Source organism: Lissotriton helveticus, chromosome 7, assembly GCF_964261635.1.
Source record: "Lissotriton helveticus chromosome 7, aLisHel1.1, whole genome shotgun sequence".
Taxonomy (NCBI): domain Eukaryota; kingdom Metazoa; phylum Chordata; class Amphibia; order Caudata; family Salamandridae; genus Lissotriton; species Lissotriton helveticus.
The window spans coordinates 301,323,270-301,395,358 of NC_136068.1; positions in this window are offsets into that span (position 1 = coordinate 301,323,270).

The following is a 72,089-nucleotide window of genomic DNA, read 5'->3' on the forward strand; positions in this document are numbered from 1 at the left end:
GGGCAGAGGAGGGGTCAGAGAGAGTGAGCTGTTGCTGCAGGGAGATACTGAAGGACTGAATTCCAACTGCTGACTGGATGACAGCATAAAATAGGGAAACTCTTCATGGATTGGCATCATAAAGCTTGGTGTAGTTTTATAGCCACTTAGGTTTGATGACAGAAACCATTGTAGGAACATTGGCAAGGTAGTAGGCTAATAATTTAGCAATGTGAGCTGAAATACAACTGGGGCTTTCTTAACATTTTTCTTAATTTACATATTATTTGCTGAATTGTTTAAAATATTCACAATCATAGGATTACACTAATTATGTAGAAAAATACTGCACAATAAATAACCATATAGTTGTGGCATACCAATGATTGTGTGTTTGTATTGATTCAGGGTACTAGGGCATCATCCCCTGCAGACTGGAGATTCTCTGACAGATTTTTCTGACTACTAACACTCCTTATCTAGCAGACCTTAATTCACTAGAGGAGAGTGTGACACACCTGCCAGGTCTCCTTTTCTTGGAGAGGGGTACATTTTCATTTTGGTGTCAAGGGGATGTACTGGGTCTGGCCCATCAATATTGGGGTCTACATGACAAAATATCTGAAACACGCTCAAGGTACACTTTTATTAGGTGTGGGAGGTAATCTCTGCTCCGTGCATGGAGTTTGCAGAGTTTTCCACACTAAGCGGTCCATGGGGCACGCGGAGTTCCACAAAACTCTGCTCCGCTGAGCAGAGTTTTTTCCTCGCTCGTGCTCACCAAAGTTAGGTTGACTAGCACAAGTGAGGAAAGTCCAATATTAGACCACCTCCCAGTGAGGTTTCTTAACACGAGCGGTTGCGGATGGTCGCGACCACTCACGTTGAAAAGCCATCTGTTCACGCTAAGGAAACTGTCGTTCGAGTAGAAAATCTACTTGAGCGGCAGAAAGAAGCAGCGCCCTGATTTTTCAGTGCAGGACAAACACCAAGAGCTAAAAATCAATGCCATCAGCGCTACCTAATGCACTCTGCCGCTTGCAAAACTCTGCGTAGCGGGACACAGTTATTGGGCACTTTGCAGAGTTCCGCATAAAATTCACCAAGTCAACCCAGGCATCACCTTTATACTCTCCTGCACCGTGCAGCAATACCCCAGCCCTGAACCAATCAAAGGATCACTGACCACAGGACCACTGGTGCTCTATACTGCCATCCATCATGCATTGATATCCCAGTACAGACAGCAAAATATAAGATGCAGTAGACCCCCAGCCAACTTGCATCTTGGAAGTAAAATCTCATGTCAGAGTTTGAAAAGCCAGTAGGACAGCCTGGAAAGTTAATGCATCTGCTGCAGATATTGTGCATGTGTCTGTGTAGAAGCATATATGTTTCATGCAGATTACAGGTTCCAATTCTGGTAAAACAGCATGTAAAGTTAATGTCACTGGATGCAACCTGCATGTTGCATTTTCCAGCAGTGTTCATGTAGGTAGGGAGTGAGGTGACCTCTAGAAAGATATGTCTAGAACAGGTAAGTGGTGGGTTGCAGTGCTCGTATGGTAGCTCAGAATGGTTAGCCTTCTCAGTGTAGAGATGTTGTGTAACCAGCAGTACACATGTTCTCATCAGAGGGATATACCTCTGATTGTTAACGTGTCTGCTACAAGGTCTGCTTACCCCAAAAGTTGCATTTTCCATTCCCTGGAAAAGCTGAGGGGTGGCTGCTGCTTTAATGTACCTGCAATCTGCAGGTCACGAGTTCCAGTCCCAGTAATATATGTCTGTGGTTCATCCTTCTGCGATCTTTATGTTCATTGCAATTCATAGGTCTGAATCAGATCAGCACACCCTCAGACTTTGATCCCTTAGTGAGTGAAATATAAGTATATTTGGATATGTTAATTGTAATAACTCTGGTGGTGATTACGATGGCAGAGGGTCCGCCACCGCCAGCCGTGCAGTGACAGACCCTCCGCCATCGGACAGCAATTTTCCCCTGCCAAATTACGACGGCGGGGGAATCATCCTACTTCCATGGCAGTCGCAAAGGCTGCCCGCGACGGTTCTGCCACAGGCAATCAAACTGATTGCCTGGCGGAGTAGTCAGCATGAGTAGAATGGTGGTGGTGCCTAGCAGGTACACTCCGCCAAATTACAATGCTGGCTGCGGCCAGCCTTTGGAAAGGCTGGTGGGGATTGGATTCGGTGTCCCATTGCGTGCCCCCCTTGTGTTGGGGGGTGGTAGTGCACTGGAGGGTACCCGTGGTACCCCCCGGACATTTCCCTGCACTAAGTGGCAGGCACTACGCGGTGCCTGCCACGTAGAGCAGGGAAATGCACTACATGGCTTTTTAGCATTGCGGCCGGTGCAGCAGCCAGCAGCACCCGCCACAATGTTAAATGGCCTGGATGCAACCGCCACCATGGTGGGGTACAAATGATACCCCCTACATTTCCCTGCACTAAGCTGCAGGCACTGCGTGGTGATGGCCATGTAGTGCAGGGAAATGCACGCCATGGCTTTTTAGCATTGCGGCCAGTGCTGCAGCCAGCAGCACCTGCTGCAATGTTAAATGGCCTGGATGCGACCACCATAGTGGCGATTGCATCGTACTTCTACATGTGGGACTTCTGCCTTACAGGCGGGCTTTCCCTGTCACCGCAACGATGGCGTAGACTCGAAATGACCCCCTCTGTCCTGAACTATAAAGTAGGGATTAGGATTAGGGATCCTTAGGTATTTACACAGCACCAAAGTATACAGGAAGTTTTGTTTTTCTCTCCGTTTTTAGCCAAAAAGACAGAAAAGCTATAGAATTTCGTGGGACAAATTTCAACTCTAGCCACCTCATCTCTCTCACAGGGTATTCAGACAAAATATCAAATAAGAATATCGACTGACACAATTATCGATGTGGAAATATCGTGATGCAAAAATATCACAAGCAAGAATGTCAATTTTATGCAAAGCAATATCATTTGCAAATATATAGTTGTTTAAAATGTCATGTTTTAATTAGCGTTATGTAATTTAGTATATATTTTAAATGTATGAAATGAATTTTTTTATATAAGTATTGTTATGTTTTTAATGTATGTGTTACATTTGTAGTAGTTATTACATTTAATATATTTACATTTTGTAATTTTTTGTTCCGTTGTGGGTTGTGGGTTTATAGGGGAATAGGGTCAAAGTAATTTCATTATTATAAATTAAAGATTATTTTTTATTTAATAATTAATATTTTATTGATATTAAGTAGTGTTAATTGTGCTTTTAATTTTTGGGAGTACATTTTATGTGTGGGTTGTGGGATTTATAGGGATACACGTTGGGAAGTAATTTATTTCTAATTAATTAATAATTCCTTGTTAAATACTATTATTTATTTGTAAATTAATTATTTTAACGGTGTTATTAATTTGTTTTTAGTTTAATTTTAGGTGGGGGTCGTGGGGTTTATAGGGGTAAAGGGTGGGAAGTTAATCAATTGTAATTAATTTCTATTTAGTTTTTATTAAATAATATTTCTTTAATTGATAAATATTATTTGTGCAATTATAGTTTTTTATTTGAGATGTGGGTTGTAGGTTATGTAGGGGTATGAGGTGGGAAGTAAATTAATGTTTAGTAAATAATATTTTTTAAGTAATATTAATTATTCATTTGATAATACGCGCAATGTAAAGTCATTGCGATGCAATGCCCGCGTGGTAATGGATGTTTCCCATAGAAAGAGGGAAAAACGAGGCAAAATAAAAGTATGGAGAGGCGTAGGATTGTGACTTATTCCCATCTTTACAAAACTTCGTAAATCTGGAAATGTGTTAGGTTCCATGGATGTTGTGTGGGAACACCCACAGCAACACCCATGAAACGCCCCTTTAAAGAACAGTAATGCGTAAAAAAAGGTCCATGTTTACAAGGCCATGAAAAGTCATGGAGGGGGACTTTACATGGCCTTGTAAATATCGAAGGCACACTGCGCTTCAAAAAAGGTGACATACTGGTGGCAGGGTGTCCTTGTGGTTGAGGCCCTGAGCGTATAGGAATAGGGACTAGAAAAACAAACTGTTTGAATACTAAAGCTAAGAAATGTGCTCAGCCACCATGCTATCAGTTTTGAAAATCCTCATTTTTCATCACCATTCAAAACAAGACACAAAAGGAAACCATTGCACTTCTCTGGTCCACACTGCAGGAGAAGATTGCCTTGCCGACATCCATCTTGGAAGGTAGAAGGAAACAGCATTCATTTCCATTCCTTCCATGTGCTCTGCAAAATGACATTGCTTGCACATTATTGTAGCAAAGCAGGAGCTCCTTATTCCATAATATACCATTAGTAATAAAAGTATAGAATGTACCAGGGCAGAGGAGGGGTCAGAGAGAGTGAGCTGTTGCTGCAGGGAGATACTGAAGGACTGAATTCCAACTGCTGACTGGATGACAGCATAAAATAGGGAAACTCTTCATGGATTGGCATCATAAAGCTTGGTGTAGTTTTATAGCCACTTAGGTTTGATGACAGAAACCATTGTAGGAACATTGGCAAGGTAGTAGGCTAATAATTTAGCAATGTGAGCTGAAATACAACTGGGGCTTTCTTAACATTTTTCTTAATTTACATATTATTTGCTGAATTGTTTAAAATATTCACAATCATAGGATTACACTAATTATGTAGAAAAATACTGCACAATAAATAACCATATAGTTGTGGCATACCAATGATTGTGTGTTTGTATTGATTCAGGGTACTAGGGCATCATCCCCTGCAGACTGGAGATTCTCTGACAGATTTTTCTGACTACTAACACTCCTTATCTAGCAGACCTTAACTCACTAGAGGAGAGTGTGACACACCTGCCAGGTCTCCTTTTCTTGGAGAGGGGTACATTTTCATTTTGGTGTCAAGGGGATGTACTGGGTCTGGCCCATCAATATTGGGGTCTACATGACAAAATATCTGAAACACGCTCAAGGTACACTTTTATTAGGTGTGGGAGGTAATCTCTGCTCCGTGCATGGAGTTTGCAGAGTTTTCCACACTAAGCGGTCCATGGGGCACGCAGAGTTCCACAAAACTCTGCTCCGCTGAGCAGAGTTTTTTCCTCGCTCGTGCTCACCAAAGTTAGGTTGACTAGCACAAGTGAGGAAAGTCCAATATTAGACCACCTCCCAGTGAGGTTTCTTAACACGAGCGGTTGCGGATGGTCGCGACCACTCACGTTGAAAAGCCATCTGTTCACGCTAAGGAAACTGTCGTTCGAGTAGAAAATCTACTTGAGCGGCAGAAAGAAGCAGCGCCCTGATTTTTCAGTGCAGGACAAACACCAAGAGCTAAAAATCAATGCCATCAGCGCTACCTAATGCACTCTGCCGCTTGCAAAACTCTGCGTAGCGGGACACAGTTATTGGGCACTTTGCAGAGTTCCGCATAAAATTCACCAAGTCAACCCAGGCATCACCTTTATACTCTCCTGCACCGTGCAGCAATACCCCAGCCCTGAACCAATCAAAGGATCACTGACCACAGGACCACTGGTGCTCTATACTGCCATCCATCATGCATTGATATCCCAGTACAGACAGCAAAATATAAGATGCAGTAGACCCCCAGCCAACTTGCATCTTGGAAGTAAAATCTCATGTCAGAGTTTGAAAAGCCAGTAGGACAGCCTGGAAAGTTAATGCATCTGCTGCAGATATTGTGCATGTGTCTGTGTAGAAGCATATATGTTTCATGCAGATTACAGGTTCCAATTCTGGTAAAACAGCATGTAAAGTTAATGTCACTGGATGCAACCTGCATGTTGCATTTTCCAGCAGTGTTCATGTAGGTAGGGAGTGAGGTGACCTCTAGAAAGATATGTCTAGAACAGGTAAGTGGTGGGTTGCAGTGCTCGTATGGTAGCTCAGAATGGTTAGCCTTCTCAGTGTAGAGATGTTGTGTAACCAGCAGTACACATGTTCTCATCAGAGGGATATACCTCTGATTGTTAACGTGTCTGCTACAAGGTCTGCTTACCCCAAAAGTTGCATTTTCCATTCCCTGGAAAAGCTGAGGGGTGGCTGCTGCTTTAATGTACCTGCAATCTGCAGGTCACGAGTTCCAGTCCCAGTAATATATGTCTGTGGTTCATCCTTCTGCGATCTTTATGTTCATTGCAATTCATAGGTCTGAATCAGATCAGCACACCCTCAGACTTTGATCCCTTAGTGAGTGAAATATAAGTATATTTGGATATGTTAATTGTAATAACTCTGGTGGTGATTACGATGGCAGAGGGTCCGCCACCGCCAGCCGTGCAGTGACAGACCCTCCGCCATCGGACAGCAATTTTCCCCTGCCAAATTACGACGGCGGGGGAATCATCCTACTTCCATGGCAGTCGCAAAGGCTGCCCGCGACGGTTCTGCCACAGGCAATCAAACTGATTGCCTGGCGGAGTAGTCAGCATGAGTAGAATGGTGGTGGTGCCTAGCAGGCACAATCCGCCAAATTACAATGCTGGCTGCGGCCAGCCTTTGGAAAGGCTGGTGGGGATTGGATTCGGTGTCCCATTGCGTGCCCCCCTTGTGTTGGGGGGTGGTAGTGCACTGGAGGGTACCCGTGGTACCCCCCGGACATTTCCCTGCACTAAGTGGCAGGCACTACGCGGTGCCTGCCACGTAGAGCAGGGAAATGCACTACATGGCTTTTTAGCATTGCGGCCGGTGCAGCAGCCAGCAGCACCCGCCACAATGTTAAATGGCCTGGATGCAACCGCCACCATGGTGGGGTACAAATGATACCCCCTACATTTCCCTGCACTAAGCTGCAGGCACTGCGTGGTGATGGCCATGTAGTGCAGGGAAATGCACGCCATGGCTTTTTAGCATTGCGGCCAGTGCTGCAGCCAGCAGCACCTGCTGCAATGTTAAATGGCCTGGATGCGACCACCATAGTGGCGATTGCATCGTACTTCTACATGTGGGACTTCTGCCTTACAGGCGGGCTTTCCCTGTCACCGCAACGATGGCGTAGACTCGAAATGACCCCCTCTGTCCTGAACTATAAAGTAGGGATTAGGATTAGGGATCCTTAGGTATTTACACAGCACCAAAGTATACAGGAAGTTTTGTTTTTCTCTCCGTTTTTAGCCAAAAAGACAGAAAAGCTATAGAATTTCGTGGGACAAATTTCAACTCTAGCCACCTCATCTCTCTCACAGGGTATTCAGACAAAATATCAAATAAGAATATCGACTGACACAATTATCGATGTGGAAATATCGTGATGCAAAAATATCACAAGCAAGAATGTCAATTTTATGCAAAGCAATATCATTTGCAAATATATAGTTGTTTAAAATGTCATGTTTTAATTAGCGTTATGTAATTTAGTATATATTTTAAATGTATGAAATGAATTTTTTTATATAAGTATTGTTATGTTTTTAATGTATGTGTTACATTTGTAGTAGTTATTACATTTAATATATTTACATTTTGTAATTTTTTGTTCCGTTGTGGGTTGTGGGTTTATAGGGGAATAGGGTCAAAGTAATTTCATTATTATAAATTAAAGATTATTTTTTATTTAATAATTAATATTTTATTGATATTAAGTAGTGTTAATTGTGCTTTTAATTTTTGGGAGTACATTTTATGTGTGGGTTGTGGGATTTATAGGGATACACGTTGGGAAGTAATTTATTTCTAATTAATTAATAATTCCTTGTTAAATACTATTATTTATTTGTAAATTAATTATTTTAACGGTGTTATTAATTTGTTTTTAGTTTAATTTTAGGTGGGGGTCGTGGGGTTTATAGGGGTAAAGGGTGGGAAGTTAATCAATTGTAATTAATTTCTATTTAGTTTTTATTAAATAATATTTCTTTAATTGATAAATATTATTTGTGCAATTATAGTTTTTTATTTGAGATGTGGGTTGTAGGTTATGTAGGGGTATGAGGTGGGAAGTAAATTAATGTTTAGTAAATAATATTTTTTAAGTAATATTAATTATTCATTTGATAATACGCGCAATGTAAAGTCATTGCGATGCAATGCCCGCGTGGTAATGGATGTTTCCCATAGAAAGAGGGAAAAACGAGGCAAAATAAAAGTATGGAGAGGCGTAGGATTGTGACTTATTCCCATCTTTACAAAACTTCGTAAATCTGGAAATGTGTTAGGTTCCATGGATGTTGTGTGGGAACACCCACAGCAACACCCATGAAACGCCCCTTTAAAGAACAGTAATGCGTAAAAAAAGGTCCATGTTTACAAGGCCATGAAAAGTCATGGAGGGGGACTTTACATGGCCTTGTAAATATCGAAGGCACACTGCGCTTCAAAAAAGGTGACATACTGGTAGCACGGTGTCCTTGTGGTTGAGGCCCTGAGCGTATAGGAATAGGGACTAGAAAAACAAACTGTTTGAATACTAAAGCTAAGAAATGTGCTCAGCCACCATGCTATCAGTTTTGAAAATCCTCATTTTTCATCACCATTCAAAACAAGACACAAAAGGAAACCATTGCACTTCTCTGGTCCACACTGCAGGAGAAGATTGCCTTGCCGACATCCATCTTGGAAGGTAGAAGGAAACAGCATTCATTTCCATTCCTTCCATGTGCTCTGCAAAATGACATTGCTTGCACATTATTGTAGCAAAGCAGGAGCTCCTTATTCCATAATATACCATTAGTAATAAAAGTATAGAATGTACCAGGGCAGAGGAGGGGTCAGAGAGAGTGAGCTGTTGCTGCAGGGAGATACTGAAGGACTGAATTCCAACTGCTGACTGGATGACAGCATAAAATAGGGAAACTCTTCATGGATTGGCATCATAAAGCTTGGTGTAGTTTTATAGCCACTTAGGTTTGATGACAGAAACCATTGTAGGAACATTGGCAAGGTAGTAGGCTAATAATTTAGCAATGTGAGCTGAAATACAACTGGGGCTTTCTTAACATTTTTCTTAATTTACATATTATTTGCTGAATTGTTTAAAATATTCACAATCATAGGATTACACTAATTATGTAGAAAAATACTGCACAATAAATAACCATATAGTTGTGGCATACCAATGATTGTGTGTTTGTATTGATTCAGGGTACTAGGGCATCATCCCCTGCAGACTGGAGATTCTCTGACAGATTTTTCTGACTACTAACACTCCTTATCTAGCAGACCTTAACTCACTAGAGGAGAGTGTGACACACCTGCCAGGTCTCCTTTTCTTGGAGAGGGGTACATTTTCATTTTGGTGTCAAGGGGATGTACTGGGTCTGGCCCATCAATATTGGGGTCTACATGACAAAATATCTGAAACACGCTCAAGGTACACTTTTATTAGGTGTGGGAGGTAATCTCTGCTCCGTGCATGGAGTTTGCAGAGTTTTCCACACTAAGCGGTCCATGGGGCACACGGAGTTCCACAAAACTCTGCTCCGCTGAGCAGAGTTTTTTCCTCGCTCGTGCTCACCAAAGTTAGGTTGACTAGCACAAGTGAGGAAAGTCCAATATTAGACCACCTCCCAGTGAGGTTTCTTAACACGAGCGGTTGCGGATGGTCGCGACCACTCACGTTGAAAAGCCATCTGTTCACGCTAAGGAAACTGTTGTTCGAGTAGAAAATCTACTTGAGCGGCAGAAAGAAGCAGCGCCCTGATTTTTCAGTGCAGGACAAACACCAAGAGCTAAAAATCAATGCCATCAGCGCTACCTAATGCACTCTGCCGCTTGCAAAACTCTGCGTAGCGGGACACAGTTATTGGGCACTTTGCAGAGTTCCGCATAAAATTCACAAAGTCAACCCAGGCATCACCTTTATACTCTCCTGCACCGTGCAGCAATACCCCAGCCCTGAACCAATCAAAGGATCACTGACCACAGGACCACTGGTGCTCTATACTGCCATCCATCATGCATTGATATCCCAGTACAGACAGCAAAATATAAGATGCAGTAGACCCCCAGCCAACTTGCATCTTGGAAGTAAAATCTCATGTCAGAGTTTGAAAAGCCAGTAGGACAGCCTGGAAAGTTAATGCATCTGCTGCAGATATTGTGCATGTGTCTGTGTAGAAGCATATATGTTTCATGCAGATTACAGGTTCCAATTCTGGTAAAACAGCATGTAAAGTTAATGTCACTGGATGCAACCTGCATGTTGCATTTTCCAGCAGTGTTCATGTAGGTAGGGAGTGAGGTGACCTCTAGAAAGATATGTCTAGAACAGGTAAGTGGTGGGTTGCAGTGCTCGTATGGTAGCTCAGAATGGTTAGCCTTCTCAGTGTAGAGATGTTGTGTAACCAGCAGTACACATGTTCTCATCAGAGGGATATACCTCTGATTGTTAACGTGTCTGCTACAAGGTCTGCTTACCCCAAAAGTTGCATTTTCCATTCCCTGGAAAAGCTGAGGGGTGGCTGCTGCTTTAATGTACCTGCAATCTGCAGGTCACGAGTTCCAGTCCCAGTAATATATGTCTGTGGTTCATCCTTCTGCGATCTTTATGTTCATTGCAATTCATAGGTCTGAATCAGATCAGCACACCCTCAGACTTTGATCCCTTAGTGAGTGAAATATAAGTATATTTGGATATGTTAATTGTAATAACTCTGGTGGTGATTACGATGGCAGAGGGTCCGCCACCGCCAGCCGTGCAGTGACAGACCCTCCGCCATCGGACAGCAATTTTCCCCTGCCAAATTACGACGGCGGGGGAATCATCCTACTTCCATGGCAGTCGCAAAGGCTGCCCGCGACGGTTCTGCCACAGGCAATCAAACTGATTGCCTGGCGGAGTAGTCAGCATGAGTAGAATGGTGGTGGTGCCTAGCAGGCACAATCCACCAAATAACAATGCTGGCTGCGGCCAGCCTTTGGAAAGGCTGGTGGGGATTGGATTCGGTGTCCCATTGCGTGCCCCCCTTGTGTTGGGGGGTGGTAGTGCACTGGGGGGTACCCATGGTACCCCCCCGGACATTTCCCTGCACTAAGTGGCAGGCACTACGCGGTGCCTGCCACGTAGAGCAGGGAAATGCACTACATGGCTTTTTAGCATTGCGGCCGGTGCAGCAGCCAGCAGCACCCGCCACAATGTTAAATGGCCTGGATGCAACCGCCACCATGGTGGGGTACAAATGATACCCCCTACATTTCCCTGCACTAAGCTGCAGGCACTGCGTGGTGATGGCCATGTAGTGCAGGGAAATGCACGCCATGGCTTTTTAGCATTGCGGCCAGTGCTGCAGCCAGCAGCACCTGCTGCAATGTTAAATGGCCTGGATGCGACCACCATAGTGGCGATTGCATCGTACTTCTACATGTGGGACTTCTGCCTTCCAGGCGGGCTTTCCCTGTCACCGCAACGATGGCGTAGACTCGAAATGACCCCCTCTGTCCTGAACTATAAAGTAGGGATTAGGATTAGGGATCCTTAGGTATTTACACAGCACCAAAGTATACAGGAAGTTTTGTTTTTCTCTCCGTTTTTAGCCAAAAAGACAGAAAAGCTATAGAATTTCGTGGGACAAATTTCAACTCTAGCCACCTCATCTCTCTCACAGGGTATTCAGACAAAATATCAAATAAGAATATCGACTGACACAATTATCGATGTGGAAATATCGTGATGCAAAAATATCACAAGCAAGAATGTCAATTTTATGCAAAGCAATATCATTTGCAAATATATAGTTGTTTAAAATGTCATGTTTTAATTAGCGTTATGTAATTTAGTATATATTTTAAATGTATGAAATGAATTTTTTTATATAAGTATTGTTATGTTTTTAATGTATGTGTTACATTTGTAGTAGTTATTACATTTAATATATTTACATTTTGTAATTTTTTGTTCCGTTGTGGGTTGTGGGTTTATAGGGGAATAGGGTCAAAGTAATTTCATTATTATAAATTAAAGATTATTTTTTATTTAATAATTAATATTTTATTGATATTAAGTAGTGTTAATTGTGCTTTTAATTTTTGGGAGTACATTTTATGTGTGGGTTGTGGGATTTATAGGGATACACGTTGGGAAGTAATTTATTTCTAATTAATTAATAATTCCTTGTTAAATACTATTATTTATTTGTAAATTAATTATTTTAACGGTGTTATTAATTTGTTTTTAGTTTAATTTTAGGTGGGGGTCGTGGGGTTTATAGGGGTAAAGGGTGGGAAGTTAATCAATTGTAATTAATTTCCATTTAGTTTTTATTAAATAATATTTCTTTAATTGATAAATATTATTTGTGCAATTATAGTTTTGTATTTGAGATGTGGGTTGTAGGTTATGTAGGGGTATGAGGTGGGAAGTAAATTAATGTTTAGTAAATAATATTTTTTAAGTAATATTAATTATTCATTTGATAATACGCGCAATGTAAAGTCATTGCGATGCAATGCCCGCGTGGTAATGGATGTTTCCCATAGAAAGAGGGAAAAACGAGGCAAAATAAAAGTATGGAGAGGCGTAGGATTGTGACTTATTCCCATCTTTACAAAACTTCGTAAATCTGGAAATGTGTTAGGTTCCATGGATGTTGTGTGGGAACACCCACAGCAACACCCATGAAACGCCCCTTTAAAGAACAGTAATGCGTAAAAAAAGGTCCATGTTTACAAGGCCATGAAAAGTCATGGAGGGGGACTTTACATGGCCTTGTAAATATCGAAGGCACACTGCGCTTCAAAAAAGGTGACATACTGGTGGCACGGTGTCCTTGTGGTTGAGGCCCTGAGCGTATAGGAATAGGGACTAGAAAAACAAACTGTTTGAATACTAAAGCTAAGAAATGTGCTCAGCCACCATGCTATCAGTTTTGAAAATCCTCATTTTTCATCACCATTCAAAACAAGACACAAAAGGAAGCCATTGCACTTCTCTGGTCCACACTGCAGGAGAAGATTGCCTTGCCGACATCCATCTTGGAAGGTAGAAGGAAACAGCATTCATTTCCATTCCTTCCATGTGCTCTGCAAAATGACATTGCTTGCACATTATTGTAGCAAAGCAGGAGCTCCTTATTCCATAATATACCATTAGTAATAAAAGTATAGAATGTACCAGGGCAGAGGAGGGGTCAGAGAGAGTGAGCTGTTGCTGCAGGGAGATACTGAAGGACTGAATTCCAACTGCTGACTGGATGACAGCATACAATAGGGAAACTCTTCATGGATTGGCATCATAAAGCTTGGTGTAGTTTTATAGCCACTTAGGTTTGATGACAGAAACCATTGTAGGAACATTGGCAAGGTAGTAGGCTAATAATTTAGCAATGTGAGCTGAAATACAACTGGGGCTTTCTTAACATTTTTCTTAATTTACATATTATTTGCTGAATTGTTTAAAATATTCACAATCATAGGATTAAACTAATTATGTAGAAAAATACTGCACAATAAATAACCATATAGTTGTGGCATACCAATGATTGTGTGTTTGTATTGATTCAGGGTACTAGGGCATCATCCCCTGCAGACTGGAGATTCTCTGACAGATTTTTCTGACTACTAACACTCCTTATCTAGCAGACCTTAACTCACTAGAGGAGAGTGTGACACACCTGCCAGGTCTCCTTTTCTTGGAGAGGGGTACATTTTCATTTTGGTGTCAAGGGGATGTACTGGGTCTGGCCCATCAATATTGGGGTCTACATGACAAAATATCTGAAACACGCTCAAGGTACACTTTTATTAGGTGTGGGAGGTAATCTCTGCTCCGTGCATGGAGTTTGCAGAGTTTTCCACACTAAGCGGTCCATGGGGCACGCGGAGTTCCACAAAACTCTGCTCCGCTGAGCAGAGTTTTTTCCTCGCTCGTGCTCACCAAAGTTAGGTTGACTAGCACAAGTGAGGAAAGTCCAATATTAGACCACCTCCCAGTGAGGTTTCTTAACACGAGCGGTTGCGGATGGTCGCGACCACTCACGTTGAAAAGCCATCTGTTCACGCTAAGGAAACTGTCGTTCGAGTAGAAAATCTACTTGAGCGGCAGAAAGAAGCAGCGCCCTGATTTTTCAGTGCAGGACAAACACCAAGAGCTAAAAATCAATGCCATCAGCGCTACCTAATGCACTCTGCCGCTTGCAAAACTCTGCGTAGCGGGACACAGTTATTGGGCACTTTGCAGAGTTCCGCATAAAATTCACAAAGTCAACCCAGGCATCACCTTTATACTCTCCTGCACCGTGCAGCAATACCCCAGCCCTGAACCAATCAAAGGATCACTGACCACAGGACCACTGGTGCTCTATACTGCCATCCATCATGCATTGATATCCCAGTACAGACAGCAAAATATAAGATGCAGTAGACCCCCAGCCAACTTGCATCTTGGAAGTAAAATCTCATGTCAGAGTTTGAAAAGCCAGTAGGACAGCCTGGAAAGTTAATGCATCTGCTGCAGATATTGTGCATGTGTCTGTGTAGAAGCATATATGTTTCATGCAGATTACAGGTTCCAATTCTGGTAAAACAGCATGTAAAGTTAATGTCACTGGATGCAACCTGCATGTTGCATTTTCCAGCAGTGTTCATGTAGGTAGGGAGTGAGGTGACCTCTAGAAAGATATGTCTAGAACAGGTAAGTGGTGGGTTGCAGTGCTCGTATGGTAGCTCAGAATGGTTAGCCTTCTCAGTGTAGAGATGTTGTGTAACCAGCAGTACACATGTTCTCATCAGAGGGATATACCTCTGATTGTTAACGTGTCTGCTACAAGGTCTGCTTACCCCAAAAGTTGCATTTTCCATTCCCTGGAAAAGCTGAGGGGTGGCTGCTGCTTTAATGTACCTGCAATCTGCAGGTCACGAGTTCCAGTCCCAGTAATATATGTCTGTGGTTCATCCTTCTGCGATCTTTATGTTCATTGCAATTCATAGGTCTGAATCAGATCAGCACACCCTCAGACTTTGATCCCTTAGTGAGTGAAATATAAGTATATTTGGATATGTTAATTGTAATAACTCTGGTGGTGATTACGATGGCAGAGGGTCCGCCACCGCCAGCCGTGCAGTGACAGACCCTCCGCCATCGGACAGCAATTTTCCCCTGCCAAATTACGACGGCGGGGGAATCATCCTACTTCCATGGCAGTCGCAAAGGCTGCCCGCGACGGTTCTGCCACAGGCAATCAAACTGATTGCCTGGCGGAGTAGTCAGCATGAGTAGAATGGTGGTGGTGCCTAGCAGGCACAATCCGCCAAATTACAATGCTGGCTGCGGCCAGCCTTTGGAAAGGCTGGTGGGGATTGGATTCGGTGTCCCATTGCGTGCCCCCCTTGTGTTGGGGGGTGGTAGTGCACTGGGGGGTACCCATGGTACCCCCCGGACATTTCCCTGCACTAAGTGGCAGGCACTATGCGGTGCCTGCCACGTAGAGCAGGGAAATGCACTACATGGCTTTTTAGCATTGCGGCCGGTGCAGCAGCCAGCAGCACCCGCCACAATGTTAAATGGCCTGGATGCAACCGCCACCATGGTGGGGTACAAATGATACCCCCTACATTTCCCTGCACTAAGCTGCAGGCACTGCGTGGTGATGGCCATGTAGTGCAGGGAAATGCATGCCATGGCTTTTTAGCATTGCGGCCAGTGCTGCAGCCAGCAGCACCTGCTGCAATGTTAAATGGCCTGGATGCGACCACCATAGTGGCGATTGCATCGTACTTCTACATGTGGGACTTCTGCCTTACAGGCGGGCTTTCCCTGTCACCGCAACGATGGCGTAGACTCGAAATGACCCCCTCTGTCCTGAACTATAAAGTAGGGATTAGGATTAGGGATCCTTAGGTATTTACACAGCACCAAAGTATACAGGAAGTTTTGTTTTTCTCTCCGTTTTTAGCCAAAAAGACAGAAAAGCTATAGAATTTCGTGGGACAAATTTCAACTCTAGCCACCTCATCTCTCTCACAGGGTATTCAGACAAAATATCAAATAAGAATATCGACTGACACAATTATCGATGTGGAAATATCGTGATGCAAAAATATCACAAGCAAGAATGTCAATTTTATGCAAAGCAATATCATTTGCAAATATATAGTTGTTTAAAATGTCATGTTTTAATTAGCATTATGTAATTTAGTATATATTTTAAATGTATGAAATGAATTTTTTTATATAAGTATTGTTATGTTTTTAATGTATGTGTTACATTTGTAGTAGTTATTACATTTAATATATTTACATTTTGTAATTTTTTGTTCCGTTGTGGGTTGTGGGTTTATAGGGGAATAGGGTCAAAGTAATTTCATTATTATAAATTAAAGATTATTTTTTATTTAATAATTAATATTTTATTGATATTAAGTAGTGTTAATTGTGCTTTTAATTTTTGGGAGTACATTTTATGTGTGGGTTGTGGGATTTATAGGGATACACGTTGGGAAGTAATTTATTTCTAATTAATTAATAATTCCTTGTTAAATACTATTATTTATTTGTAAATTAATTATTTTAACGGTGTTATTAATTTGTTTTTAGTTTAATTTTAGGTGGGGGTCGTGGGGTTTATAGGGGTAAAGGGTGGGAAGTTAATCAATTGTAATTAATTTCTATTTAGTTTTTATTAAATAATATTTCTTTAATTGATAAATATTATTTTTGCAATTATAGTTTTTTATTTGAGATGTGGGTTGTAGGTTATGTAGGGGTATGAGGTGGGAAGTAAATTAATGTTTAGTAAATAATATTTTTTAAGTAATATTAATTATTCATTTGATAATATATTATGCTAATTGTGTAAATGATTTTCTGGTAACTTTTATGAGTGTGTTTTGTTTTGTAGGCGTATACCTTGGAAAAAAACATTAATTAAAAATAATATTTATTCGTGATAATTGGTTTGTTAATAAATATTTACACTATTAGTGTATATCTTTTTTTGTTTTAGTTACTTTTTAGGTGCAGGTTGTGAGTTTTGTGTGATTATAGGACGGGAAGTAATTCAATTAAATTTATGTAATTAGTATATTTTTGAAAAACAAATACTTTTTACATAAAATTGTTTATATGTATGAAAAGTATTTTTGTATTATATTAATATTAATATTTGTAGGTACTTGCTATATGTATTTAACATTTAATTTTTTTTAATGTTTAATAATATTTATATTTGTATTTTGTATTCAACATATTTGTGTTTTCATTTATTTACATCTTTTTTTTTTTTTTAATTGTTCAAGTTATTTTTTTATTTTTCAATGTTGCACTGATTGGAGTGGGAATAATAAATGTTGCCCTTCCTTAATCCAACACTTTGGAGTTGGAATAGTAAATTTTACTTCTCCGCAATCCAACTCTTTCCCTACTGTTGCATTGACTGGAGTGGGAATAGTACATTTTACCCCTCCGCAATCCAGTGCTTTCCCTGCTGTTGCACTGACTGGAGTGGGAATAGTAAATTTTACCCCTCCGTAATCCAGCGCTTTCCCTAATGTTGCACTGACTGGAGTGGGGATAGTAAATTTCACCCCTCCACAATCCAGCACTTTCCCTACTGTTGCACTGAATGGAGTGGGAATAGTAAATGTTACCCCTCTGCAATCCAAAACTTTCTCTACTGTCGCACTGACTGAAGTGTGATTTTTTTTGCGGTAATTATACATTTTATTGTTGTGTGAAGTGTTGTGGGAGTAGTACATTGTAGTATTTTGTAATGTTATATTTTATGTGGTTTTATATTTATTGTAGTTAGAATAATAAATCCTATTTTGTGTGATGTAAAATATTCTGTTGTGTTAGGTGGGAGTAATTATTTTTATTTTTATTTAGCATAAACATGTTTTCTTTCTAATGTGGTGGCAAATGTACATGTATTCATATTATTTGTAGTAATTTCTCTTATATTGTAATTCATATAATTATGTTTGGTTTATTATAACAATATTATTATTTACAATATTTTGTTTGTAACGTATTTTTTATTAAATTGTAAAATATGTGTCTAGGTATTTATTTTATTTTAAATTAGATTTATTTTCTTTTTTGATATTTCATGATTTGGTACATTTAAAAATTGGTATATATATTTTTGATAATATTGTGCTATTTAAGATTTTATAAATTATATTATTATTTAAAATATTTGCTCATTTATATTTTTATATATATATATATATATAGGTATATATATATCTTTGTATATATGTGTGTTTACATTTTTTAAAGGAAGTTTATTTGTTGTATTTGTTAAAATATATATTTAATTATACTTTTTATAAATTAAAGTTAGTATTTAATTTATGTTTATTTTATTATTTGAACTTAAATATTTTAAAATAGCTATTTAATACAACTATATTTTTGTAAAAATAAAAATTCTTGATATTTTTGTACTTACTTTTTTAAGTAGAGGGAGTCAATATTTTTGTATACCATATTTTTCCCTCGATATTTTTCACATCTATATTTTTGTGGTTGGTATTATGTCAGTGAACCCTCTCACAGCAAAGCTACTTTGATGTTGTGTGTGTAAAGTTGCAACTACATGTTCACAAAATAAAACAACTAAAGCCTTTCTTCACAACACAATAAAACAAAAGAGAGCTGCTGATTACCTCCAGCGTATTGGCGTGTACCTTGCTACTGAGCCATCAACTGCCACTGATATGTGTAATCACTCTCATTTCGCCTGTCCTGCTGTAGCTAGAGGCACTCACTCTTGCTCAGGTCAGCAGCAGTTTCAAATGATCCACGGTTCTCATTATAATGCCTGCATTATATGTGATGTCTCATTTTGAGCATAAAAATCGAGACAAACTGACTAGGCAAATCAAACTTTTGTCAAACACCCCCTTAACTCCCCCAAAGCTTTAATTTTCCATCGTCTATTGGAAAGCTGATTGAACAACTGCCCCATTCCCTCTTAAATTACATTGGTTATAGCATACCCAACCATGGGAGATAGGCCATCTGGGTCAAGACTGGTGAGAGTTTTTCTAAATATCTGCCTCTCATCAGATCCAAATAGTCTATGGTCCATCAGTCTTTCTCAAAGACAAACAGGATGTGCTTCACAAACACCAAAAGTCCTTATACCACCAGTTCAGATTAATTTAATTCAGTAAAGCAAATGCATCACAAAACATACACTGTTTCTGATCTAGAGCTAGGAAAACCCCATCAAAAAAAATAGCTGAAGAATTCTCACCCAAAGCCCACTCTCTTGGTACTACTTTTTCCATGTAGATTTTAAAATAATTGGTTGTGCAAGGGCTTACCAGACAGTTAATGCTGTCTCTAAAGGGACTTAAAACTGTGGATTAAGCCTGATTTGCTTTTGGACAATTTGTTTCCCCCACCCCGACATTCTTTTTTTCTGCTCCTGGGCTCTCATGTCATCAGTAACTTTTCTATCTTTTTTAACCCTCTGATATTTAATCAATTGCAGTGCAATACCGTCTTAACTTCCCCTCGAAATATTTGCTAACTTTCCAGGAACAAGAATAGCTTCTAACCCAGTGATGTAATTTGAAGTTTTTTAACACATACTCGTTCTGTTTTCCCATTTCTCTAATAGCACCACTCTGTTTTGGTGACATGAGCAACAGCAATAGGGAAGCCATCTGATGGATGGAGGTTAGTAAGTCAAGACGTAGGTACTCAGAAGGCTCATGTTTAATCTACATTATCTTGTCCCAAACATGATGGATATACCCAGGTCAGAAAGTAGTCGCTAACACAGCTATCGCTTATTAGCAAGGCAGGCTGTGCGATTAAAAAAGTCACGCTAAGCGCGATTATTGCCAGAACCTAACACCTGCTCAGACCATGACTAACCTGTATATCCAATGGGAGGTGGATATTCAGGTTAAGTCCCCATTAGCGTTAATGCCTGAATATCGCTGGATTTCCAGCGATATTCATGCATTTAGCCGATATCGCCGGATATTTTATCGCATTAGAGATAAACGTTGCTAATAGCATGTTATCACTGTGATAATATCCGGCGATAGGCAGCGATAAAATAAAATGCGCATTTAGGGATAAATATCGCTATTTGTTCCTAATATGCCCCATATTTCCTACAGAAGCATCGCTGGTCTAGTGGAAAAAGATGTGTACAGAAAACTGGGAAACGTGGGTTTAATTTACAACCACAGTCTGTTGATATTTTTGTACTATAAAATGGTGCAAGTCCTGGGTAAAAAATCTGCTATGCTGGTGTAATCATCTGTAATTTCAAACATTTCACATTAAACTTCTTACATGAAATGCCTAAAATTATGCCACATGCCATAATTTTCAGTCCTTTCATGGAAAATTCCTATTGATATAGTAAGAGAACAACGTGAATGAACAAAACTCGAATGGCTGCTGTATGCTTCATGTGCAATTTTGTTCTATTTTTTAACACAAAATGCATCCTCAGAAGCATTTATTGCTAACAAATAGTGCTAAATAGTGGTTTTGTGTAGGAAAGTACCCCTTTTTTGCATGGTTAGCCCCCACGTATTGCCTGAAGCCTGATGTGATTCCAAACTGTAATTGCACTGGGCCCCTGCTAACCAGGATCTCAGTGCCAGATCTCTTTCCCAAACACTGTAATGTGATTGGTACAACTTCAGTTACCCCTGTACATTTCTACTAAATGGTACCCCTCGTGCCTAGGGAATGGGTACTGGAGAAGGTCCCCTTGGGCTGCTGCACTGGCTGTGCCACCCCAGGGACTTCTCGCCAAGGCTATGACCTCTTCCATTGCTGGTTGCATGTCTTGATGCAGAGAAATCCAAAGAGCCGACATGGCACACAGCCCAGTGTGCCATTTCACCCATAAACGACATAAGATAAAGGTAAGTCACTTCTACGGCAGGCCTTTAACCCTAAGGTGGCATGCCCTATGTCCTATGTCAGGGCCGTTCAGCATGAGCAGATATGTACCTACAATGTCCAGTCTATTCTGGGATGTTGCAAGTGAACAGTGAAGTAATACAGAGTAGATAGACTGAATACTTGTCAATGCAAGTTCCTAGCTCTATGATGGCTTCGCTGATTTCTAAGAGGTTTGGTATCAAACATCTTGTTTGAATAATTCTTCACTGATGCCAGTGTTGGATTTATTCATAAATCCACACCGAAGACCCATTTAGAAAGTCCCCTTAAACCCTACCAAGCACTAGTGTGGTTCATGATTCATTGTTTGCCAGTCTGCCACCACCAGACATGTTTGTGACCTCATTGGGTGAGAGCCAGTGCTCTCAGAGGACAGAAACAAAGCCTACTCTGGGCTCTTCGCACCTCCCTTAGGACATTGTAGCCTTCCTGAGCAGGAAGCTTCAAAGGCGATCCTGCATTTGAAATCCAACCGAGGTACCTCCAGATAGTGGGGGAAGCCAAGCCTCCTTTCCTGTTCCACTTTGGTCAGAGGGATGACAGGAAAATAGGTTACATTTGGAAAATATCCATGCTCAGCCTGCACCACCCTAGGCTGTGGCAGATGATGTGAACCCCTCTACTGAAATTACACTATCTTTGGATGATGGGAACATAACCTATCAGGGCTAGGATAGTGCCCCTTCCCACAGGAAGTGGTCCCTAGAGAGTGTAGACACCCTTAAGGTAAGTAGTCCATTTGCCACTAATTGCCTATCCTTGTAATGCCCCTAAATCCAGTATTTAGGTGGGGCTCCGAGACCTGAACATCAGATTTGATGGACAAGAGAAGACCAGGACAAGGAACTTGATAATTGCTGTTGCTGTGTTGTATTGAAATCTGAAAGGAATCCCAGAACCCACTCCAAGGATTCCAAGAACAGCCTTAAAGAAATTGCCAAAGAAGCTCCCAGTGAAGGTATTCTCTCTTGCAGGAACTATTCTCATGGAAATACAGGGATAGACTCATGACATTGCCTGAAAAAGATGCTGAGACTGACCTCATGAAGGGTACCCCGATTGAGGGCTTTGGAGTCACCACTGAGGTGTATAGAATAAGATTCAGGGAGACTTGAATAACCTAGAGTCAGTCATGCGTGGCATCCGTTGACTTTTTCAGTGAAAGCACTAGGTGGTTAGTTAACAGGTAACAATTTGAATGACTATAAAGGGCTTTACAATTTGATTATGATGGAGCATTTTTTAAGTAGTGTTCAAAGCTGAAAACAGCAGATGATCATACTGTACAACGGTGGCCTGTCTTTTTATTCTGGATGAAAAATCTCGGGGGGGGGAAATATCTTGGGTTAAAAAATCGAGAGCTTAGAAAAATAGGTGGAAGAAATTCAGGCGTGGTACAAGTAAATATAAGATTATAGGTTACGTTAAAGAAAATAAGGGTTAAACTTATAACGTAGGCAGAGCCGGACTGAATACCGGGCAGTTTAGAATGCTGCCGAGCTGGGGGCTGATTTCATTGCGGTGGGGGCTGATTTTGTTCATGGAGACCTGCGTGTGCTTCGAACTAATTAAAGCAAAACGAATTTTGTTTAGCACACACAGGTCTCCATGAACGAAATCAGCCCCCAGCTCAGCAGCATTCCAAACGGCCCGGTAGCCAGTTCGGCCCTGAACTTGGGGTGTTGGTAAGGGTATAAGTAAAGTAACGGAAAGGAGAAGGGTTGGTTTAGGCACTGTTTCATCTCTGTAGATGGTTTTAAGTGAACAGCTTCCAGCTTTCATTAACTGAGCACCAGAACTTATTTTTCATCATTTATACATTGACCCAGAGCCAAAGAGAGAGATTCAGAAAAGGAAGCAAGGATGAATTGGAGAAATAAAGGCACAGAGTGTTAATAGGAGAAAACAGATGAAAATGAGCCTGCAGTTGTGAAATAAAGAGACATGGAATTCAAAAAAGAGGCATGTGGTGGAATAAAACTAGTTCGATTTCATACTAGGCAACACCGGCATTTAGTAGCACTGCTGGCCTGACTCCTAAGAAAAACTTTGAGTCCCTGCACTTATGTTTTTACAAATGACGAACCAGAGAAGGGCAAGGGGTATAAGTGGACTACCCCACATGAAAAAAACTTAAAGGAGTAACTCACAATTTCCATAAAAATTGAGTTTAGATGCAAAAAACTAACAAAAATAGTACCCTGAATTTAATCACCATGAGACTTATTACTGAGGGTAATCTCAAACGGATTCATACTCTTGAAAATGACACCTGGCATCTGTACAACATATTGCTATAGCTCAGTGGTATAAGCACGATTGAGGGACTGGCACTTCTGTTTATCCAGGATATGAAGGAGGCCTTGGCATTTTTACTTCTGTCCATCATGATGGCAGAATACAATACGTCCACCAGCTCTTGCAGACAGAGGATCGACATATTTAGAGATCAAAGTTGGCTCAGAGTTGATCTCTGTGCCTTCAGAGGAGCCACAGTCATGGTGCTTTGCTGAAGGCACCAAAAGTTTAGTAGACACTCACCAAACATCCTGCTTTTCAAAAACAATCTTCCGAAATGGTAATTTGTTTTTAAAAAACAAATAACTAAGGAAACCACAACCGGGTAGTTTTTTCTCTGTGCGTTGGGGTCATTTTATTTTTTCGGTTTGTCACTACCTGGATTATCCCAGCACTGACAGACAGTCAAAAAAGGACATCAGATCATCCACCGGGCGGTCCATTGCCAACAGGGGCAGAGAAAGCTAGCTGGGCCCTTGGTTTACAATGGTGCAGGCGGGTTAAGAGTTTGATGGACAAGGTAGTCTGTCATGTTTGTGATGGAGTGCCCTCTCTGCCATACTCTAAATAGGCCTCTATGACAGACTTACAGGTAAGTTAACACATATAAGACATATCACTTTTTCTAGTGGTGGGCAACAATTGGACTGTCACCAAACATTGCTAGATTGTTTCATCCTTGGCTGGATTTACAAGTCTGGTATATTAATTACCCTGCAGCAACCTGGACGTCAGTGGAAGAGACATTGGAATGCTCACTCAATTTATGACAGGTCTTCTGACATCACCTTAATAGTTTGTTTTAACATTCAGAACCGCTGTGTGCATCAGAGCAGAAGTGTGATAATGTCCCCAATCCATAGGCAGAAATCTCCCAGCATGACAGAGACAGTCATTTTACAAGTTTTGAGGCCAGGACCATGTTATGCTGGCCTCTCTTTGGAAAAAGCAGTAACAGACTAGGTGTCACATTTAGTTTTGAACAGAATTGCTCCTACCATAGAGGTGGTCACTAATTCAGTGAAAAAAGCAGAGCATCACTAAAACTTTAGATACACTAAGCTAACAGTGGCTTTCAGGCGGAGGTGGTGCTTCAGCCACAAAAGCCTCATAGCTGCCAGTCTGGCATGATGTTAAACATTCTCCAAATTGTTGGTTGGTCAACTCTCCTTTAAGAGCCTGTTTGTTGAATTCTGTCATTTTTGTAGTTGACTTGTTGAATAAAACTGAATTGCTTGTGGTGACTTTCTTTGACAAATAGGTTTATTAGTAGGGAGAGAACTCTGAGAGTGTTGCACAAGCCTACCTATACTCTGCCAAGTCTCAGAGAAACCTAGGGTGTCATTAGGATGGCGGGCGGACTTAGTCCACCCGCCATCCTATCGGTGTTTGGGACCGCCCGACATAAGGGCGGGGGTATGGTGGGCGGTCCCGTGGGGGGATCACTGTGGCGGGTGCATCCTGCATGTTTAGCATTGTGGCGGGCGGTGCTCTCAGCACCTCCCGCCACAATGCTAAAATTGCACATATGCATTTGCATTAACGAAGCGGCAGGCACCGCACGGTGCCTGCTGCTTTGTTAATGCAAATGCAGGGGGGTACCACAGGTACGCCCCCGTGTGCACCCCCCACCTGTCCTTCACTCCGGGGGCCCGCAAGGGGCCCCCGAAGTGAAGACCGCCACGGAAAGGCATCTGTTTTGGGTAATGCTAATATGGCTGGCGGTGTCTAATAGACACCGCCACCATATTAAACCTTTTCCGCCCCGGCTGCAAGGCGACCGGGGCGGGAAAGCGGCGGACGGTCTTTCCATCCACCGCGGTCCCCCCGCCATCCCAATATGGCGGGATGGAATTTAGGTGCGGATGGCGGGCGGATTGCCCCCGCCAGGCTGGCGGTGGCAATCTGCCTGCCATCCTAATAGGCCCCCTAGTGTTGATGAAGAAGATGCATGTGATTTGTAACATCAGACTTACCAAAATAAGGAGAAAGGCTCGGATTCAGTAGGGTTTCATAAATAATTTCATGATTTAATGAGAGCCTTGCCCTTTGAAAACACAGAGCAGGGTCGCCCCAGCAGGTGAACCATTACCATCTTAAGGACTTTGTTTACCTTGCTTTGTTTGACTTATTTTGGGGGCTCATGTAGGGAACCTCTTTGAATTTTTTTAATAGCAAATTTGTATTATTTTTGAAACCACCAAACAAAGTACAGTTACAGTGGCATTTCACTTTCACAATGTAGCCAGCCATGAACCAATCACATCCACAGTCCATAGTATGACTCCACCTTCCCCACATCATGCAATACTTCCTTCGACAGCCTTGAGCAAGGTAATTAAATGTTTCAAGTTGAGCTCACCAATCCACTCCCACCCTCCATTCCACCGGGGCTAGGGCACTGGGGGAGTTCCATTGCTGAGCAATGTCTCTCTTAGCCACCAATGTTGCAGCACACACAAATGTGCGCCGGGGCGTAACACAGGCCCCCGCAGCCCATGCGGTGCAGGGGGGCCCCTAGCTCCAAGGGGCTCCTTCAGCACTGAATTCTGGCCAGTAGAGCTCCTGATTGAGCCCGGAGCGGGCCCCCCTAAGTACCGTACAGGGAGGACCCCTCACTTTTCGTTACGCCAGTGAATGTGCGGTCACCCCGTGAGTCACTCTCCTTGTTAATCATACCTAGCAGGGCCACACTGGGGTTCAGATCAAGATCCTGCTCCAAGACCCTTGAAAGCTCACTGCACTGCCACTGCCAGTATGGAGAGATGTTCGGGCATGCCCAAACAACGTGATAGAAATCGGCCAAGGCCTCAAAACATCAAAAGTAAGCCGGAATAGAGGAGCCAGGTCGCGGACCAAGATGGCCGCTCGGACTCTCGGCTCCGTCGGCTGCTGTCCCCCGCCACCACTACCAGCTTCCTAACCAGCGCTTTTGCAATCCTCCCGCATGGCTGAGATGAAGCGGCGCGGATTCGTGCGCGACCGGGAACTTTGACGGCTTCCTAGCCGGAGATACGTCGTCTCGATGTTTGCGGCCCGCCCCTCCCTGAAACCGGGGTCTAGAGTGATGACGCGCCCGGCCCTGAATACAACAACAACGGCATGTAGTGCGCCGGAAGTGCAGGTCTGGGGAGATGGAGATCAGATTCACTCGTTCTTTGTTGGCGCCTCCTGCACGATGCCGCAGCACTGGTGAGGCTTGATCTGCTACCACTTGCGATCGTGTGACGACAAACCCCCTCCCAGCCCATGATTCTGTGCCTGTGTGCCCTTCGCCAATTGTGCTGAACGGACTTATCCTGTGTTCTCTAGCGGGGGCCGCAAAAATGGTGCGCTCCACTCCCGGCTTCTGGTCAGCCTGGGGTGTCGGAGCTTTGATGGAGGGCGCGCTTACAGCTACCCGGGGCGAGACGGAGGAACTGCATCTGGGGGATGTTCTGGCGGCCATATCGGTCTTGCATTCTGAGTTGCAACATCAGACGCGGACCGTTGGAAGCGCACTGGATGCTTTAGTGCGGGAGGCTCGTGTAGGTGGTGTGGCTCTTAGCCCGATTGACAGATCGCAAGATGCTGTGAGTCAAAGGTACGATTGCGACTTGTGTGCCTGCGGTCAACGGAGTGATGGTACTGAGGCGTGCGATATATCCACTGCGGCGGCGGTGGAAGGTCTTATTGATGGCGGACTTTTTCTGAGAGGACTCCTGTGTTATGACTATCGGCTCTCTACCACTTGTGAGCAGTGGTGGTGTCTCGACATGTCCTGTTTCCTTTGTTTGGGGCGACTGCCGAAGAGTGCGCACAATCGCTTGCTCCCCCGGATGGCCCTTGGATGCATGGATGACCACGACCTTCGACCGTTCTCGCTGTATATTGTCGTTTTACAGGATGATGGCCTCTTCCCTGACCGGTTCCTTGACCCGGCTACAACTGTTTCAGTGGGACTGGACTGCGTTCGCACTTTGGATCGGGTGGGCCTGGGTTAAGTGTTGTGGTGTTACTTTCAGTGTGGTGCCGTTGCGGGACTCTCTACACACGTCATGATGGCGTTAGCGACGAGCTGGTTAGAATTGACCCCACTCCGCATATGTTTATTGTGCTGACTTCGGGTTTGCTACGGAGTGGGTGTTTCCTGTGGTGGGGGAGGTGAAACTGAGTGCGTGTTGGGGTCTGCCCTGGTCTCCTCCTCCGTTTTTCCCTTTCCTTTCCTTCTCCATCTGTGTTTCTTCCTTTAGTATTTCTTATTCTAGTCGAGCTATAGCTCTTTTCTGCTTTCTTCTAAATTTCGGGTTCCATACAATGGGCGACAGGCACGCTGCCGTGGGGGGGGGCCGTAGCCGTAGGCAGGGGTGCAGGGTGGGGGGTCTTGTTCTCTTTTTGTTCTTTTTGTGTTTCTAGGGCCTCTTTTTTTGTTTTAATCTTTTGGCTTTCCTCTTTTCTTTTTTTCCCTTTCTTTCCCCTTTTTCTATATTGATTTCTGGGTTGCTCATCGTACGTTCTTATGGTTAGAATTCCGGGGGTGGATGTTTCTGGTTGGAAGCTTTTAATTACGCTGCACATATATTGCATGATACGTGATTTACAATGTATTTGTTTATCCTGTGTACTTTGCGCTACTATTGTCGCCTTACTCACATTGTTTCTGACTGCCAAGATTCTGATTATCGGACGCCCCTGTGATGATGTTATTGGATTGTACGATGTCCTATCCTGTTTATTTCTTCCCCTTGCTTTAACAATGAAAATACGAAACCTCTCTATTCCTGGTACCTATATGGTACGGACATTATCCTGCACAGCGGTGGGGCGCTTTGGTAATGGACGGTTGTATGTTTATGACTTTTATTGATTTGCGGCCCGTAATTGTACCTGCTTTGTCTCTCAATAAAGGTTTTAAAAAAATAAAAAAAATAAAAAAAAAGTACGCCGGAATGGAAATCTTGCGAGCCCGATGCAAACGTATCGGGTAAGCTAGGTCGTATTCAAATAGTTTAATTGAATCAGCCGAAAGCGTGTAGAAATAGCCAACATGAATGGGGCCAACATGGACTCCCTTCATATCCGCCTCGTCAAGGTCACCAACCCAACCCTCCCAAGGGAATGGGAGCTTGTCAAAACCATGCGGGGTGTTTGCAATGAGCGATCAATAAACCTGGGAGACTGCGCCTCTACCAACAGGACCCATCAGCAACTTGGCCCCAGGGGACTAAAATACACATTTGTATTTTATTACCCATTTCCCGTTAATTCAAACCTGTATAATGCTAAACAATCCTATGTTAACAGGATCACAAACAACAGTAGAAATATTTCTTGCCCAGAACCCCCAAAATCTTTAAAATGACAGGGCAGAGAGACAGAGAAAAATTAAAGAAGAGCACAGGCGAAATTGAACAGAGGTCAAATATGGATAACGAAAACTTTCCGTGGGGGGGGCTTAAAAGATGGGGGCCCTGGGCAGTTGCCCACTTTGCCCATGTCTTAAAACATCTCCGAGGTGAACCATGCAAGAGTTATTACCTAGAGAGGCATGGGGCCTACCAGGACCATCTACGGCTGGCCATCTCTGGGACCATACCCACCGGACTAAGGACAGAGGTGTGGGTATATTGATGGTGTGATGGTGAGGTGCTTTTATTGAGTGGGCAACAGGTGTGTAGATAGATTGATTAGACGTAGTGAGGAGATGGCGTATTGATTGTCGATAGCTAGTTGGATATATTGATAAGGTGAGAGTTAATGAATCTATTGATTTGAGAATTGTGAGACAGGTGAATGAACAGAAGACGGACAATACACGAGGAAGCGGCTGTACACGGTGAAGGCTGTATGCCAACTCTGGAGCAGCAGTGTCATGTCTTGAAAAAGCAGCTGTGTGAATAACAGTCCACTCTACAATCCAGATGTTTCCCTGCCTTTTCCTCACACCCTTTGACACCTCTTTTTCCTTCGTAGCGTGGCCTTGCCCCCTCAAATTGAGCCCTTTCCTTCTATGGTGCTTGTTATTGGAGCTCACATCCCTGGCTTTTCAAGAAAGTCTGGTTTCCCGGGACTCCCCAGGGACCCCTGAGGCTGCCCCAAGAGGCGCAGCCTGCTCCGGGCAGCTTGGGCTCCATCACCCTCTGCGTTCCCAGCCCGTCCTCCTGGCTTCCCTCGGTGTCTGTCCGCGTCCGGCCCTCAGAGCTGTCCTCGGTGCTGAAACTCCGCTCCTGGTATTGGAAGCTGCCTCTGGCCCCGCCTCCTCCGCCCGGCCCGCCCCCGCTCCATCTGCGGTACACAGAGGAGGAGAGGAAAGCTGCACCGGAGCGCGACGCACCGGGGAGCGGGGGAGCAGGGCCAGTGACAGGGGGAGCAGGGCCAGGGAGGGGGTTCACCCGAGCTGGGCATCGCAGCCTGGCCTTGGCAAAGGATAGAACCGCGGAGACCGGGAGGGCACTGTCGGCACTAAGCCCAGAGCACGGACTGGAGCCGCGAGAGACGGTCATCCCCCCAACCGGGGGTCCTTCATGCCAGCCTGGGGGACAGAGCCTGCCCGCTGCCAGGTGAGCCTCAACCTTCTGTGAATGTGCCCTGTCTGTGCAATAAGTGCCGCCAATTCTGTCGCATATAGTGCTCCATCATATATCTATACTATGCCACCGATTCTGATTGTCGCCGTCGGTTCTGTCTTATGGACACAGAGTGCTTTTAGTCTCCATGTATCCCGTGGCCTCCTTCCTGTGGGTACATATTGCCACCAATACCGTGTGTCTACGGTGCTTTCAGTGTCTCTGTATCCCGTGGCCCCCATCCTGTGTGTACATTCTGTCCCCATACGTTCTGTATAAAATGTTTCCTGTGTCTCTGTATCCCGTGAGCTTCATGTTGTGGGTACACGTGGCCCCAGACCTTGTGCATACAATGTTTCCAGTGTCTCTGCATTTTGTGGCCTCCATTCTGTGTGTACACCTTGCCCCATACCTTGTACACTCAGTCCTTCCAGTGTCTCTGTATTATGTTGCCTCCATCCTGTGTGTACACGTGCCCCATACCTTGCATCCACAATCATTCTTATGTCCGTTGCCTCCATCCTGTGTGTAGATGTTGCCTCATACCATGTACACACAGTTCTTCCAGTGTCTCTGTATTCTGTGGCCTCTATCCTGTGTGTGCACATTGCCCTGTACCTTGTACACACATTCCTTCCCATGCCTTGTACACACAGTCCTTCCCCTGTCTCCATATTGTGTGTACACGTGCCCCGTGCCTTGTATACATATTCCTTCCAGTGTCTATGTATTTTGTGGCCTCCCTCCTGTGTGTACATGTTGCCTTATACCATGTACACACAGTTATTCCAGTGTCTCTCTATTCTGTGACCTCTGTCCTGTGTGTACACATTGTCCTGTACCTTGTACACACAGGCCTTCCCATACCTTGTATACACAGTCCTTCCCGTGTCCCCATCTTGTGTGTACACGTGCCCCATGCCTTGTATACATAATCCTTCCAGTGTCTATGTATTTTGTGGCCTCCATCCTGTGTGTATATGTTGCCTCATACCATGTACACACAGTTATTCCAGTGTCTCTCTATTCTGTGACCTCTGTCCTGTGTGTACACATTGTCCTGTACCTTGTACACACAGGCCTTCCCATACCTTATATAGACAGTCCTTCCCGTGTCCCCATCTTGTGTGTACACGTTTCCAATGCCTTGTATACATAATCCTTCAAGTGTCTCTGTATTCTGTGGCCTCCATCCTGTGTGTATACCTCGCCCCATACCTTGTATACACAGTCCTTCCCATACCTTGCACACACAGTCCTTCTAGTGTCTCCTCCTGTGTGCACACGTTGTCCCATACATTGCACACACAGTCCTTCCAATGTGTCTGTATTCTGTGACCTCCATCCTGTGTGTACACGTTGTCCCCCATGCTGGATGTGTGCAGAGAAGAACCTCTCGTATGCACAGCACCCATATCATATACATGTATCTCCCCCATCCAGTGTATACACAGTGCTCCCATCCTACATGTGCAAGGGGCTCCTTTCTGTTTGTACGCTCTGGCCTCTGACCTGTGTGTACACACTGCTTCCCTTTCTGTGTGCTGTCACAACCCAGCGTGGACACACTGTCCAATCCTATGTATACGCCGTACCACCGTCATTGTGTACGCAATATCACATCCTTAATTTACCCAGAACCCCTTCTGGCAGGAGCACTTCAACCCTGTTATAATGCCCCCACCCTCGGTGTGCATGTGTTCCCCATCCTATGTATTCACAGTGCCCCAATAGTATTTATACAGATGACGCCCTTTCTATGTGCACGTTTAGTGCCTTCACCCTGTGTGTAAACTTGGCCTCTGTGCTGTAGATGAATGAACACAGCCCCAACCTTTGTGTACACATCAAGTTAGGTTTCACGCCCTGTGCGCTCACGGGCATTTCTCTAACCAGGGCGCGCACTATGCCTCATGACCCCGTGCGCACTAGCAGTCCCCTGATTGGGTGCTGACACCGAGCCCTAGCCTGTGATTTTGATGAATAATTTCCCATCCCTCCGCCTGTGCACGCGCGCACTGCTTGTCATGGTTACTCCCTGCAGACAGATGACCACCGTCCCGCGGAGATTCCCCACAGGCCTGATTAACACCCACTGCGGGTGCATGACGTCGCTCTGGTCTTTCCAATATATATTAAGTTTCAGCGTGACGTCACCTCCGCCAATTGCGCTGAGACTCAGGTACGGAGAGGAAGGCAAAAGGTTGTGTGTCCGAGAAAAATGCCGAAGACTCACCGGTATTGTCATCTTGTGTTAGCCCGGATACATTTTGCCACCAGACCTTGTCATGTGTTATCCCACGAGGCGGTCATGTTTTCTGACTGGGCCTTTCACGCTTACGTCACAGGGCCCTCTCATGCAATGTCCCAGGGCCCCCGCATGTTTCGTCTCAGGCACTCTCATGTTTTGTCACAGGGTCCTTTATACTTCGCAATGGGCTTGTCATTTTCTAGTCCTATGGCCTTCAGGTCCCTTGTCACGTGTGTTCTCCTGTTCTGTCACAACGCCCGACTGTATGTTGGCATTCGTCCCTATCATCTCTTGTCACGGGACCAGTCATGTTTTGCTACCGAGCCATCAAATGTTGCTGCTGGGTGATGACATATTTTGCAGTGTGCCTGTCGTCTTTCGTCACAGGCCCTGTCATGTTTTGTTAAAGGGCCAGAGTCCTGTTTTTGGCATGTGCCCTTTCTCCTGTCATCTTTTGCTATGAGGCCTGTCTTCTGTCATAGTTGCCACAGGGCCATGTCTTGTCTTTTCTCAGGGCCATATAAAGTTTTGTCACGTGGCCCTATCACTTTTGTCACATGTTCCTGTCATATTATTCCCCAGTGGCTTTTCATCTTGTGCCTCAAGGCCTTGTCCTGTCTGTCGCGAGTCCTGTCTCCTGTCATGATTTGTCACACCACTTTCGCCATCATTTGTCACAGACCCATGTCATGTTTCATCTCAAACCAATGTAATGGCAAGCGAATGGTCAGTCGTCATTTGCTAAGATGGCCCTCATATATTTCGTCACTGGGTCATGTACATTTTTTGTCCCTTGGACTTCCTATGATTTGTCAAGGGCCTTGCTATGCTTTGGCTTGCGACAGCCAGAACTTATTGTCTATATATTGTGGGAAATTGTGGATTCAGATTGATGGGTAAAATGGCATTGATCAGGACATGCATTGTTTCGCTTTTACCCAGAATGCTGTGTCAGGTACCCTCGCCTCTCTGCCCACGCCGTTTCTGGGTGTGAGGATTTCACCCCTTCCTCCATCTGCATACTACTGCCATCCTTGCAGTGAAACATGTTCCTTCAAATATCACATAGGTACTTCTCTCACTGCCTCCTCCCATCTCCCCACACTGCAACTTATTATTGTAGTTCCCACCAGTCATTCGGTATATTTTCTAGAGCTGGTGGGCCTCTTTCTCAAAGGCTGTGCATACTGACTCTGCTATTGAAGTTACCCCTGCAAATTGTGTATGTTGCCCCACCACTTTTGTGGTTACCTCACAAATGCTATTTATCCCGCCCTACCGCCATTTTACTGTTACCCCACCAATGCTCGAACAGTCTCCGCCACCATTGCTGTTACTCCAGAAATGCCCCACCACACTTTCTGTTTGTTACCCCAACCATGTTGCTTTTCTTTGCTCCACCAATACTGCAGTTACTCTACCAATGCTTTGTATACTGCTCCACCACCATTGCTGTTACCTCACTAATACTGTGCATACTACATAACCACGTTTCCCGTTACCTCAACTATGCTGTGTATGCTTCCCACCTGCTCTTCCGGGTACCACACCAATGCTGAATGTTGCCCACTCCATTGCTGTTACTCCACCAGTCCACGCTATATGCCCACCGCACTTTGTATTACCCCCATCTATGCAGTGTCTTTTGTCCCACCACTATTCCTTCTACCCCACTGGTGCTATGTATAATGCCCCATCGCCACTGCTTTTACCCAAGCAATGCTCTGCATAGTACTTTTGTTGTTCCTCACGAGTGTTCGGCATACTGCCATCCGCCCCGGTCCTAACTCACCCATGCTCCGCATACTGCCCGCCACCATCACTGTTCCCTCGCTAATTCTTTGTGTACTACCTGGCAACTTTGCTGTTACCTCGCTAATGCTCTGCATACTGCTCTCCATCTTTGCTGTTGCCTCTGCACTGCATACTGCCCGTCACCATTGCTGTTGCATCTGCCTTGCATGCTGCCCACCACATTTGCAGTTACCTCACTAATGCTATGCATACTGCGCTCCACCTCTGCTGTTGCCTCTGCACTGCATACTGCCCGTCTCCATTGCTGTTGCATCTGCCTTGCATACTGCCCATCACCTTTTCTGTTACCTCACTAATGCTCTGCATACTGCTCTCCACCTGTATTGTTGCTTCTGCTCTGCGGCTGCCAGTCACCTTTCCTGTTGCCCCTGCTCTGCATACTGCCTTCCACCGTTGCTGTTGCCAGTGCTCTGCATACTACCCTCCACCTGTGCTGTTACCTCACTAATGCTCTGCATACTGCCCGTCGCCTTTGCTGTTGCTCTGCTCTGCATAATGCTCTTCAACTTTGTTGTTGCCTCTGCTGTGAATACTGCTTGTCACCTTTGCCTCTGTATGCATACTGTTTGTCAGCTTTGCTGTTGCCTCTGCTCTGCATACTGCCCGTCACCTTTGCTGTTACCTCACTAACGCTCTGCATACTGCCTGTCACCTTTGCTGTTGCTCTCCTCTGCATACTGGTCTTCAACTTTGTTGTTGCCTCTGCTGTGCATACTGCCTGTCCCCTTTGCCATTCATTGCCTCTGCTCTGCATACCGCCTGTCACCTTTGCTGTTGCTCTGCTCTGCATACTGCCGGTCACCTTTGTTGTTGCCTGTGCTCAGCATACTGCCATCCACCTTTGCTGATACCTCACTAACGCTCTGCATACTGGCCACCACCTTTGCTGTTGCTCTGCATACTGCTCTCCACCTTTGCTGATGCCTCTGCTCTGCATACTGACCGTCATCGTTGTTGTTGCTTCTGCTCTGCATACTGCCCTCCACCTTTGCCTCTGCTTTGCATACTGCCCTCCACCTTTGCTGCTGCCTCTGCTCTGCATACTGACCGTCATCTTTGTTGTTGCTTCTGCTTTGCATACTCCCTCCACCTTTGCTGTTGCTTCTGCTCTGCATACTGCCCTCCACCTTTGCCTCTGCTTTTCATACTGCCCTCCACTTTTGCTGTTGACTCTGCTCTGCATACTGTCCATCATCTTTGCTGTTACCTCACTAACGGTCTGCATACTGCCCGTCACCTTTGCTGCTGCCTCTGATCTGCATACTGCTCTCCGCCTTTGCTGTTGCCTCTGCTCTACATACTGCCCTCCACCTTTGCTGTTGCCTCTGATCTGCACACTGCCCTCCACCTTTGCTGTTGCCTCTACTCTGCATACTGCCCTCCACTTTTGCTGCTGCCTCTGCTCTGCATCCTGTCCGCCACCTTTGTTGTTGCCTCTGATCTGCACACTGCCCCCCACCTTTGCTGTTGCCTCTGCTCTGCATACTGCCTGTCTTTTTTGTTGTTGCTTCTGCTCTTCATACTGCCCTCCAATTTTGCTGTTGCCTCTGATCTGCATACAGCCCTCCACCTTTGCTGTTGCCTCTACTCTGCATACTGCCCTCCACCTTTGCTGCTGCCTATGCTGTGCATACTGCCCTCCACCTTTGCTGTTGCCTATGCTGTGCATACTGCCCTCCACCTTTGCTGCTGCCTCTGCTCTGCATCCTGTCCGCCACCTTTGTTGTTGCCTCTGCTCTGCATACTGCCCTCCACCTTTGCTGTTGCCTGTGCTGTGCATACTGCCCTCCACCTTTGCTGCTGCCTCTGCTCTGCATCCTGTCCGCCACCTTTGTTGATGCCTCTGCTCTGCATACTGCCCCCCACCTTTGCTGTTGCCTCTGCTCTGCATACTGCCTGTCTTTTTTGTTGTTGCTTCTGCTCTTCATACTGCCCTCCACCTTTGCTGTTGCCTCTGCTCTGCATACTGCCCTCCACCTTTGCCTCTGCTTTGCATACTGCCCTCCACCTTTGCTGTTGCCTCTGCTCTGCATACTGCCCTCCACCTTTGCCTCTGCTTTGCATACTGCCCTCCACCTTTGCTGTTGCCTCTGCTCTGCATACTGCCCTCCACCTTCGCCTCTGCTTTGCATACTGCCCTCCACCTTTGCCTCTGCTTTGCATACTGCCCTCCACCTTTGCTGTTGCCTCTGCTCTGCATACTGCCCTCCACCTTTGCCTCTGCTTTGCATACTACCCTCCACCTTTGCTGTTGCCTCTGCTCTGCATACTGCCCTCCACCTCTACTCTGCATACTGCCCTCCACCTTTGCTGCTGCCTCTGCTCTGCATCCTGTCCGCCACCTTTGCTGTTGCCTCTGCTCTGCATACTGCCTGTCGTTTTTGTTGTTGCTTCTGCTCTTCATACTGCCCTCCACCTTTGCTGTTGCCTCTGCTCTGCATACTGCCCTCCACCTTTGTCTCTGCTTTGCATACTGCCCTCCACCTTTGCCTCTGCTTTGCATACTGCCCTCCACCTTTGCTGTTGCCTCTGCTCTGCATACTGCCCTCCACCTTTGCCTCTGCTTTGCATACTGCCCTCCACCTTTGCAGTTCCCTCTGCTCTGCATACTGCCCGTCACCCGTGCTGTTACCCCACCAATGCTGTCTGTTGCATGATCAGATGCGACGTTCTCCCACAGATAATGTGCGTGTCGCCGCCACGAAAATTGCTGTGTATGTTATCAGCACCACTAAGGTTGTCTATGTAGACGTACCGCCCCCTCAGCCCCTCCCGCACAGATATCCCCGAATGCACGAGGCCCTTTATTGCGCGTGCCCCCTGCGTGTTTCCTGGAAGGCTTTGCGATCTGAGCTGGGGGAGAGCGCGACATTGAAATCACATTATTCTTATTATCATGATGAGAAGCGAGGTAATAATGCGCGTGGCTGCAGTCCCCGCGCCGTGGCAAATCTCTGCCTTTAGACGTCTGCTCTTGTCAGGGGCACCTTCCGCGTCACAGCTGTAAAGTAGGACGCCTGCTCACGCCCCCACTTTGGGGTGACACTGTGCTTTCTGACACAGATGTTTCTTTTAGGCTCAATCTTCCAATGTTATTGTCTGGTCTTTTAAAGAACCTCGCGCCCATTCGCCCAGCAACCTACCCCCCCCCCCCCACACGCACACACACACACACTCTCACGGAACACACAAGCTTCGCCCTGCTGCAGTACGCTTCGCTTATCTTCCCTAGGCAGCAATTTAATTCGGGGGACCTTTGTGTCTGCAACACGGCTCAATTTGCGAAGGGCTGCTGCTGGCGATACCTTTTCTTTGCAGTGCCTAAACACGGCACAAGTGCAGTCGGAAGCGCTATTAAAACAAGTTATTATTATTACAACCGCCTCTAGGGGCCACGGCCAGCCTTTGGTTTATTCATTTTGGTCTTTCTGTGCTCAGTAGGTCAGAAGGCTTCCTCGCAAAAGATGGGTCTGAGGTCAACTACTGGCTTTAAATGTCTGGTCAGCTAATAGTTACTTCAGGACAGAGCTTGAAATGGAAACATAAAAATGCAGGTAATCTGTACCAGAGGACCTGCTTGTTTCTGAGAAGTACCGGTACTCTCCAATTAAAGGTATTGTATTTCTCTTGAGAAGTGCCGGTACTCTCCTCCTCAAAATAGAAAAGTGCCGGTATTCCGTACCGGACAGTACCGGCCCATTTAAAGCACTGCTTCAGGAGGTTGAAAGAAAGTGGATGCAAGGAACGGGAGCGTTCGTAGACATCCAGCAGGGGGCGCAGTTGCTTCCGGTGGGGCACATTATTAGCAGTCATGTGAATAGGACAGTTCATTAGGGCATCTAGGGTATCTTATAGGGCAGCTCAGATTCCCCTGCACAGGGTCGTTTTTAGGTCGAATCCTTGCTAATGACATCTTGGGGACATTCAGAAAGCTTTATAGGGACTGCATTCTGTCCATTGGTTATCATTGACTGTGTGGTTTGTAACTCACATTTTCTGGCTTTCTATTTGCTGACTTTATTTGTTTTAGGCTGTCCAGGTTCTTCTCGTCCATCCCAAGGAGCAAAGCCTTTTCAGACTACCTCTCCTTATACTCTTCCACAAGCGCTGCTTTTTGTAAATAGGCCGGTAAATCTTGTTCTTATATTGTCACATTTGGGTGCATACAAAGATAGAGGTCAAATGTCGGGCTTTGATGTCCGAGGGAGCTTGGGCCTAGATGTATCAAGATTCCATTTTGCGAATCTTAAATAGCGATTTTTAGCGAATCGCTATTTAGAATTCGCAAAATGGAATGTATGTAAAAAATCGCTTTTTTTTAGCGATTACTTATTAATCTTTATTTGCTAATTCGCATTTTGCGAATTCGCAAACAAGGAATAATTTCCCATGCATTCCTATGGGCCAGGAGGCCCATAGGAATGATTGTGAAGTAATTCTCAAATTGCGAATTCGCAATTTGCTAATCGCAATTTGAGAATTATTTCAAGGGTGCAGGGGTGTCTCATGGACACCCTGCTGCACCCCTGAAACTTATATGTGTGTGGGCATATGGCACACATACATGCCCTATGGGCATGTATGTGTGTCACATACCACCTTCAAAATTGTCATATTTGGTTTTTGAAAGGATTTCGTAAATTAACACGAACATCAAATTGGTGTTAATTTGCGATTCCTTAACCTGAATTCGCAATGTAAAAAAGTTTCATACATGGCATTTAAGGACTCGCAAAATTGCGATTCCTTAAATGCTTAAGCAAAATAAGGAATCGCAATTTTTTGCGATTCCTTATTTTGCTAATTTCTCATACATCCCAAAAGATGCAAAATGTCCGTTTGCGATTCGTTAAGGCCGAAATTCTGCGAATTTCGGCCTAAACGAATCGCAAAATGCTTGATACATCTAGGCCTTGGTGTTTACTTTTCTTTCTCCAGCTTCAAAGTGAGAGGATTTATGTGACAATCTTTCTGGATACTGGGGGCAGAGGAAACGGTTTTCTGTCACACAACAACGTTTAAATGAACTGTGCAAGTATTTTAGAATATATCAGAATTAGCACAGCACAAATGAAGCACATTTTTTGGTAACTCTGGAGTATGTTGGAAACAAATATTTTAATATGATCAAAACAAACCAGTTCACACATAATCGTTTGTGCTCTGCATAGCTTTATTAGTAAAACTGTATGTCTGTGCAAATGTAATGGTAATTTCAATTGAAAATGTAATGCCTGCAATGGCAGTGTGCTATCACACCATGAATACGCCACTGTACGCCACACCACTCTGCACCACACCACTCCACTCTACACTACACCACTCCACATTACACTATGCAACTACACTCTGCGCCACTGCACTCTACTGCACTCTGCACCACTGTACTCTACACCACTACACTCTACACCACTGTTCTCTACGCAACTTCACTCTATGCTTCTCTACTCTACACTGCTCCACTCTACTCTATACCAATGTACTCTATGCCACTCTACTTTACACCACTCCAGTCTAAGTCACTCCACTCTACTCTGCATAGCTCTACTCTACACCACTGCACTCTACCCCACTTTGCATCACAACACTCTACGCTAGTGCTCTCTATGCCAATACACTCGACTCTTCACCACTGCAGTCTATGCTATTGCTCTTTACGCCGCTCTAATCCATGCAACTCTGATTTACCACACTCTATGCCACTGTACTTTTTAGCACTCCACTCTATGCCACTGCAATCTATGCCACTCCATTCTATGCCACTGTACTCGTCTCTGAACCACTCTACTCCCCTGCACTCTACACCACTAAACTCTGTACCACTCTATGCCACTGCACTCTATACCACTCTACTCTATGCCACCCTACTGTACTGTGCACCACTGCATTCTATGCCTCTGTATTCTATGCCACTGCATTCTATGCCCCTCTAGTCTGCACCACTCAACTCTGCAACACTGCACTCTACTATGCACTATTGTAATGTATGCCATTGTACGCCGCTGCATTGTACACCACTGCATTATACGCTGCTGAATTCTATGCATCTGCATTCTATACCACTCTACTCTACACCACTATACACTGCAACACTCTACGCTAATACACTCTACAGCAGTCCACTGAACTCTATGCCACTCCAATCAACTGTACGCTATTGCTCTCTACTCTACTCTGCACCACTCTACTCTACGCCACTGCACTCTACGCCACTCTACTCTACACCATGTTACCACTCTATGCCACTGCACACTGTATTCCACTTCTCTCAATGCCACTGCACTCTCCATCAATGCACTCTGTGCCACTCTACACCACTGCACTCTATGACACTCTACTCTAAAACACTCTATGCCACTGCACTCTATACCACTCTACTGTGCATCACCGCACTATATGCCACTGTATTCTACGCCACTGCACTATAGGCCACTCTAGTCTGCACCACTCCACTCTACACCACTGCACCCTATGCCAAAGCACTCTACTATTCACCACTCTAATCTACGCCACTGCATTCGGCAATGCTGCATGTATGCAGCTGAATTCTATGCCACTGCACTCTATGCCACTATACTATATAACACTCTACGTCAATGCACTCTACAGCAGTCCACTCAACTCTATGCCACTCCACTCCACTGTACGCCACTGCACTCTACTCTGCTCCACTATTTTCTAATCCCTTGCATTTCTCGCCACTGCACTCAATACCACTCAACTCTACACCACTCTATGCTTTTGCACTCTCTACCAATGCACTCTGTGCGACTCTACACCACTGCACTCTACAACACTATACTCTGCAATACTGCACTCTATGCCAGTGAACTCTACACCACTCTACCCTGCATAATTGCATTTTATGCCAATGAACTCTATGCTGCTGCACTTTACGCCACTCTGCTCTGCATCACTCCACTCTACAGGATTGCACTAAATGTCACAGCACTCTATGGTACTATACTCTACTCTGCACCACTCTACGGCGCTCTACTCTGCATCACTCTACAGCACTGCACTCTATGCCACTCTACTCTGCACCACTACACTCGATGTCACTCTACTGTACCCTGCACCACTGCACTTTACGCCACTGCAATCTATGCCATTGCAGTTTACGATGCAACACTCTAATCTATGCCACTGCATTCTACAGCACTGCATTGTATGCCTCTGAATTCTACGCCACCGCACTCTACCCAATGTACTCTACGCCACTGTATTCTGCAACACTCTACGCCAATGCACTCTACACCAGTCCACTCTACTCTAAGCCACTCTACTAAACGCCACTGTACATGACTTCACTCCTTGCCACTCCAATACACAATACTCTCTGCCACGCCACTCTACGACACTGTACTCCACTATTTGCCATTCCACTCTCTGACACTCCACACCACTGTCCTCTACTCCACTAACTTTTAACCATGCTGAAAAGCAGCCACTCTGGTGTACAGCATGCCTAAAACACATTGTCAAAGCCAATAGCTTTGGGCATAGGCGAGACCTATTGACTTCGCCAATGCTTGTTTGTTGTGCGGCTTGCTCGCGTAGTGCCCGTTTTTCCTATAGCACGCGCGCGTCCGATAATTGTTTCCGTTCTTTCTATACATCAGCTCAGTGCCGTTGTGCCGTGACGAAGGTGTTTGCAGCGGATCAGTGCTGCCTTGGCCATTGTAATGTTGAATATGCTACTTAATGGCTCCCTCTGGGGCTCGTAGAAACACGCTGGCAAACGTGACGATGCAGAAATGAAAAGAGTGCGGTCCCGTTCCCGCCTTCATTGCAGTGCTCGGGGTGAGTGAACACTGTGGGCCTGCCAAAGCCGCCCTCTCTGCCTAATTGCAGTAGTGGGCTCCAGGGTATTGTATGCATGGACGTCACTTAGGGGAAGCTAGGGGGCGCAAATGCTACTCTGGTTTCAGGGGTCATGGAGGTGGCAGTAGGAACAGAAAGTTAACAGGTCTGACTATAAGAGGTGTGCCCCCGCTGCTCATTGTCATGACAATGTTAATGTTGATTGTAATACTGCAGCAGTCAAGTAAGAAATGTGAGTAATGTATGACATGTCTAAATATGAAATCCAATAAAAAGGTTTAACAAAAAAAGAGGTGTGTTTTCATTTTGCAGGGCCCTTGCCACCCAACTCAGCTGCAAGTAGAAGGCTGTTGGGCAAAGGTCCATCCTGAAATGTCATTGGGTGTCAAAGAGTGGGTGATGTCACTTCTAGTACCCCTGGCATTTTGGTGAATTGATTTCTAAGATTGGCGCCATGCTGTCCGGTGTACCTGGTCTGAAACAGTTATGGAAAGGTTCATCCATCAGCTGCAGTCGAACAAAAGACAAAACCCACCCTTGCACACTTATTTCTATTTCAGGGCATCTATAAAAAGTAAATGCCTAGTTTCATTGAGCTTGAAACGAGTGCCCGGACTGTTTCTAAGAACGCCCACCTTTTGCACAGGGGAACTGGGGCACAGGCAGTATAAGTTGCCAGATAATGTAAATTTTACTGGCTGTGGGCAAATTGTAAAATGCCCTTGGCTCCTAAGACCAGTGAAATGAGGTGAAATATTCATAGACTGCAAAGCGTGAACTTTAACTGTTGATACAGTCAGTTCCAGACTGATGCAAAATTGGATGTCAGACTGCCACCATTGTTACATTAATAATTAATACTCTATCTATAACACAGTGATTAGTTCCGCTTTTTCACCATTTCTGGGCACAGTAAATGGAAGGTCTTAGTTCCAGCTGTGTGTGTCTCTGCAGGGCATTTCAGTTGGATACAAAAAAGTGTGGGGTTTCTAAAAGGAGTTTGGCCTATTGTAATTAAGGGCAAGGCTTAAATATGTAAACTACATTTCTGTGATTCCCATAGTCTGCTCTCCACCTGTATGTTAGTCCATCTCTAACATTTCTGTAGCTGCACCCAGATAACATAACTGACAGACACTTAAAACAAGCCAGGACACATGACCATTGCTCTGCAGAGAGGCCAAGGATTGAATGGCCAAGTATTCTGAACACCTTTTTCAGTAACGCCGCTTAAGGTGAACAAAAGGGTGGTCACTAAAGGGAAGTGATATACAGGAAGAAAGTGTGGCCTTCACTGAGATCCCGCTCTAAGTTGCTGATCTGGCTGTGTCCTGGACCCACTGACAGCCACTGAGAGAAACCCACTTTACCTCAAGCCACAACTCCATAGCTCTCAATCGAGGCTTAATATGAACACCTGAAGGCGACTCAGTTCAAAGTATGAACTGTACTGAGGTAATGTGCTACACCAGTCATGGCCAGCATGGCTCGCAGGGCGGGTGGTGAGGTGGGGAGGGTGTCACGGGGGGGGATCGGAAATAAAAAAATAAAAAACGTACTTCGAGGCCAGGTCCCATGTCTTCTTTGCTCCTGCTCTCCTGCCTCCGACAGGAACAGGAAGCAGGCAGCCAGGCTCCCTCCCCTAAGCCAATCACAACACTGCAATGCAGCATTGTGATTGGTCTGATGGCCCCGTGACACAGCGCTCAGCCAGGGGCTGGAGGGGTAGGCATGCTCTCCATGCAGGCTGTAATGCAGCCTGCAAGGAGAACAGGGAAGTGCGCATGACTGGTTTGGCCAGCCTGAGTGGCCGACCAAACAATCATTGCGCACTTAGGAGTGGACAAACCACTCCTCCCCTGCCCTGCAGGGGAGGGTAGTCCCACCCACCCACCAGCCGCCAAGCAGCAGGACACCAAACATAAGATGACAATAACTCTAAGTTATTGTCACTTTATGTTTCTCACTGCTTAAAGCAGTGGGGCGATGGTCCTCTGCGCCTGAATACAGCAGCACAATATCTTGGAAATAACTAACACTCTGGGGAATGAAACTGGAGCTAAATCGCTGAAATGGATTAATTTAGCTCTTTTTTTTTTTTACATTTATTGCTCACCGTTCTTAGCAGTAATGTTAAGGACATGATAATAGGGCCCGTCAGGGACCCGTTTCAATGTCTGTTTTTAATTACTAAGGGACCCTGATCCGAAGGGGCCCAGCCCCCTTAAAGCCCCGGGCCCATGAATGAATGGTTGAAGAAGAAGCCCACGATGATCCACAGGGTATGATTTCATACACTGTCAAGTCCAACTCAATGTTCCATTTTGCTGAGATTCATAAATTAATTTTCATTAAATGAGGTAATAGTATCTTATTTTCATTCCATCACTTAAAGATAAAAGTGCTGTTTCAAGTGCTATATCAAAAGAAGTTCTTTTTATTATTCATTTCAATGATATTCCTTTACCAATCCCAGAAGTATGAAAGAGTAAATTGGCCTTTCGGTGCTTTAAATGCGTGGCATGTTGATTTCCAATGTCATCAGCGAACATTTTACTTCCGGGACCGTGTTCCTGGCACGTTGCCTGGTACCATGCAAAATTGCTTTGCAGTGGTAATTAGGTCATTTTGCCTAAAAAAGCTTTGATATGATTTGTTCGGGAAACATCATTTACAACAAAGTCTTTTCCACGCATGACGTTATCAACGATCCACTTACCCCGCAAACGTCTCTTCAACGCGGGTGCCTTCCACGACCGTCTTTACCACGCAAGTGGTATTCCTTTTGGTCGTCCTGCTTGTAAGTTCTGCGTGGCCTTGGGGGGTTGGGGGGGTCTCCCCCCCATAAAAAAATAAAAAATAAAACGAGCAGGCTACATACATTAAAAAAACGCACTACAGTGTCATTTAAAAGTAAAAGAAAAGAGCCGCACCAAAGACGTGGCGTGTACGTCATAATTGTAGTCCTTTTTTAGTTTTGGTAGACGTGTTTTGACGCATATTTCCATGGTGGATGGAAGTAAGAGCTGCTGAACGTAACGTTTTTTAAATGCGATGTTGGAACTTGCGTTCTAAAAAGCTGCGTGGTAAAGCCACTTGCGAAGTAAAATTCGCGTGGTAATGCCATGCGGAGTATTTGTATTCGTGGTAAAGTCATATATTCATTTGTTCTTGCTTTACATCGTATTTTGGTGCAGAAAAAGGCACCTGCTTTGGTAACATTTGTACTGTTTACTTTTGAATGACATCTCTCTGGTCGTGGTACTGTGTGATTTCAAAAGTAAAACATAGATATTTACTCTCAGGATGTTATACCACCCCTTTCAAGGCCCATTCATACTCCAGAACAAGAGAAAGCATCTTTTTAGATCAAGTCTAGGCAGCGCGCATGCGCTGTCTGCAAGACCTGTTGTTATCTCCTCTATCAGCTTTTGGCATGCCCTTGAATTGCCATTTATTCGTAGTTGTGCCATTTAGAAAAACAAGGTTTTTATTGGTGCATTGGGTCTGATTCTTCCGCCTTTGCGTGCTTGGGTCACACCCAGGCGATTTCACTCATTGTTTGCTTGCACTGGTCATCCCAATACATCAGCGGTTCCGCCTGCTCATCCTGATCTGCCCTTTCATTTTGTAGGCTATCCCCCACATCGTTTTAGGCTTTCAGGCTGTTCAATGGAGCAATGCTCTGTTTGGCACCTGCAAAGTGGCAATTTCTGTCTGATAACTGTTGAGCTATGCCAATAGCTCTTACTAAAAAAAATGTGAGACCTATTGCATTTTTAATGCTTGTTTAATTAATATTGTTTGAACTAGCACTGTTGAACCACCAGAGAATGACAGTGACGTTTACAATGCACATTTGTAAACATTATATCCAAAGCTTTAATTGGAAATATAGAAGTGCTAGTACTCATGCCGTAGAGTACCTGCTTGCTGATGAGAAGTGCAGGTACTCTCTCTATAAATGTATTGCAGCAGAGCTCAGAAGTGCTGGTACTCTCCATTTCAATTTAAAGAAGTGCAGTCACTCATTACCGGAAAATACCTACCCATTTAAAGCACTGATAATATCACTATACCGTAGCAGGAAACAAGAGGGTCTTCACATATATGTAAAAATTACTCATACATAATTGAACGTGCAAGGGAAACACATTTGTAAGCTGCAGAGAGTTTACATGGTTTGAAAAGTAAAGGATTTAGTGATATAAGGGCAATAGGTCTGGTGTTGCCTTCCAGCCTTTTACCTTTGTAAGTCTTTGGTTTACTTTGCTTATTAGTTTTGTAAAATGTCATTGTTGGGTGACCTGTTAGGCCTTAGCCAATAAGAAAAAAATGGCTATAAGCAAAACAATCTCTCTGTCTTAAAGATCACACATTGCCATAGTAGTCCTGCTCTGAGGGAGCTACCTTGGGTGAGGTTGTGTTCCTTATGAAATGTCACCGCTCACAGTGAAGTTAGCCAGTTGCTGAAGTGTGCTGACCTATTGCCCCATTCTGAACGTGAAGATGAGCAGAAAAAAAAATTGAATCACACACCCACAGACCAATGGTTGAAGCAGGATGGCTGAAAGCCCCTTTATGTAAATTATAATATAAATTTGATAAAATAAATAGGTCTTGGCTAATGCCAGATCTAAAAGAGAAACTTATGAATACAGCCTTGTATGCAGCAGCGGCCCATCCCGGAAAGAGTGGTGGGGCCGTGGGGCCGTGGGGCCGTGGGGCCGTGGGGCCGTGTTGTGGGGAATTCGTCAGATGACCACGAGGGAAAATTAAATAAATTATTAATTTTCCCTCGTCGTCGTCTGTCGAAATCCGCCCCACCAGGCCCCACCACCACACTGCTCTTACCTGGATGGGCCGCAGCTGCTTGTATGTGAGACTTGAAGCCTCCTAGGTAGCGCGCGCTTCAAGAGTAAGACATTTTAGAGAGTTAAGTGTGACCTAAGTAGTCCAGTTAGTGGTGCATGGCAATCAAAGCGTTTAGTATCACTGACGAAAAAACCCAAAAACTAATTGTTTAAACCGATACCTAACTTGAGCTTTACATTCTTTCCAAACTTGCTTAGAAGGCAACATTACTATCTCTATACTGTGCTAATTGAACAAAGTATGTGCATGATTGTGTACATCTGTGTATGTTTGGGTTGTGTATGCATGAGAGTGTATGTATGGGTGCGTGTATGGAAGGATGTATATCAGTGTGTTTGTATGCAATTGTGTGTTTGTGTATGTGCGTGTATGTGTTTGTATCTGTATGTACATGTGCCCTTGTGTGCGTCGGTAATGAGTGTGGTTGATATGCTCAGATCAAAGAGCCATTAGAAGCTAAATGGGACGTGTCCTCTGTTTGACCTTCTCTCCTGAATATCTGAAATTTCCTTGCTTTCTTTGGGAAAGTGAAGCCCAGAGCTACTGGGATATATTGGGTGGAAGGTCACAGAGACACTAAACAAATGTGGACCAGCTATATAAGTCAAAATGAGTGAGCTCCCCCACTGAGTGAAAAGCATATTGACCAGTCAGTTCTTGGGTGGATCCTGGGCAGGCAGAAGACTTTGAAAATATGTTGGCCTAATGCAGTACTGACCCTGATCACTTAAAATTGGCTTGTCTCATGGACAGGACCCCAGCCCGACATTACCATTCTTGGCCTTGTTTTTGAGGAATCTGTTTTTCTGCCCAGAGGTTTGATTAGAAATTATGATTCTCCCCTGCAGAGTGTGGTGTGGTTCCCCGCAACATGTGTATCTCAAGGGCATTTATATGTTTATATGCTTTAGACCACCTGGGTTCCCCTGAAGGGTGGTGGCCCTCTAAAGGGTGGTGGGCCTCTGAAGGGTGGTAGTCCTCTGAAAGGTGGTGGGCCTCGGAAGGGTGGTGGGCCTTTGAAGAGTGGTTGGCCTCTGAAGAGTGGTAGTAGGCCTCTGAAGGGTGGTGGGACTATGAAGAGTGGTAGGCCTTTGAAGAGTGGTGGGCCTCAGAAGGTTGGTGGTGGGCCTCTGAAGGGTGGTGGGCCTATGAAGAGTGGTGGGCCTCTGAAGAGTGGTGGGCCTCTGAAGAGTGGTGGGCCTCTGTAGGGTGGTGGGCTCTGAAGGGTGGTGGGTTTCTGAGCAGTGGTGGGCCTCTGAAGAGCGGTGGGCCTCTGAAGGGTGGTGGGCTTGTGAACAGTGATGGGTCTCTGAAGGGTGGTGGGCCTCTAAAGGGTGGTGGTGGGCCTCTGAACGGTGGTGAGCCTCTAAAGGGTGGTGAGACTCTGAAGGGTGGTGGGCCTCTGAAGGGTGGTGGTGGGCCTTTGAAGAGTGGTGGCCTCTGAAGGGTGGTGAGCCTCTGAAGGGTGGTGGGCTTCTGAAGGGTGGTGGGCTTCTGATGGGTGGCGGGCCTCTGAAGGGTGGTGGGCTTCTGATGGGTGGTGGTCCTCTGAAGGGTGGTGGGCCTCTGAAGGATGGTGGTCATCTGAAGAGTGGTGGGCCTCTGAAGGGTGGTGGTCCTCTGAAGGGTGGTGGTCCTCTGAAGGGTGGTGGTCCTCTGAAGGGTGGTGAGCCTCTGAAGGGTGGTGAGCCTCTGAAGGGTGATGGCCTCTGAAGGGTGGTGAGTCTCTGAAGGGTGGTGGGCCTCTGAAGGGTGGTGGCCCTCTGAAAGGTGGTGGCCCTCTGAAGGGTGTGGGCCTCTGAAGGGTGGTGGCCCTCTGAAAGGTGGTGGGCCTCTGAAGGGTGGTGGCACTCTGAAGGGTGGTGGCCCTCTGAAGGGTGGTGGGCTTCTGAGCAGTGGTGGGCCTCTGAAGGGTGGTGGGCTTGTGAACAGTGATGGGCCTCTGAAGGGTGGTGGGATTGTGAATAGTGACGGGCCTCTGAAGGGTGGTGACCTCTGAAGGGTGGTGGGCCTCTGAAGGGTGGTAGGCCTCTGAAAGGTGGTGGGCCTTTGAAGAGTGGTGCCCTCTGAAGGGTGGTGAGCCTCTGAAGGGTGGTGGGCTTCGGAGCAGTGGTGGGCCTCTGAAGAGTGGTGGGCCTCTGAAAGGTGGTGGGCCTCTGAAGGGTGGTGGTTTCTGAACAGTGGTGGCCTCTGAAGGGTGGTGGGCCTCTGAAGGGAGGTGGGCCTCTGAACGGTGGGGAACTCTGAAGGGTGGTGGGTACCTGGACGGAGGTGGTACTGTGTTATTCCAATGCGTCTACGTAAAAGGCTGTTTTGGAAGCAACAACACATGTCAGTAATGCAGGGACCCGAATGAAATATCTTGTGTAGCTCTCTGTCCAGAACCCAATGGTGTGATATTTTGAGCCAGGGCATATCTTTTAATAGCTGTCGAAGTAGTAGAAAATGACATAACCCCCATCCCAGTGGAGGTTACCAATCTGATGATAGGCATGCAACATCATTAAAGTTTACTAGTATAAAGACGAGACCACTGGAAATATGCAGTTCTGCATTCTGCCACATAATTTGCCATGTCCTCTGCATAAGGCAGTCAACACTGCCTCATGAATAATTGGGTCTTCCATTACCGCACTATTCCAGCGGCTCTGCCTATTTCCTGTGCTTATAAATGCATAGTTAACAGTGCCACAGAACATACCCAATGTCGAGTGTTATGCTTGTCAAAATGGCAACAGGACGTCTTCACTGTTCATGGAGACTTCACAGGAGTAGGGTTTTCTTAGGATAGAGGGAGGCTGCCTATTGGCGTGATGGAAAGTAAGACGTTAATGCACTGGGGCAAGTGAAGGAAGGATTTTGGAGCAGATGTTTTGGAAGTACCAGGGCAGGAAGTGTAGCGAGGACACTTAGCTCTACGGGAGATAGAGCCAGATCGGCTGGAAGCTGTCAAAATCAGACGTAAATTAACCCCTTTGAGACAAAGATAGTTTGTAGGCCGATTATTCCAAGGAGAGCTCGGCTGCAAGCACCTGAAAACACTGTAGACATAGATCACCGTGGCCGACAGGCTGCAAATCAGCGAGTGTGCGCGCGGCGGTGTCACGGCTAGACCTGGGATGGGTAGAGCGCGCGGACGGAAGCACAGCTTGTGCTCAGAGGCAGCAGACGTTGCCGGTGTGAACCTGTTCCCGGACTAGGGATGGAGGGAGGTGGGCTCCTCTGACTGTAAAATAGTCTCGTCGAGAGTCAGGGAGGTGTTGCTGTGGGAGGGGGGACAGGAACATTTGCCATCTCCATTTCAGGACTATCTGTTCTGGAAAGGTGGCAGATGAACGTGAGAGCAACGCTGTGGAGACGTGGAATGCTCACAGCAACTCAAATACACTTCCAGTGTAGTGTGGGCTATCTTGTGCAGATTGTAGGGGGCGATCACTAAGGGCCATATGTAGGTGGCCAAATACCGGTCGGTAACGGCCGATATCGGCCGCTACCGACCGGTATTTGTAGTTTCAGATGTAGGGGGACAGATAATTACCGATTCTGTAAATTTACCGAATCTGTAAATCACCGAATCGGTAAATGTACAGAATCGGTAATATGGGATGTAGGTGGCACTGGAAACCGTGCCACAGGCCCTTAGGAATTCGTTATTTACCATGAAATACTATTGCATGGTAAATAACGAATTCCTGTGTACATGCACATCTGTGCATCTACACCTGTGCCATGTGGCACACATACATGCCCTAAGGGCATGTATGTGTTCACATGGCACACAAGCCAGAATCAGGGGTGCAACAGGGTGTCAAAGTGACACCCTGTCCCCCTTGACAAATCGGCAATTTTACCGAATTGGTATTTACCGATTCGGTAATTGCCATTGATTCCTATGGGCCTCAAGGCCCATAGGAATCAATGTCAATTACCGAATCGGTAAATACCGATTCGGTAATTACCGAATCTTAACGATTCGGTAATTGTTACCGAATAATTACCTACATGGCATTTACCGATTTGTAAATACCGAATCGGTAAAATTCGGTATTTACGATTCGGTAAATGCCATTTACCTACATATGGCCCTAGGTCTGTTGTTAGCCAAAGCCTTCTGATTTTACTAAAATGCTATGTATAATCAAAGTAACTATAATTATACGATCCTGTGGCCGTAATCCATCATATGTTTTATTCTTGTATGAGGTGTGTGCCTGTCATTGATTTATAACTTGTTTTGTGAATTTTTCTGGAGCCCCTAAAGGATTGATCACTGGGACAATATTGTGGTAAACAATATAGTTTGACACAAACATTGTTTACCAAAATACGTATAATGGCAAGTATAAAAATATCGGGGGGGGGATGTCCTTGACATTAATAAATGTCACTAATATTTAATACTATACATTCATATAACATTATATTAACACACAGAAACATATATTTATGTGTGTGTTTTTGCTTATATAAAATATATATATAGTGTAACATAATTAATAACATTATTTATTTTACAATATGTTCTTTGTTTTAATATTTAAAATGTATTACTATGAAAATAAAACAATATATATATATATATATATATATATATATATATATACATACACAATAAAACCATAAGAATATAAACAGTTCAAACACAAAAACATAATTAATTTAGACAATACATTAATTATTACAAATTTCAAACCTCAACAAACACATTTACTTAAAATACTATAAACAGTAGGGAAAGCGTTGGGCTTCAGAGGGGTCACATTTACTATTCCCAAACCAGTTTGTACAACAGTAGCAAAAGCACTGGACTTCGGAGGGGTTACATGTACTATTCCTACTCCAGTCTGCACAACAGTAGGGAAAAGCATTGTACTTCAGGGGGGTGGCGGGGGGGGGTACGATTTATTATTCCCACTCAGTCTGCACTACACTAGGAAAAGTGTTGGACTTTGTAGGGGGTGGATTTACTATTCCTACTCCAGTCTGTGCAACAGTAGGGAAAGTGTTGGACTACAGAGGGATCAAATTTACTATTCCCATTTCATTCTATGCAACAGTCAGTAATGCGATGGACTTCGGAGCTGTAAAATGTACTATTCCCACTCAAGTCTGTGCAACAGTTGGTGAAGTGTTGGACTTCAGAGGGGGGGGGGCGTTTACAATTCCATCTCCAGTCTGTGCAACAGTAGGAAAAGTGTTGGGTTTCAGAGGGGTTAATTTTATTATTCTCGTTCCAGTCTGTACAACAGTAGGGAAAGTGTTGGTCTTTGGAGGGGTAAGAATTAATAATCCCACTCCAGTCTTTGCTACAATAGGGAAAGCTTTAGACTTCAGAGGGGTTACTTTTACTATTCCCACTCCAGTCTGTACAACGGTAGGAAAAGCATTGCACTTTGGATAGGTAAGATTTACTATTCCCACTCCAGTGTGTGCAAGAGTAGGCAAAGCGTTGGATTTTGGGGGGATTACATTTACTATTGCCACTCTAGTCTGAGCAACAGTAGATAAAGTACTTCACTTCAAGCACACTACATACTTGAATACTCCTATTAATTTATAAAAAAAATATAAAACTGTTATTCTAAACAATATTAATTAAACATAAATATGTATATTCAAAATAGAAAACAGTAACATAATTTACATAATTCATCTACAATTTAATAATTGATTATCAATACATTTTTATTTATTTATTAATTACTTTTCCACCCTATACCCCAATAAACCTAGCATCCCACACCTAAAATATAACTAAAATAAATACCTCTAACATAATTTGCATAATTAATATTCAATTAAATAATGAAGTATCAAATAATAAATAAGTGTTCATTATTACTTAATACACTATGGACTCTATACTCCTACACACCCAGCAGTCCAAACCTAAAATATAACTCAAATATGTAATTATCACGATTAATGGTTGAAATTTGTAATATTTCACTTTTTAATAATAATGTCTTTTATGATGAAGAATCGCAATAAAGACTTATGAAATGAAATGTAATTATCACACTATATACAGCATTATTAATCAATTAAACCATTAATAAAAAGTATTAACTAATTATATTGAATTATTACTTACTTAACTTCCCACTCTATACCCCTACAAACCTAGCAACCCACACCTAACATAAACTAAAATAAATAAGTATTACATAATGTACATACTTAATATCAATCACATATTTACTTACAAAATATCAATTCATATATGATTAATTTATATGATTAATTATTACTTAATTAACTTCTTACTATATCCCTTAAATTACTATTAGAAAAAAAAACGAAATCACTTAAAATAACAAACCTTATTTAAAAAAATCAATAACAATCATACAAACAATAACACATACAATTAATATATAAACTAAAACACAGTAAAATAATTAAAAACCTATACTTTGACAACTCTATTATTGAAAACGATATTAACAAGAATATTTTTAACAACAGTATTTCTTACCTACATAAATGATACTCCTGACAACAATATTCCTGCATCATGATATTTTTGTATCACTACAATTTTTTAAGATTTTTCTGTTTCCTGATATAATATATTTTGTCCCAACACCGTGAGGATCAAAATTTACTACACATACCTGACTTTTATTGAGCATTTGCTTCTAGTTTCTTGAATCGTAAAAAAAAAAAAGAAAATAATACTTATAATTTAAGTCAGCGGGGTCCATGTTACCGTTCCTGCTGCAAGTATGTTTGATGTCAGAATTCTTTCTCTAAGATTACACACAGCCTGCAACAGTCTCATTGACACACTGTGCTGTCAGACAGAAATAGTGTATGTGGCTGATTGTGGTCATGCTCCACAAAGATTGTGCTTTTACTAACTCTTCTTTTGCTGCTGATTTACTGCTAAATTCTTGGAGGAAGTCAGGGCTACTGACTTACTACAGTGTTTCTGTTGGATTCGAGGAGTAAGGAGTTCTACGAGAGCAGTTCACATCTTCTCACAACAAAACGTACATGTATTGGGCCCTCTGTGTCTGGTTGCTCAATTCACAGTAGCTCAGTGTTTGTGTATGTTCTTTTCAGTGTCTATATGTGTGTGGGTGATAGAGGCATTGCTCTTTATTTAACTGATTACAGCTTAACTTCTATGTCAGGTCATTAGGTCTTGCCTACAGATAGCTTTATGTGCCATCTTAGAATGCTTTTTCTCTTGCTTTAAGAAAAACTATTCGAAGATGGGCACCTGTGTGTGCATGCATTGTGGCCATCTGGTGGGAAACAGCTTTGACAAAGCTAAAAGGGCTGCGCCTGCTGTTAAAGGCAAAACCTGTTGGCTTTAGAAATGCTTATTTTTTGTGTGTCATGATTCCTAGTCTAGCTTGTGTTGGTGTGTTCACACATGCTCCCTTCTCTTTATGTGTGTCAGACATTGCAGCTGTCTGTGTGAAGGCAGTTGTGTGACTAAATGAGTAAACTAATGAACAAACAAAAAAAAAAGGACAATTGAGCAAACATCCAAATGAACATAGGAATGGATGAAGGAATGAATGAAAAGATGAATGAACAGAATAATGACTACATAATTGAAAGTACATTTGGGCCCAGATTTATAAAAAAAATGCATGCCACGGAGGTCAGCAACTAAAATTGCTGCTCTGCGTTGCATGAAAGGGAGAGAGCAGACTACTGCCAAATCAACCAAGGTATAACATTGTTTTCCTCTACCCGTGGTACATACCCTTGTGCCATGATGCAGGGGTGTGTTATTATTCTGTAATGAATAGTAATTGTACTGGCAGTGTTTGCTTCCAGTGCAAAAACAACCCTTCAATATTTTCTTCCTTTGTATGTGCCCTGAACAATGCTGCTCAAGTTGGAAAAACTAGGAGAAATAAAAACATTTCTCCTTTTACACCTTTGCTGAGGAGGCATAAGATTAGGTGTAAATCCCTGTCAAAAAAGGTTTGTAGATAGAGATTTGTGTCAAAGCCTATGGTGGGTGCATGGGAAAACCCATGTACCACCCATAGAACATGGTGATGCACAGTAATGCTAAGCAGCACTTAGTACAAATTCACATTACTTTGGGAAACTATCCAAAGCAAATCCTGATTTGCGTTGGATGGTGTATCCCAGCACAACACTTGGAGTTGGATTTGCATTACAAATGTGATATCAACCTGGCACAAAGCGTTAGTAAATCTGGGCCTTAGTGTGCAGCACCATGAACAGTACTGCTAGACCTGTCAGCCTTAGGGTGGTTTTCTCCCAAATTGTTACCTTCATCCTCCATTAATTTTCTGATCTCGTTTTTGCTGGCCTTAGGACTCTGTGGCACTTTACCACTGCTAATCAGTGCTAAAGTGCTTGGGCTCACTCCTAAACACATGGACTGATTGGGATATTCCTGATTGGCATATTTAATTTACTTATAAGTCCAAGGTAAAGTAATACAATATGTATCCAGGGCCTGTATATTAAATGTTACTAGTGGGCCTGCAGCACTGATTGTAACACCTACTTAAGTACCTCTTTAAACATGTCTCAGTCCTGCCGTTGCAGTGGCAGTGTGAGCAGTTTTAAACTGCCATGTTGACCTGGCAAAATAAACCTTTTGCTTAGCCCAAACATTCCTTTTTAATACATATAAGTCACCCCTAGGGCAGGCACTGGACAGGGCAGAGGACAGGGTGCAATGTACGTAAAAAGTAGTACATGTACTTTTAAGTTTTACATGTAGTGAAATACATTTACATTCATTTTTCCCCTCTGCAACGCCTATCTCTCCCAGAGGTTAACAGTAAAGTTGTCTTATTACTTTGTATAACTGTAATTTCCAAATAGAAAAAGATAACCTGTTAATGTTTGGTGTCTCTGGAATCTTAATTTAATATTCTAACTCATGGTAAAGTTGGATTTTGAAATACAATTCTGAAGTTGCAGTTTTAGAAAGTTGGCATTTTCTTGCTTTAGCCCTTTGGTTTCTGCAGCCCATCTCTGGTCACATGTTTGAGTGTAGTTGTCCTTTGGGCTTTGCGTATTCCTCTTAGACATCCACACCCAAAAGGAGGTTAGGTGTGATTGAAAGGCCCATGATTGGCAGGATGAAGGGGGGAGCTGGGCCCAGCCTCATTTACACCTCAGTAGGCTGTTTCCCATCTCCACACAAAGGACAATCCCCCCCTGTAGTGAGTATGGATCCCAGGCCAGGAAGACATAGCATCTGTGCACTCAACATTCATGCCACTAGAAACATATCCACACTTCAAAGGCACAACTGTGTATGAAAGAAGGACCTAGGACACCACCACTTCAGTGCACATTTTGACCTGTGGATACTCTGTCAGGAAGAAGGACTTGCTATGCTTTTAAAAGTACTGCCACTCTGCTGGACCACTATTCTGTAGGAGCCACCGCCCTGCTATGCTGGCCTGCTTCCTCCTGCCCTCTTGTCTGGGAAGTACTGGGCCTACAACTTCATCTGAACCCAGGACCCCAGAGTGACTCCAAAGGCTAGTCTGCTCATCTCCAAATATGAGGCTCAGGGACATAAAAAGCTGCCCAACAGCGGCTGGACCCATCTCCAGCAAGTTTATGACCCCCCAAGTGGTGCCCCTCAGGTCCTTGACCCTTGATGTGCCTTAGCAGGCTCATAAATAAAGCTTTTGGGCTCTTTGTGACAGAGAACTGTCAAGTTTGCACCAGAATCGCGCCTCTTGCACAAAAAATTTAACGTGAGCTGCCACCAGCCCATCTCTTCGCACAGCAAGAATTGTTCACCCGTGGATGACTGCCAACGTGAAGCTCCAGCCCATCCATTCAACTCCTGGAGTGCTCTTCGCGCCACACCAACCACCATCCGCGATGCTCTTCTTGCTCCCTTGGACCCTCTCCAACATGAACAAGACTCTTGGAACAATACTTGATAAGGTAAAAGTTCAGCAGGACTAATCTGAGACTCTGATTGCGTTCCATTCTGGTCAGCCTGAACGTTTGAATTTGACCCTGTCCAGCATGACCAGATAGCCACGGTTGGCGCTTTATGCTTTTTGACACTATATTGCAGTGTATTCTTTAAACATTCATATCTCCGATTCTACTGATTACATTTGTGTCGGTTTTTTCTTGTTTTATTTACTAAATTCTGCTCTATTATCCTCACCTGATGTGGGAAAGTTTTTTGTGGTGTTTCCACTCTTTTTCTGTTGAAATGTTGTGCAAATACTTCACACATTACCTCTAAGTTAAGCCTGACTGCTCTGTGTCTAACTACCAGGGGGTGGCAACAGGTTAATTTGGTGTTTGTTTATGCCTTACCATGACTAGTATTGTGGTGGCTGATTGACCAGGGCTCACACCTCAGTCAACCAACAACCCAATTTCTTACAAGCACCAATTCTCCTACCATTGAGGCTGAAGAAGCTCTTGCCCCAGGGTGAGAAGTTGTGTTTTCAGTTTGATTTTGTAGGCTTAGATTTTGCTATGGAGATGTATTGGTCTGAGCTGATTCCACTGCTTGGTATTCTCAGCTGCAGTGTTGTGCACCTGTATTGTTGCACCGCGTTCTTCAGATGTGGAGTAGAGTGGGAAGAGCACCGAGAGGTGTCCTGTCTTATTTAACTGCTAATGTTTTAGGGAGTTTTTCAGTGGATGCATTTTAGGGTGCTGAGGTAGAAGGGCTTGAAGATCCCTTTGGCGCTTACAAATTGCCAGAAGTGGAGGACTCTGTTGGGTAAGTGATTGGATCTCAGAGTTTTACCCCACAACATCTTTCCTACTAGTTCAAAACGACATGAAGATGAGAAGCACGGCTGTCATGATTTGGAGTTGGATGGCAGTGGGAAATCCTCTGGTCTCCGGAAGTATTAAGGATGGAGGATATTCTAGTATGGAATTTTCCTCCATCACAAACATTTCTGAGAGAAAATATTTCTTGCACCAGACTATCCTCTACTGTAGAAAACTTTCACCAATGGATTTTGCTCCACATATAGCATCTACTAAGGAAATTAATTTCCTCTACTGTCCTCTACAGTGAAGTAAATTCCATGGTGGAATATTCCCCACCTTTAGTACTTCTTGCAGGTAATAATTTCTTCCAAGAGACTATAACTAAAGAAGAAAATGTCAGTGGTGGATTTTTCTCCACCTTTAGCACTTACTACAGAAAATAATTTCTTCCTCCAGACCATATTATCTTATATGGTGAAGGAAATTCCAGTGGTGGCCTCTCCTCCTCCTTTTGTACTTACTGCAGAAAATAAGGGGCATGTTATCAACACATTGCGATAAATATCGCAAAGCGCTGTTAGCGGTATTTTTTTTGTTGCCGGCTATCGCTGGATTTCATTGCCGAGATATCGCATTATTAACAATGATTGTCTCTGAGGCATTATGAAATGCAGCAATAGCGGGGAAAAGTGACATTATCACTTGAAAATCCAAGATAAAAATTGGAGATAAGGAAATCCTTGCTGATATGCCCCTGTGACCTTAACCCTGCAATCCACCTCCCATTATGTAGATGCCGAAGTCACCTTTAAAGCAGGTGTTAAAATCCTGCGATAAGGTGGCTTAGCACTATAATTCTTGTCGCTAAGCGGGTCTGCGGAAGGCTTGTAAATAAAGCGAAGCCTTGTTAGTGACTATTTCCATGTTGTTTTGCTCCGTAACGCCTACTTTGCATGTCATTAGCGATGGCATGCAAGGCGATAAAAAACGGGAGGAAAACCATGGAAACTAGTGCCAACAAGGCTTAGCGTGAGCTTGTAAATATGGCCATGAAATTATCGCCGCTTTAGCGGCAAAAAGTGCCGCTAATTCGGCGATAATGCCCTTGATAATATGCCCCTAATTTCTTCTACCAGATTATTCCCTTCAGTGGAGTACATTTTAGTTGTGAGTTTTCCTCCACCTTTATAACTTATTGTGGAGGGAATTCCACTAGTGTATTTCCCGAGCATTAAATCCAGAAATCTTGAGGTTTTTCATTTCCAGTTAACTGTATACTAGGCAAATATCGAGTGAAATGACATAGTGCTGTAGTGCAATTAGAATTTATTTGGTTGTTGTGACTACTGCTGTATTTTGCGATCCCTGTCTGGAACTAATTTGAATGTTATTACCCATCCCCTGCTAATTTAAGGCCACATTATGCCAAACAATACTAAATTATATCTTAACCCCTTGCCCGCGGCTGGAATTCCGCTGCAGTGCTGGACATTCCGATCGCGGGCGTGGTCATGACGGCTCCCGGCCGTCATCAGCACACGAGCACTGTGATGCATGACGGACGGTAGCCGTCATCAGCCCTTAACATGTCACTAAACAAGTTGAAATATGTCTTGCCCGGTTTCCCAAAAATATTTTGAAATGAGAGAGAGAAAGAAAAATACAACTAGAGACAAAATTCCATTTAGCAGGGGGGCCTTAGAAGGTGGGGGTCCTAGGCAATTTCCCACTTTCCCTGTGCATTAACACGTCTCTTATGTGCAGTGCTGCCAGTCAAACACAGCCCAATGTGCTCACTGATTGCGAGTTTGTCTGTGGTGATTGTCTTCCTGTTAGGCGTCCATGCAATTCCTACCCCACAGGCCCTAAAGAAAACCTGTTTTCTAGTAAATGGCTTTCTTCTGAGTTTTTTTGGCAGATCATCACAAGTGTTGGCTGCCAACACTGCTAGTTTACGACCTACAGAATTCAGGACTCCGAGGCTCAGATTTCTGAAGGTGTTAACGAAAACCGTGGGATACACAGTGAAGTGTGTCTTGCCAATGTTAGACCGGCACCAAGCCCAGACTGCTTTGTGGGCAAATGAAAGGCTTAGATGCTGGATACGCCGAGCTACTGGTAACAAGCTAAGCCAAGCCAGCCCTGGTGATGCATGTGCTGGAATCACAGTGACCTTGAGAAGTGCTATATTAAGCCCTGGTCTTAATATGACCCTTGTGTGATTGGCAGAAGGTGCTGAGCTGCAAGCCACTATTTTAATATCTTCAAGAAGTCAAGATTGTTGTATGACTATAACGGTACTGAACCGTTCTGCTTTTGTCAGAAACACACAACATCTGTAGCCTGAAAAGGGCCATCCACAAAACAAGAAAAATACCACAACACAATAACCCAGCACAACAAATTAGAAATATAACAAACAGAACACCAACGGTATACCACACAGCAACAAGACAATAACACAAAAACAGTATAACAGAACAAAAAAGAATCATCACTGCACAACACAAACAAAACTACAGAGCAATCACAACACTAGCTAAGATACACCACAACAGCAACAACATAGCACCAGAACCAATCATAACTACAACACACTGTAGCAACGCAATACAATAGACCAGAACAAGACAATAACACCTCAAAACAACTGCACATCAAAACCACAACACAATACGCAAACACAACATGTGGTTTGCTAGAGTGTTATACTTGATGTGTTGCTGTGTGCTTGTGTTGATGAGGTGTTCTATTATTGTGCAGTCTATTGTCTTTCTGCATTTTGTTGCTTTTTGCATTGTGATTTATTGTTATACTTTGTTTTGCTTATGTGTCGTAATTTTGTTGATGTGCTGCTGTGTTGCTTTGCATGTTTCATTGCACTTTTTCAGTTTTTGAGCTAAAGGGGAAGTTATTACATTGTATTGCTGTTGCATTATTATGTTGTGTCATTGGAAAATTAGGTATTTTGCTGTGGTATTTGATTGTATTGTTGCTTAGCTGTGTTAGCAAGTCGTGATGTTGTTTCTCTACTCCATACAGTCTACATAAACATAAAAAACTCTCTTGAAACCGATTCCATTTACACACACTCCCTTTCATTAAACGGTGCTTAGTAGTGTTTGCAGTTAGCACTGAACTAATTACCACCGATTAATGAAATTCCCCGTCCAAAAAGAGTGTTCGAACTCACCCCTTGGTATCTCAGAATGAATATGTAAATACCCCATATATCACTATTTTGCTTGCCCAGAGGCATTTCGATGGACTAGGCATCCGGTAGACATAGAAAGGATAGTGTGATTGTTTAAGCATTTTCATAAGTACATCTGTGTTTTTTTTCTTTCACTGCATCTCTACATTGTTTACAAATGTGCACATGACTTAAGTAGCTGTATGTGCTCATATTCAGAGGAAGCGGAGGGCCTTATTGATGAAGGCGTTGCAACACTTTTGCGTCGCCATTGCGTCACTTTTCGTGATGCAGCAGCAAAGTAAACAATGTGCCACATTGCGCCATATTTACAAGGCGACGCAGCTAGGCAGATGTTCATCTTGTAAAGCCCTGCGCACTCTTAAACCTGCATCAGGTATAATGTATACAGGGTGAGCATTCGCACTTACAAGAGTCTTAGAAGTTTTGGGGTGAAATCTATGAGATTTCACTGCGACACTTCTAGGACGCCAGTGCGTCAAAACCTTACGCTTGCAGTGCCGGAGGCACAGGCCTACCCCATGCATTGCTGGAGTTGCATCATGCTTGCTACACAACTCCAGGAATGCGCGAATTTGGGCTGACAGCTACATCAGGATTCCTGATGTTTCTGTCATTCTTTGCAACGTGGAGTCCTGTACATTAAATACGGTGCATCCATCGTGTCGCAAGGAGGGCGCAGTGAAAACTGTTGCATCTTTGTTTTATTGCAGCGATGCAACAGTTTTCATAAATGAGGCCATCAGTCTACAAGAATTGACAAGAGTCTGTGTAATTGTGGTAGCGCATCTTGTTGTGTGCCTGATCGATGACCAGAGCTTCGTGTCATGCTGCATCTTCTTTTCTGGCCCCATAAGTCCGTGCATGTGTGTGTGTCTGAGCTCAGTTGATTGTGTCTGATCCCAAGATTATGTCTCATTTGTGTATTGAAATATGAAGCCAACGGATAACATTTGCGCGTGTATGTGTTTCCGAGACACAGGATGAGGACATAACTGCATCTGCCTAATTATTTTTTTACAGTGTTTGTGCTGTACCTATCTTACCAATTCGGAGACAGGCAACTGGAACAGTTTTTTTTATCTGCAACGTTTTTTTTAATTGCAGTTTTATATAGCGCAAACTCGACCCGAAGGTATCAGAGCATTTATACATAAGCACCAGTTGCAATACAGACAGACACATTATTTTGTTTAGGAACAGGGAGACTGCGGGCATATGTATCAAATACTGTTATTGCGATTCTCAAATAGCAATTTTTAGAGAATCGCTATTTAAGAATCGCAAAACAGGATGTAATAAAAATATTTGCAAATATTTTGCGATTCCTTGGCATTCCTTAATTGTGATTAGCAAATTCCAAATAGCAATTAAGGAATACCTTCCCATTCATTCCTATGGGCTATGAGGCCCATAGGAATGAATGGGAAGCCATTCTCAATTTGCGATTTGCAATTAGAGAATCACAAATTGAGAATGCAATTTCAAGGGCGCCAGGGTGTCAAAAGGACACCCTGTAACACCCCTGAAATATGTATGTGCGCACATGTGGCGCACATACATGCCCTAAGGGCATGTATGTGCACCATATGGCACTTTGAAAAATGCAAAAAAATGCACTTTTCAAAGAAATTGCAAATTACCACCAACTTGAAGTTGGTGGTAATTTGCAATTCTTTAAGGCCAAATCACACTTTTTCTGTGCTTCATATATTGCATTTAAGGAATCGCAATTTCGATTCCTTAAATGCAATCGCAAAATAGAGAATCATACATTTTGAGATTCTCTAATTTGCAATGCCCTTTTGGGATTATACATCCCAAAAGGCCTTTTCCCTTTCGCAAACAGGCCAAATCTGAGAATCGCCTGTTTGCGAACTGGAAAAGGGCTTCATACATATGCCCCTAAGTAATTTGCCCTGAGTAAGCACAGGATGTTTGAGCCCTCTGCCAGACTCGAACCTGATTCCCCAGCATCAAAGTCGGCCGTTGTAGCCTTTAAGGCACATCCTCTTCCCAAATTGCATACGTTAGTCAACATTGTGTTCGCTAACTTGACCACTGTTGTTCTGTGCCTGTAGCTGTGTGTACATGCCTCACTGCAAATATACGTGTCAGCAGTTTTTATTTCAGGTACGTGCCCGCCTGTAGCTGTTTGTATTTACATTTTGCATATGTCATTTTGAAATCACGTTACTTATTGTGTATGGCTGTGTGTATCCACATCTTTGTGGTTGTGAAAGTGTGCGTCCACGTTTGTGTCAACAGCAGTAGCTTATTGTTGTTCTGTTTGTCTCCAGTTTAGTTGATGCTCTTGACTACATTTGTAAACTTGAGCGTACTAGACCCATCTTTGAGTGTGTCTTCCTATAGCTGAGTCTTCCTATAGCTGAGAGTGTCATACTATACGTGCATGGATGATCATGTCTGTTTAGTCACCTTTTAGCTTTTCTATTGTGGCGAGATTTAGTGTGGACAATATCAAATACAGTGAAGTACCTATGTTCACGGTGCATGCAGGGTGTATGCCTTTACAGTGACAGTATGTGCAGCTGATGTACGGTGCACAGCGGATACCTGGCAACTTACACGGTGCAACCGTGTGACCCACAATATCGGCTTCAATCACACAGTTTCCCAGTGAGGAGCTGATATCACACTGTGATATCACACTGTGGCAAGAAAAACGAGCTAAAAACCACTCTAAATAGTGGTTTTCTAGCTCGTTTTCTGAGGCTTTGAACTGCCGACGTCTATTAAAGTGCCTGGAAACACCCTGCAGAAGCATCAGCAAGCTCTTTTTTTAATGGAGGAGGGGGCTTCGGGGCAGGGTGGGCTTCAAAAGTGCCTCATAGGTACTTCTCAGCACGAGGCCCCTCCACCTCCAAGGCTCCAGCCCCTCCTCCGACAGTGAGATTGTTCTTAAAGTTGGCAGGTATTGATGTATTTGGAACACGAGACATAATAGAACAAGCCTTTACAATGCTATAGGTCTTGCACTGACATTAGATTGAGCTATGACATTGTAAATTACATTTTTTTTTGTTTTGTTTTTGTTTTGTAAAACAAATAAAATGCATTGTAATTTAATATGGCAATTGCTAAAAAAAAGTTGTGCCTGCAGTAGGAGAAACTATTTAAAGAAAATAGTGCTTATAGACTAACAAAGACCCACCGTGTAACAACAGAAATGAAAGGGCCAGTCCTCATGGGAGGTTACGAATTAAGACAAGGCGGTACTAAGGAGGGACTAACAAGCCTATTAACGAATCAGAAGCCAGCATTTATGAAGGACAATGACACAAGCCAATGACAAATATAGGCAGAGAGTGGGTGGGGCTTCTGTTCCATAACCAATACAGCATGCCTCGCAGAGTAGCGTACACGCTGCCCAAGATCCACCTAAAAAATCTGACCTAGCCCCTTGGTTCACACCAAGCAAATACTCACAAACGCCCTTCAATCAGAAAGGGGTCAGTCCCCTGAGGGATCGGTTGATTGTACTGATTGACATATAATGGTTTACACCGGCTTGCATCATGTGAGCACCACACTCAGAAGAGACCCATAGATGGAAGGGCAGGCTGGCAGTGACATCCCCCTTATCAGCAGTGAAGAGAAGCCGAGGTGCAGAAGCTAATGCTGCTCATATGACGTCCCCGGAGTATATATGGTGAGGGGGTAAAGAAGACTGCTGAAGTTTAACCTTCAGAAATAAACTGATCTGGATTTTTGTGGAGTAAATCACAATGGCAAATCTATAGTGTTTCTTGAACGGGAAACGCAGCAGAAATAGTGGTACAGCACATACATTTGTTAGGGCCTCGCAGAAGAGGTCCCCATAAAAGCTCATGGCAGATATTCCTGATAGGAAAAGAGACAAAAGTCCCCAGAATAAGCCCAGTGACAAAGCAGAAGCTCTCTCAAAGGGCCCTTCAGTTCTGACAGTGGGACAGGAGGCTTACATCGACAACTATTATCTAGGAGGATAAAAGGAATAACAGGCACTTCCTTCCAACATCCATAAGCCCACTCTACTCCCCCCCATCTTTGCCCCACTCTCTGTCCACCTAAAGCCCCACTTCCACCTTGCTGGGATCAATGTGACCCTTGGTCACCCCACAGACTATACTTTGTGGCCCCTGGGAAAACATTTGCGAGCACCCATGGCATAATATAACAAGTAGAGGGTACAGAATGACTCTACCCATACAGTCATATTAAAGGGGGGGCAAGCTTTGTTTTTGTGTAAACATGTGCGCAATAAACAAAAATATATAATTGACAGCTGCACTGAAACAAAGATAAACAAGATTTTAACCACTCTTGTAGGAGTCCGTATTCAGCATTTGGACTTAAAAATCAGTATACGACCAAATTCAGTAACATCCAGCATCGAAGAACATCAGAGGACTCATAACTTGTTAGAGAACATTCCGGTTTTAAAGACTAATATTTGAATTAGCTACAGCAGCGCCTAGGGTTCAACGGTTGTGCGCAGTTTGTTCAAGGAGGAAAAGCATGTACAATATTTTAGGGCAATACACTAATCTACAGGAGCAACAAACATGGTAAGGAATTGGAGAAGGTGTTAATTATATTAAAAACCACCCATTTAAAAGAAAAGTGCTAATTGTGATTAATTGAATACGTGTATCTAGGTCATATAATGTCCGGGCATGGAAACAGACCTAAACAGGATTTATGGAAGGCTGTAAGGTTGATTCCTGGACCCGAGAATAATAATAATAATAATAATACTGAAGCTTATAAAGCGCAACAGCTACCTCAATCAGAGCTATCCCGGCACTCAAGCAGCAGGCAGTACACACGTAGAGGTATACACACTGAAACCTGACCCTAATCGTACCTAAAGAGCCATGTCTTCAACGCTTTTCCGAAGCAGGACTCTGAATCAATCAGGGGGGATGGTCCTACAAAATTGCAAGGACTGCTTTGGGTTCCCAGTCTGGCCCTGTTCATGAGCCCCATTAATTCCAAACCTATTCAGAGCTCTAGTTATTTCAGTTCCACCAGACTACTGGAAGAAATCCGTGGCCATACCCATATACAAAAAAAGTGACAAAATGATCCGTCAAACCATTGGCCCATCTCCCTTATTGACTCCTCTGAAAAGAGTTTTTGGGAGGGTGATCCTAGGGAGTTTGCAAGAGTGGGCGGCATAAAGAGACTTCCTTACGGAGGCTCAATATGTGTTCTGCCCAGACTTGGGTACAACTGAACAAGCTCTAAATTGTCTCTAATCCCAGGTAAATAAGTCAAGGCCAGGAGAGGAGCCATGCATGAGGCTTTTATGGACCTCTCCTCGGCATTTGACTTAGTGGACAGAGATAAATTATGGGATATCATGTAGCAAGCGGGAGTCGACCCTCCGCTCTTAATGATCTTGATACGGTTGCACCAAAATACTACAATGAGAGTCTGACACCCTCGGGGTGGTGGCTAGACGCCCCCATCCAAGTTGTGAGGGGAGTTAGACAAGGCTGTATTTTGGCCCCTTTTTTATTTGTATTTTATATTAACACACTTGATGCTTTTTAAAAGACACTAACTCCAGATATATCTAAAATTGGTGATCGATTAGTCCCTGTTCTGCTTTATGCAGATGATGTGGTGCTTTTATCTTGAACTGCAAAGGCTTTATAAATTTTGTTGGACGTTTTCATTCTTTTATGATGGACTTGAAACTTAAGGTTAATTTTAATAAATCATATATTTTGACTAGTGGCCTTAAAAATATCCTCTCTAGGAACCTTACAGTGGGAGAGATACCAATGATGAAGATCCCAAACATTAGCTATTTGGGTATTTTATTCTCTGCAAATTTGAGCTGGGACAGACTTATAACTAAAAGGTCCCAGCAAATGTAACCGGTATGTGAAACAGTTTTTAGGTTTGACAATAAACTGGGTGACTTACCTCGGAGTGGGTGTATGAGGTTTTGCTTCCGAGAAACCTTTACAGATGGTGGAGAATAAATTCCTGGCTAGACTTTTAAGACTCCCAAAATACACGTCGAGCCTTATTACACATAATGAAGTTGGGTTGGGATTTCTTGAAGACCTGATGAGACTGGCACCTATTTTGCTTTAGGTTAAAATATGGTCTACGCCGGATTTAAAGTACACACGCTATATAGTTGAAGACTGTTTGTAGCAAAAAAATGTGCAGTCGATCCCATGGCTAACCTATGTTAAAAAGTCTCTCCAAGATCTTGGGATAAAAATTAATGGGCAAAAAAACTGATATTAACTTTTGTTCCAAGGCTCAGGCTAAGCTACAGTACATGGATTTCAGTGAAAACATAAGGCTGGAGAAAGCAATTAATATTGTAACAATCCAGAACTATACTTTGAATGCCACATAAAATATTATGGAACCCTACCTTCTGTGGATTAAAGCCCCACAACACAGATTTTATTTGTCATGGTTGCGACTCAATATGATTAATTATTTAAGGGCTTTTCCAGTATGGGATCTTGGTTTGCTTCATTGCCAAGTTGTGCTTATGATGGGACTTCCTGTCAAACCACTAAGCACTTTATGGTATAATGTCCACTATATGCTTCTTACAGATCACACTTTTTATGCCCCGTGCTTAGAGGGAAATCGTGCAAGTCACATAAAGAGGGTCGGATTTTCCTTCAGTGCCTTGATTCACCTATGATCTGTATTGCTGTTTTAAATTTTATTGTCCAGACCTTGAGGTTAAGGAAAATATGTACATTATGACTTAATTCTGGTTAATCAGTTTTTGCACACTTGCTCAACTTGCCAAAACTTATGGGAGTAACAATCAAGAAATGATTTATGGGTTAGATAAAACCCTGTCTCATGTTTTTAATGTGTTACTACTTTTGTCATTGCACTGATTTATGCATTTTCCGATTAAATTATGTATTTTATTGTGCTTTTATGATTGTGTTGTAAAATCGAATAAAGTTTAATGAATGAATGAAATACAGTGAGCTTTGGGTCTGTTCGTATCATATTGTTGCTTTTTGCCACTTCCTATTCAATGACTGGCAACAATTTTGTGCATATGATTCTAATTCTGTGCATTTTTGTGTACTAACCTTTGTGGGCATGTCAATTAGCCATCTTCCATTTCCTTATAGCCTGCTGCTGAAGGCTATACTGGTTGTTAAAGGCCACAGGCGCAGGCCTATCATGAGGGAGAGGGCCTTTAATAGCCTGAGGCAGAAGTGCTATATGTCTAGAAGAGCACTACACCCCTAGCGAGTAGAATGTTAAAAATTAAAAAGGGTGAAACAGTAAAAGATGCATGGGAATTTTAGAGCAGGAGGCTTATAGCAGCCATTATTAGCCCTGAGCCACTTCATTGTCTTTGGAGGTGCTCCCAATGTTCTAATATAGTCTTCGAGCCCACGGTAGCGGGCTCTACTGGCCATTATAGGCCCATTCAAGTGTTAAAGACCCAAGCCGAAGGCAAGAGCCTTTAACAAGGGAGCAGGCCTTTAACGTCCAATTGAGCCCGCTACGGAGGGCTCTAAGGTTATTAGAAGATTCAACCCCTAGAGGGCAGAATGTTATAATTTGTAAAACAAAGGCCTCGCGAAACCTGAGGAGATTGAAATCCCCTCGGGCTCCACGTGGCCTTTTGTTCACAGCAACAGCTGTGAACAAACATTGAAATGTTGGAGTTCCAGGCATTTACCGGCCATTAGAAGCCTGGAGCACTCCATTGTCTTCAGTGGTGCTCCCAACATTCCAATGTTCTCATTTGATTTAACCCCTTCGCTGCTCATGATGAGCTCAGCTCGTCATGAGGCACACTGGAGCTGTGCTTATGATGAGCTGAGCTCGTCATGAACAATGGGATTATCAATCAATCAGCACAGGAGGGGAAAAGCCATAGCAGCCAAGGTGTTAAATGTAGTTTGTGGAGATCATCCAACCATCAAATACCACACTCCATTCAGGTTTTACAATGGCTGCCAACTATACAAATATACTCCTGATGCAAATCTGTTCCACTGAAGTTCCCCAATATGAGCATTTACCTAAAACATTTTCATCTTAGATAGCCTGAAAGAGGGATGAGTGAAATTTTGCGAACTCAAAAACGTTGCGCGCAAAATTTATGAACTTTCCTGATTTCATCCGAGATCAAGTTAAACTTCACTGGTGCAGCTTCCATGCAGGATTTCCTGTCACTGGATGTCTAGTGGGCCATGTATAATCTGGCAGGCAATGTTGTGCCATTTCTGAGGACTTACTGCAACCCCCGCTTAGGTAAGAGGAGTGAGTGGATGGCAACAACAGCACAGGGGCACGTGTGTGAGTGTTCAACTCATGGGAACCACTAAATTGATGGGTGGGATTGTGGTATTGTGTGGTTATAATATGTCAGTGTAGTATAGGGATTATTAGTCAAGGGTAGGTATCTAGAGCTGGTGATGGGGGACACCTTCCAGAAGTTATCAGTCTTCACATTGCTCTTAGAGGCCCCTTGTGACAGTGAATATGTATTCCAGCTGCTGCCAAGGTCACCTAAACATGCAAGCCTGTATTTTTAAATAAACAAGCTTTGCCCTTTCTAATGTTTAAAAAGTTTGGAAGAAATTTGAAACATTAGGACTTTTTCCAGCTCCACAACTTTTCACACATTGAGCAGATTGTCCAGTTTGCATGATTTTAACGTACTATAGGACATCTAGTCTTGCCTATGACCAAATAATTGTACATATAGTAGTAGTGGTAGTAGTACTTTATTTCGGTCACAAGACCATAAAAGCATTTAAAGTACATTAATACAACGCATCAATAGATTCATAGATTTACAAATTAAAAAATTCACAAATACATACGAAATTTAAAATGTAGCAACATGACTCTTCCTTGTATCAACATACCCTGGCAAACAAACTCTTATGCCTCAACACAACATACGGTGCGTCATAGGATCAACTTGCAACATGTAGTAGAGTCAGAGCATTAATATGACAACTCACGGTACCTACAAGCCTGTGTGGGAACGATCATCACCTGGGTTATAACCATATCTCCCAGCAATGGGTGAATCAGCTACATATTAATTTGATACCACAACATACTATAACAGACTTGTACTATAACGGAAGGCCTAATCCTTTCTTGGTCGTTACCACTTCTAGCTGAAATCTGCTCAAGCAGAATATCACTGTCCTACTCGTATCCAAACTGAGAATTCAGAGTGCAGGTAGATAACGCTGGAACCCCACATTCCATTAATAAAGTTTCATCTCTAGAACAAGAGTACAGTGGAAAGCTGAACAAAATGTGTTCTATGGTTTCAACCGGATCCACGCATGAAGTACACAGATTTTTATCCGTCCGGCCTTGTTGAATTTGGAGGTCTAACTATTCAATGTTAATGTGTCAACCCTAAATTTGATTAAAAAAGTGTTTCGGCCCACTATAGTGTAAGATGAACTTTGACCTGCAGAGAGGATTTTATAGTCAGGAACCTCCCAGTGAGGCTATCTCTATCGGAGTTTGAAGTGTATTTTGTTTTATAATTCTACATATAGTTTTATCATCTGCGAAAGATTGTCAAAACAATTTATTTTAATTGTTCTATATTGCAAATGCAGTCCTAGAAGTACAAGGGTTTCTTAAACATGATGAAGAGACATGTACAGAGTACAGTAGTTCACCATCGTTGCTAAAGAACTTCACTGAGCGGTAACTTTACAACTCGAACCTCACACAAATCTTGGGGCCTACTCACATATCGGTTGCAGTAAGGTATATTGAGGTTATGTGGAGTAAAGAGTGGTGGTCTGTCAGTATAACAGCTTATTTGAAGGTAAATAAAACCCTTACATTCATTAGAATTTATTCCTCTGGCCTTGGGGGATAATACATTTCCAGGAGCAGGAACACCAACAGTTCACATAAAGCATCTCTAGTGGTATTACTGTTGTAATGTCTCCTCGCATATAGCATTCTTCCTTCTCACTCTGGTGATCTCCGATTGGGAGTTGCTACTGCATGAACCACTTAATGCCTGCCTGAATACTTTAAGGAGGCCCCTACTTGAAAAGCTATCAACTTAGGTTTGATTTTTTTAGTATATGCTTCTTAACAGTGCAGAGTGACATGTAAGAGAAGATCAGAATCTAGTTGCCTTTCGATGAAAGGTTTCTATTTTGGGGCATCAGCTAGGAAACGTCTCTTCAGAGCCTCGACAGCTAATCCTATAAAGACCTCTAGAAAATTGGAAAAGTGGTGTCATCATTAGAACCTGGATAGTACAGAAATCTCATTGAGCATTGTTTAGGTCCTCTCTTTCTGAGAAATATGGAACCTCAAGTAATTTGGGAAGCTCTTGGCAAGTTTATCCAAATGCGCCCACTGAACATAATTAGTTTGCACATGACTTCAGGCTTTTGTTTTACACAAGTTTCCAAATTGTATGTGCTTTTCTAAAGATCACAAAGGATCCACAGCAGCGGTTCTTAATATGTGATCCGGGGTTGCCTGGAAGTCCGCAACGCCTACCAGGGGGGGTGGGGGGGTGGGGGGGGTCTGTGACTGCCTAAAAATATAATAATATTAACAGATTAACAAAGTATATATCAGTAATGAAGCAAAACACAATACAGAACTTTTTTTAATGTTCTCTAATTGTGAAGCAATTTGAAATTGGAGGCTACAAATTTGGTTAGTATCCTCAGATAGATTTATGGGAGCAGTGCATGTACATCAAACAGAATATAGTATGGACGATGGGTTTCCTCAATTAAATTTTGAAAATGTACAACCTTTTTACTTATATCAAAATGTATCCACGAATCAACCTGAAAATGGTGTAATTACAGTGATCAGGGATATGGTGAACACACACAAATACACACACAAACAATAGTGAAAGCATGTACATTTCCTGATTTCAGGTGGTGGAAACCTGCAGTAGAAGCCTAATTATTTTATTTTATACTTATCCGGGTACAGCAATCTTCCGGAGGCGTTAAAGATAGCTTTAAACTTATGTAGGTATATTTTTAATACTTCATGAGCCTGAATACAAAGTACTGTGAGGGAGAAGGAAAGGGTCTAGACTTGTGTTAAATTTGTTAATTTCCTAGATTCACACAACTTTTTGCCTAACATAGTTCCTGGAAATCTTTGCCACCCTGACATTTCCAAAGAGTACGCTTCAAAACCCCAGCCCTATGATAGTTGGAAATTCTGGCATGGTATACGTTAGGTTTTTAAAGGCAATTCATTTGCACTCTATTATTTCACTAATTTTCTACAAAATTATCATCATTTTTCATATGTACATAGCTCTTTCACTATAAATGTGTGGGTTTTCTAGTCCCATTTCCCACCAAAGAAAAACATTGAATTTGAGCATGGTAGGCATACATTTCGGTATGAGTAAGCTGACCTCGACATAAAAAAAAATATTTTCTGATTGATGATTTTCCCTCAGAAGCAGAGATTCATTTTTCATGACCTACATGAAAGCTACAAGCCAAAAAAGATGATGAATATGTTATTAAGACACTACCTCTAAGCCTGCCAACTGCTGGTCCATACTAAGGTTTTAAAGATAATGTTTTACTTTCTGTGGCTTTATGATTGTCCAATAGTGGTCACAGGGATAGAGATAGCAACTGATATCCCTGGCACATCCTTCGGAACCAGGGGAGCTGCCCTTGCTACCCTTGGTCTCAAGAACACAA